This window comes from Hyperoodon ampullatus, assembly GCF_949752795.1.
Source record: "Hyperoodon ampullatus genome assembly, chromosome: 6".
Lineage (NCBI taxonomy): Eukaryota > Metazoa > Chordata > Mammalia > Artiodactyla > Ziphiidae > Hyperoodon > Hyperoodon ampullatus.
The window spans coordinates 10,345,621-10,406,568 of NC_136919.1; the positions used below are offsets into that span (position 1 = coordinate 10,345,621).

At 40.7% G+C, this 60,948-nt stretch overlaps 2 protein-coding genes across 5 annotated transcripts; one reads left to right on the top strand and one right to left on the bottom strand.

Moving 5' to 3' along the window:
- Positions 1-12,043: 12,043 nt before the first annotated feature.
- On the bottom strand, positions 12,044-58,578 carry GAPVD1 (GTPase activating protein and VPS9 domains 1; the record flags this gene model as incomplete). 4 transcript variants are annotated; one of them, XM_079706568.1, is made up of 25 exons in its annotated part: positions 12,044-12,298; positions 14,708-14,905; positions 16,408-16,480; positions 19,162-19,375; positions 20,079-20,266; positions 21,295-21,454; positions 22,151-22,260; positions 24,360-24,489; positions 25,912-26,034; positions 29,418-29,498; positions 30,487-30,574; positions 33,903-34,273; positions 34,401-34,478; positions 37,875-37,994; positions 38,456-38,590; positions 39,898-40,038; positions 41,891-42,064; positions 44,466-44,591; positions 45,894-46,023; positions 48,700-48,860; positions 52,854-53,043; positions 53,190-53,324; positions 55,206-55,292; positions 56,807-57,650; positions 58,388-58,578. In XM_079706568.1, 25 exons carry the CDS (start codon positions 58,570-58,572, stop codon positions 12,158-12,160), a joined length of 4,383 nt encoding a protein of 1,460 aa, XP_079562694.1. In that variant the 3' UTR covers positions 12,044-12,157. The 4 variants fall into 4 exon arrangements, with proteins under 4 accessions (XP_079562694.1, XP_079562691.1, XP_079562693.1 ...); XM_079706565.1 differs by having other exon boundaries at positions 45,957-46,023; positions 58,388-58,572; XM_079706567.1 differs by lacking the exon at positions 29,418-29,498 and having other exon boundaries at positions 45,957-46,023; positions 58,388-58,572.
- Positions 17,019-17,547, top strand: LOC307054933 (small nuclear ribonucleoprotein G-like). The gene has a single exon (XM_079706809.1). The coding sequence runs from the start codon at positions 17,046-17,048 to the stop codon at positions 17,238-17,240; it is 195 nt and encodes a 64-aa protein (XP_079562935.1). The 5' UTR covers positions 17,019-17,045; the 3' UTR covers positions 17,241-17,547.
- Positions 58,579-60,948: the final 2,370 nt, after the last annotated feature.

The window sequence follows — 60,948 nt, forward strand, 5'->3', positions numbered from 1 at the left end:
TGGCCTCGTAGAATGAGTTTGGGAGTGTTCCTCCCTCTGCTATATTTTGGAAGAGTTTGAGAAGGATAGGTGTTAGCTCTTCTCTAAATGTTTGATAGAATTCACCTGTGAAGGCATCTGGTCCTGGGCTTTTGTTTGTTGGAAGATTTTTTATCACAGTTTCAATTTCAGTGCTTGTGATTGGTCTGTTCATATTTTCTATTTCTTCTTGATTCAGTCTTGGCATGTTGTGCATTTCTAAGAATTTGTCCATTTCTTCCAGGTTGTCCATTTTATTGGCATGGAGTTGCTTGTAGTAATCTCTCATGATCTTTTGTATTTCTGCAGTGTCAGTTGTTACTTCTCCTTTTTCATTTCTAATTCTATTGATTTGAGTCTTCTCCCTTTTTTTCTTGATGAGTCTGGCTAATAGTTTATCAATTTTGTTTATCTTCTCAAGAACCAGCTTTTAGTTTTATTGATCTTTGCTATCATTTCCTTCATTTCTTTTTTTTTTTTTTTTTTTGCGGTACGCGGGCCTCTCACTGTTGTGGCCTCTCCCGTTGTGGAGCACAGGCTCCGGACGCGCAGGCTCAGCGGCCATGGCTCACGGGACCAGCTGCTCCGCGGCATGTGGGATCTTCCCGGACCGGGGCACGAACCCGTGTCCCCTGCATTGGCAGGCGGACTCTCAACCACTGCGCCACCAGGGAAGCCCCCTTCATTTCTTTTTCATTTATTTCTGATCTGATTTTTATGATTTCTTTCCACCTGCTAACTTTGGGGTGTTTTTGTTCTTCTTTCTCTAATTGCTTTAGGTGCAAGTTTAGGTTGTTTATTCGAGATGTTTCCTGTTTCTTAAGGTGGGATTGTATTGCTATAAACTTCCCTCTTAGAACTGCTTTTGCTGCATCCCATAGGTTTTGGGTCGTCGTGTCTCCATTGTCATTTGTTTCTAGGTATTTTTTAATTTCCTCTTTGATTTCTTCAGTGATCACTTCGTTATTAAGTAGTGTATTGTTTAGCCTCCATGTGTTTGTATTTTTTACAGATCTTTTCCTGTAATTGATATCTAGTCTCATAGCATTGTGGTCGGAAAAGATACTTGATACAATTTCAATTTTCTTAAATTTACCAAGGCTTGATTTATGACCCAAGATATGATCTATCCTGGAGAATGTTCCATGAGCACTTGAGAAAAATGTGTATTCTGTTGTTTTTGGATGGAATGTCCTATAAATATCAATTAAGTCCATCTTGTTTAATGTATCATTTAAAGCTTGTGTTTCCTTATTTATTTTCATTTTGGATGATCTGTCCATTGGTGAAAGTGGGGTGTTAAAGTCCCCTACTATGAATGTGTTACTGTCGATTTCCCCTTTTATGTCTGTTAGTATTTGCCTTATGTATTGAGGTGCTCCTATGTTGGGTGCATAAATATTTACAATTGTTATATCTTCTTCTTGGATCGATCCCTTGATCACTATGTAGTGTCCTTCTTTGTCTCTTCTAGTAGTCTTTATTTTAAAGTCTATTTTGTCTGATATGAGAATTGCTACTCCAGCTTTCTTTTGGTTTCCATTTGCATGGAATATCTTTTTCCATCCCCTTACTTTCAGTCTGTATGTGTCTCTAGGTCTGAAGTGGGTCTCTTGTAGACAGCATATATATGGGTCTTGTTTTTGTATCCATTCAGCCAATCTGTGTCTTTTGGTGGGAGCATTTAGTCCATTTACATTTCAGGTAATTATCGATATGTATGTTCCTATTCCCATTTTCTTAATTGTTTTGGGTTCGTTATTGTAGGTCTTTTCCTTCTGTTGTGTTTCTTGCCTGGAGAAGTTCCTTTAGCATTTGTTGTAAAGCTGGTTTGGTGGTGCTGAACTCTCTCAGCTTTTGCTCGTCTGTAAACATTTTAATTTCTCCATCAAATCTGAATGAGATCCTTGCTGGGTAGAGTAATCTTGGTTGCAGGTTTTTCTCCTTCATCACTTTAAATATGTCCTGCCAGTCCCTTCTGTCTTGCAGAGTTTCTGCTGAAAGATCAGCTGTTATCCTTATGGGGATTCCCTTGTATGTTATTTGTTGTTTTTCCCTTACTGCTTTTAATATGTTTTCTTTGTATTTAATTTTTGACAGTTTAATATGTGTCTTGGCGTATTTCTGCTTGGATCTATCCTGTACGGGACTCTCTGTGCCTCCTGGACTTGACTGACTATTTCCTTTCCCATATTAGGGAAGTTTTCAACTATAATCTCTTCAAATATTTTCTCAGTCCCTTTCTTTTTGTCTTCTTCTTCTGGAACCCCTATAATTCGAATGTTGGTGTGTTTAATGTTGTCCCAGAGGTCTCTGAGACTGTCCTCAGTTCTTTTCATTCTTTCTTCTTTCTTCTGCTCTGCAGTAGTTATTTCCACTATTTTATCTTCCACGTCACTTATCCGTTCTTCTGCCTCAGTTATTCTGCTATTGATCCCATCTAGAGTATTTTTCATTTCATTTATTGTGTTTTTAATCATTGCTTGATTCATCTTTAGTTCTTCTAGGTCCTTGTTAACTGTTTCTTGCATTTTGTCTATTCTATTTCCAAGATTTTGGATCATCTTTACTATCATTATTCTGAATTCTTTTTCAGGTAGACTGCCTATTACCTCTTCATTTGTTGGGTCTGGTGGGTTTTTATCTTGCTCCTTCTCCTGCTGTGTGTTTTTCTGTCTTCTCATTTTGCTTATCTTACTGTGTTTAGGGTCTCCTTTTTGCAGGCTGCAGGTTCGTAGTTCCTGTTGTTTTTGGTGTCTGTCCCCAGTGGCTAAGGTTTGTTCAGTGGGTTGTGTAGGCTTCCTGGTGGAGGGGACTAGTGCCTGTGTTCTGGTGGATGAGGCTGGATCTTGTCTTTCTGGTAGGCAGGTCCACGTCTGGTGGTGTGTTTTGGGGTGTCTGTGGACTTTTTATGATTTTAGGCAGCCTCTCTGCTAATGGGTGGCGTTGTGTTCCTGTCTTGCTAGTTGTTTGGCATAGGGTGTCCAGCACTGTAGCTTGCTGGCCGTTGAGTGAAGCTGGGTGCTGGTGTTGAGATGGAGATCTCTGGAAGATTTTCGCCATTTGATATTATGTGGAGCTGGGAGGTCTCATGTGGACCAGTGTCCTGAAGTTGGCTCTCCCACCTCAGAGGCACAGCACTGACTTCTGGCTCCTCAATTTGGGATGATTCGTTGTCTATTCATGTATTCCACAGATGCAGGGTACATCAAGTTGATTGTGGAGTTTTAATCCGCTGCTTCTGAGGCTGCTGGGAGAGATTTCCCTTTCTCTTCTTTGTTCTCACAGCTCCCGGGTCTTAGCTTTGGATTTGGCCCCGTCTCTCCGTGTAGGTCACCGGAGGGCGTCTGTTCTTCGCTCAGACAGGACAGGGTTAAAGGAGCAGCCGCTTCGGGGACTCTGGCTCACTCAGGCCCGGGGGGAGGGAGGGGCACGGAGTGCGGGGCAAGCCTGCGGCGGCAGAGGCCAGCGTGACGTTGCACCAGCCCGAGGCGCGCCGTGCGTTCTCCCAGGGAAGCCGTCCCTGGATCCCGGGACCCCGGCGGTGACGGGCTGCACAGGCTCCCCGGAAGGGGAGCGTGGACAGTGACCTGCGCTCGCACACAGGCCTCGTGGCGGCGGCAGCAGCCCCAGCATCCCACGCCCATCTCTGGGGTCCGTGCTTTTAGCCGCGGCTCGCGCCCGTCTCTGGAGCTCCTTTAAGCAGTGCTCTTAATCCCCTCTCCTCGAGCACCAGGAAACAAAGAGGGAAGAAAAAGTCTCTTGCCTCTTCGGCAGCTCCAGAGTTTTCCCGGACTCCCTCCCGGCTAGCTGTGGCACACTAACCCCCTTCAGGCTGTGTTCACGCCGCCAGCCCCAGTCCTCTCCCTGCGCTCCGACTGAAGCCCGAGCCCCAGCTCCCAGCGCCGCCCGCCCCAGCGGCCGAGCAGACAAGCCTCTCGGGCTGGTGAGTGCCGGTTGGCACCGATCCTCTGTGCGGGAATCTCTCCGCTTTGCCCTACCCAGGTACGTGGGGAGTTTCTTGCCTTTTGGGAGGTCTGAGGTCTTCTGCCAGCATTCAGTAGGTGTTCTGTAGGAGTTGTTCCACGTGTAGCTGTATTTCTCGTGTATCTTTTATTCCTGTCTTAACCCTAGGTTCTTCATGACATTTTTTTTTCTTAAGTTCCATATATATGTATTAGCATACGGTATTTGTCTTTCTCTGACTTACTTCACTCTGTATGACAGACTCTCGGTCCATCCACCTCATTACAAATAGCTCAATTTCGTTTCTTTTTATGGCTGAGTAATATTCCATTGTATATATGTGCCACATCTTCTTTATCCATTCATCCGACGATGGACACTTAGGTTGTTCTATAATTAGGTCACTAGCCCCTGCAGTCGCTGACCTTCAACACAGCCCTGAAAGGATTTCAGGGTGGAGATCAGGAATGAGGCACTCTGTGCTCTGGGAAAACTGGCAGAACAGGCCTTCAGGTAGTTTCAGGAAAAAAGTTTATGAACCCAATTTCTTGCATCTTCTCATACCTAGAAAAGCACTAAAATCATTGATGGACATTTGCTTTTCCTGACTAGCAGCAACCTTCTACCGAGATGTGTGCTTGATTGCACGTACCCCCTCCACCAAAATCATATATATACTGACCTTGCCCTTACTCTTCAGAGCAGTCCCTCAGAGCTATTTGAGAGCTGTCTCCTTAGTAGGTCCCCAAACAAAACTGGACTCACAGCTCTCATGCTGTTTTTTTTTTTTTTTTCAGTCAACAACATAAAGGGAAGTTTCACAAACTGTGTCACTGTTTTTATTATTCATGATCACAGCAGCACAGACTTAAGCGCACAAGGGAAACTTTTAGTTAAAAACAGGTGGAGTGGTGTCTGTGCTCACAGGTGTTTCGTGTCTTCCTGGGATATCTTGAGGCAGAGCCAGTGCTGCCCCTGGGCTCTGTTGGCTGATGTCGGAGAGGAGTGCTACTCCAGGGTTACCCGGCCTGTGTCTTGTCACCCATAATACATCAGTCCTGATGCAAGTTCATTAAACCAGATTAGAAAGAAGGTTGGTGCCTAAATTTGTGTTCACTGGCTGGAGTCTCAAGTCCCTCCCTGAGTCAGCTCACTGGGCAGCCTCTTCCATCAGGGCTTCCAAACACCCATGGTCCTTCTGGCAACTTCTGCAGTGTCACTGCAGTTTACTACATCCCTCAGTTAAATGCTAGCATGGGAGAAATATTTCAAAACCATATATATGTGTGTGTGTATATATATACACACACACACACATATACACGTGTGTATATATACACAGGTATACACGTACATATATGCATATATATACATATTCATACATCCATAAGTATATGTACATATATACATATATATTCACCAAGACTGGATGTCCAGGATCACTAAGGTAATAAAGCCCAACTCAGAAAAAGCCCTTCAAAGAGGTCTTCACTTGCCTTAGACCTGGTTAGTGGCAGATCTAAGATTAGAACCGTCTTCAGGCCCCTGGACCTGGTGTTACAACCACACACCACTTGAAACCTGTGGCTTTCCAGCAAGTGGCAAGAGTGATCCAGAAAGGGAAAACACTTCTTTAGTCTCATGGGTGTGGCCCAGCTTTGCTGTGGAGGTGTTTCTGGGCATCCCTGTGACACTGTGCTAGGAGGATGGCCTTAGCACCTCCCCTTCCTATCGCCTGTTATTGTCTTATGCACGCACCTCCTTCCAGTTTTCCTCCCCACCGGGCTGGCTCACTCCCAGCTTGCTACCCCTAAGCTGCAACAGACTCAGCCTCAACTGTCACCATCACAGCCACAACAAGGAAAACAGGGATTGTTACTGATCAAAAAGTGAGCCGGCAAGAGGGAGGAGTTGGAACCCACATAGCGACTGAGGGGACCAGAAATAGGAGGGGAAGCTCGCTGCTTACAGGTTCTCTCACTTTCAGCAGGGGGCAGGCCAGGCTGCCCTTTGGGGGCAAAAGTCCACTTGGAGGCCAGAGGCTACTGGAACCAATGCTGTTATTTTACACGGGACACCACTTATGAATGGAAACTAAACAGAAATGAAACAGCCATGTTAAAAGCTAAAACAATGAGGAAGATTAGACAAGTAAGTTTTCATACAGAAATTTGAACACCAGGATTATCAGATGTTTAGCAGTTTGAGGTTTGGGAAAGAAACAGTTTTTACATAACCAGATTATCAATACAGATAATCCTTAGATTTAAGCAAATTTTTTTAAAAAAACTGTCATTAAAGGATATGGACTGGATGCCAGGTCCTTTATCCTTTAAAAGGGACTTCCTCTCTCAGACCCCTTGGGGACGTGGAGCTAACTAAGCCTTTAGGAATTGGACACCTTTTTCACAGATCACAAATTTTAGTGAGCATCAGAGTCAGAAGGGGAGTTTGCTAGGCATGCAGATTTTTTTTCCCAGGCTTTTCTCCCAAAATTGATTCAATGGGCCTGGGGTGGGATAATGAGTTGGCAGTTTATCATCCCCAGGTGGACGGTGCAGGTGGTCCACTGGTCCATACTTAGTGAAATGCTGACTCACGGTGCTCCTTAAAACTTCCGTGAGGGCTTCCCTGGTGGCGCAGTGGTTGAGAGTCCGCCTGCCAATGCAGGGGACACGGGTTCGTGCCCCGGTCTGGGAGGATCCCACATGCCGCGGAGCGGCTGGGCCCGTGAGCCATGGCCGCTGAGCCTGCGCGTCCGGAGCCTGTGCTCCGCAATGGGAGAGGCCACAACAGTGAGAGGCCCGCGTACCGCAAAAAAAAAAAAAAAAAAAAAAAAAAAAAAAAAACTTCCGTGAAAATAAGTCACCTGGAGTACTTGTTGCAAGATTCCTGTCCCATCCCCTATGGATTCTGATTTACCAACAAGAGTACCAGGTGATTCTCAACAGTGAAGTCTGGAAAACATTGGTTTCTAGAACTCCCTAGGGCACTTAATAATGGACCTGTTTGGGGTGCCACGCCCAAAGGTTATAATTCATTTGGTCAGAGTGAGTCAGATCAGATAGATCCCTTGATTTAATTCACCAGGAATTATTGATATGAAACATCAGCAGTTACGTATATTAACCAACAGCCTTGGTAACAAAAGTTTTGTCAAAACTACAAATTAGGAGGGCTAAGGAGAGCTGAAATGAAATGTTCTATTCTAAAAAATCACACTGGATACTTTTTTTCACAGGAGCATAAAATTTAATGTTTTTGGCCAGCAATATGCTGAATTCCTAGTTAACAGAGATAAGATTACCATGGTTTTCATGTGCGCTGTCTAGAGCAGGTTCAATGACTGGGAACTGAGAGTTTTTTCCATTTTAGCAGAAAATGTGGAAGATGTTTCCTGGATCCCCAAAACCAGAGATTTTCCAGCCTCTTCAATCAATTTTTTTAAAAGTCTATGTACTGCATTTTGATACCCTAAGAAGATGGAGTAGGATTCTTCTGGAACGAAATGACTGAAGCAAAAGCTTGTCAATGAATACTTGAATCTCTAGGTAGAGGACACATTACAGCCAGGAGGAGCTTCCGACCTGACTTCACTTTCCAGCATCCTGACACGTATTCCAGGCAGCACTGCAGGGAGGCCTAGCTAAACACCATCACTAGCTCTGCATCCTCTGGGAAAAGCTGCAGAGCCAGTTACTTAGAGAGAGTGTTGAGTGGGCACAAATATAACAAGAGTCCAGGTGACATAGGTCATTCCAAGTTGGCAAGAAAAGTTGAATTCTATTTTCAGTTCTAGGCAAGTCACAGTATTAATTTTAATACTGAACAGACTGAATGAAAACTGAGCCCAAATCCAATTTTTAAGTGTTCCCTTCCAAATGAAGTGCAATCGATATGGAGAAAGCGCCTTTCCACCAGCGAGTGGAGTGAGCTTGCCTTTGAGACAAGGGGTCCTTGGCTAACAGAAACTCCCCTCAGCTGAGATAATAAAGGCTTCAGTGACTACCGTGATTAGAACTTCTGTGCTCAGAACTAAGGCTGATGAACAGCTACCAAATACAGGGGTCAGACAGGAACCGGGTTAAAAGAGTAAACGTTCACCATCTCTTTAGTAACTGCTGGATGATTCTAATTCCTTCCTGTACTGCACTTAACAAATACCCTTAGATGTTCAGATGAAAAAGACAAGTGTGAATTCATGGGGAACATCAGTAACATCTGAGAAGTCAAAGAAATTTTCAGAAACGCTTCTGAATACAAAATAGATGATGGAAACATAAAACCCAATGAATTCAACTGCTCTCCCTTTTTAATCAATTTTACACAATGATATCATACATGAGTAATCACATTAGGAGACAGGATGGGTTTCCTGTACATATACAAGATGGTGCAAGCTCATTAACCGAGGCTTATATAAGGTTTTATCAGTTTCAAGAGGAGAGGCAGTACAAAGCTATTTAATACAGGTGAAGCACAAGAATACAGTAGACAAGACAGAATATCAACTCAGCAGAGGTGAATTCTTAAGGCGTGTGGCCCCTGCCCACACTGTCTGCCATTCACCAAGCGTAGAGGACTTCCTCTCTCGTGAAGTTAACCTGCGCTGAGCACAGGCCTGTAGGACATGCGGCTCTGTGGTGACCCCACAGCTCAACCGCACCTACCTTGATGCTGGAGCAAACTGCATCTTCCTTTCTCCAAGTATTCTCAACAGTAATAAAGCTATTCCCGGTCACCCTACTCCTTGGGTAACCTACACTCTAAAATATATTAAATGATTATTAATCTGGCAACATTCTCAAGCATTTTGGCATTCAAAGTATCTCAAGTATCTCATCACTATTCATCTACTCACAGAAAATTCTTTGAGCTTCAAGACTGTTTCTGATTCCCACCCTCCCGCCCCCCAAAGTATGGCCATTACACATAGAATAAACTTACTAGAGTTAAAAGAACTAAAAAGAGGACAGAATTTTCCTTAAGAAATAAAGCAGGAATGGGGAGGGAAGAGAAAGTCTAGGACACACATAAATGGAGGAAGCTGGGTCCACTAACGTTTCTATCACTGCTACGCAATCCATTAACAATTTAGAGCAAGTGTGTTCCTACTTTTTCACACTCAATCTCATCAGAGAGAGGAAGTGTTACAACCTCACAACATCGACCTTCACTTGGCCCATGGAATTCCCATGGTAGGAAATGGGGAAACGGTGCCGACTGGCACGCAGTCAGCTACAGCTTCTCGTGGCCAGAACGCAGCCTCCTCACAGTCTGGCGTGGGCTTTTGTTCTCTCACTTATGCATCTCAGGAACATGTATGTTGAACGTCTACGTTAAAGGCTTCCAGGACACAACAGGGAAAGAAAAACCATGCATCACATCCACATCTATTTTTGACCCTTCACAAAGCCTAATCCTCTTACAGCGATTTCATATCTGTATAAAAAAGACTTTCCTAAGCAGGTTTTTAAAAAGAAAAAGCAGGAGAAATCAGTAACTGTGGCTGAGATTTGACCTAGAGAAAGAAAACAAAATGTTTACTAGATTTAAAAAATAATAATTTTACAAGGACAATCTTCAATCTGTATTTCTATTACTTGTCTCCAGAAGCAGAGTATTAATACAAAATATAAACTGATTTTTTCATTATACAGTTCCACAAGATTTCAGTGAACATTTAACATTTATTACCTTTGTAAATTCCATGTAATAATCGGTGGCTACCGAATGGTTTCCTATATGTGATTTTATACTTTTGCACAATCCTTCATATAAACTATGTACCGGGAGGAAGTGTGATAAGAATCATCTAAAGAACAACTATTCCTCTTTCCTGAAAGAGCAAAATCAAATGACTCCCTATCTCACACCCCACCACTGCCATGCAGACAGTTACCAATTCCTAAACTCAGAAATCAACACTATAATAAACACTGTCATGAAATTAAAACAGTGATGATCAATGCTGAAGTGGTCCTTACTCCTGACAGGTTTCCAGAGGAAAACAGCTTAGACAGCTGGGCTGTGCTTCTCTGCCACCACGTGCCTCAGGTGTAACTCTGATGCCAAATCCCTGGGGTCCTACCCTCACCACTGTCTCAAGCCCAATCTCAAGCCCACTGCACAGCCCAATCTCCTGCCTCCACAAGATACAAACCCACCACCCCAAACTCACCACCTTCTCCGCCACAGGAAAGAGGCCTGTGCAATGTCCACATCTTTATATTTATTTCCACAGTGACAACATGGACTAGATTTAGTAATCATCATGGGGGAGAGAAATCTCTCCTTGACCTATGAGTTAAATCCCAAAACAATGAATTTCAACTATTCCAAGTCTTCTATTGACTTAACATTTATTGAATCAAATGCTAAACTCCCCCTAGGCCTTAGAAATCGTGATAGACAGTTTGTCTTGTAAAGTATTTATGATGGGATTTGACTTCTAAGACCTAGACAAGCTTGACAGTTACAGCCCATGAAGCACATGACTCTGTACACAGATTTCTTGATCCAACATTCACAGGACATTCTTTTAGTACTACTTTAATTTTGATCTCCCCCTAAAAGGCAGAAACCACATCCCACACTCCTATGCAACTTGTTATCTCGGCATTTTAGAATAAAGGAACAAGAGGTCGAGGCATAAAGAAAACCCAGCTTCTCTAGGAACAATGGAGCACACAGTTCCTGGAGAGAGGGAGGAGACAGCCTCTGTACTCATCTGCTCAAGGCTGTTGGTCACAGTTCCCTTAAAAATGCCTGGAAATGCTGCCAGCAACAAGAGACTCAAAGTAGGGGACCAAGTTTTATAAAAGAAGCTAAACATGTTTAGGAAACATAAAAAGTGTAACCAGTCAGTAATGACCTATGTATAAGACTTGTGCTTGAAGCTTTGGTGGGCTTCCTTGGCCAGTTTCTCAGACACCAAAACCCATTCCTGATTACTTATCAACATACAATCAAACCAAAATACAGAAACACATACTTTTGTTCAGAAGAGGGAAACAAAGGCACAGAAACCTGTCAAAATAGATTTTTTTCCCATAAGAATAGTATGGTTGATTAAAATAGTTTATCACTAGTAAAACTTGTATCACTAGAGCGGACAATACAAATTAGTTTTTAATAAAATGACATTCACTGAATTCCTGGTATGTGCATTCAATGTGAATCATCATCAAAAATATATTACAGTTAAAGGTTTGTAAGGAGTTCTGTTTGGGGTTTCTACACTATATTTAGCATTTCAGATGAGAAGTACCACAAGAACGTATTAGATATCTACTGTTCCTTTGTATGTAATGTATGGCAATTAAAGAGTCTTATCTCCTACTGCGGGCTCAAAGACATCCATGATGAGAAATGTTTAAGTGATGTACTCAGTGATTTCTATACCCTTCATCAAAGGCAGCCTGTGCATCAAATTCCACACCTAGAAAGTTCAATAAACTGTATTACACTTTAATAAATACTTCAGTGTATTTGTTCGCCTTCTGCTTTTAAGCTCAGCTTAAATTTTGTCAAGGAAACCATTTCACAAGAGGGTACATGACAACCTACTATCAGCAATATTCCTTGTTTATTAGAATCTGAAGATGTCCATATTACATCAAATATAAATATATATTATATTTACATTTCCTTCTTAACTTTTCAATTTAGGTGAGTATATTTATAGATAATGCCACTAATGTCACCACTATTATAATCCTCAGTGCAACTGGTATTTTCCTTCCATTAGATGCATATAAGATTAGACAGCACCTTAAAAGAGGTGTACTATTCTCTCTCTCTCTTTTTTTCTTTTAATGAAAAGAAACAATGGGTATCCATAAACGGCAATCTAGGAATTTTCTAGGAGATTCTGTTTTGTTTTTCAGTATTTCAAAATACCTGGAAAATGTGGTCCCTTTTTGCAGTACTAGTCTCTACTTGGGGACAAGAAATTAATGAAATATGCAACTCAGAAAGGAAAAGAGCCCAAAGAAAAGAGAACCTGCTTGTTAGCTCATTAATCTGTTTAGTAAAGATCTGTTTTAAAAGGTCTCAACACTGTACAATATTATACAAAAACAATCTTCAGCCTTCAAAGCAGCTGGTACATTTTCTAAGAGATCCATGTGCCCCCCTAACGGTCTGCTGCCTTGGTGGGCCTTGGTCTTGGTTACTTTCGGTCATCGATAGTCTTAATGAATTCGACTGCTGCTGTGAACTGCATCCACCAATAAGACTCCTCTCCAGACAGACATTTGGCATAAAAGCTACTGATGTACTGAACAGTGGACAGCAAACAGGGTGGATTTGCCTAGAGAAGTGAAAAATAAAAGAGTCAATTACTCAGCTGTATAGCTCTGCAAATACCATTTATGGTAACATCTTCAAATGTTTTTCTGTGGAGAGAGATACCAGTCTTTTTTCCATGTTTCCACTGCACGGGGCACGTGTTCGATCCCTGGTTAGGGAACTAAGATCCCACATCCCACATGCTGCACGGGCGCAGCCAAAAAAAAAAGAAAAAGAGAGAGAGATACCAGTCTTTTTGAAAATAATCCCCCAAATCCTTTCTGGAACTAATTTGTAAACCCTACTATGCTACTATGAGTAGCAACAGTACTGGAAAGGCTACTCAGGTTCTAATCCTAGCTGAACTATCTAGAGCTTTCTATCCTAACAAAGCACTTGACCTCCCTGGTCCTTAAAGAGGCTGAACTAATCCCAGTGGATTTACTCAACATCCCAGGATTTCAGAATGCTAGATAAGGAAAGAAATGCTGTAGGCAAATTGAGTTATATCTGGTTAGTTAAGTCCAGATAGAATCAGCTGCGGAAAAAAAAAAAACTAAAAAAGAGAGTATGTCCTCTGCTGCAAGAGGTAACACAGAACATTTCCTGCTTTTTCACCTTCATGTGGCGAGAAAGGACACAGGTGTATTGAGTTAGGAGGACAGGCTAAGTCCTGCTCCTTCAAAGGAGCTTAAACTGGCTCTGCGTAGAGACTAAACACATCACCTGTGGAAGAGAGAGGAGCAATGGGCAACAGGAAAAGTTATGAAGGCTGATCACACGCTGATCCTACAGGTTCTGACTCTGAGCTCAGAGTTCAGGTTGCAGAAATACTGCAAACGTTAAGAATTAGTAAGCTATATGCCAGATATACTTTAGACATCAACAGAGGGCTGAGCTGACTGGAACACACGGGTGATGCAGTTATTTGGTGGTTGTGTGCACCCAAACCGTATGGTTCCCCACCCCCCGACCAAAATGTTCAAAATAAACCGTTTAAATGATGAAACTTTGAAGTCAAAAAAGGAAAAGAAATGTCAGTACTTTTAAAAATAATATGGTACGGGCTTCCCTGGTGGCGCAGTGGTTAAGAGTCCGCCTGCCGATGCAGGGGACGTGGGTTCGTGCCCCGGTCTGGGAAGATCCCACGTGCCGCGGAGCGGCTGGGCCCGTGAGCCGTGGCTGCTGAGCCTGCGCGTCTGGAGCCTGTGCTCCGCAGTGGGAGAGGCCACAACAGTGAGAGGCCCATGTACCACAAAAAAAAAAAAAAAAGAAGAGAAAAATAATATGGTACAATTACAAAATATGAGGCTAAAACAGGAGAAAGATGATTGGTAAATGTAGTAGTTTATGTGATAAGTACTATGAAGAATTCAGTGAGAAAGAAGATGGTAAAAACATGATAAGGACTTCCCTGGTGGCGCCGTGGTTAAGAATCTGCTTGCCACCGCCTGGAGGGGTGGGATGGGGAGGGTGGGAGGGAGGGAGATGCATGAGGGAGGGGATGTGGGAACAGATGTATATGTATGACTGATTCACTTTGTTATAAAGCAGAAACTAATAAAAAAAAAAAATTTAAAAAAATAAAATAAAATAAAAAAATAAAATGTCTATTTATTCCTAAAACACTAAAAAAAAAAAAAAAAAAAGAATCTGCTTGCCAATGCAGGGGACCCGGGCTCGAGCCCTGGTCCGGGAAGATCCCACATGCCTTGGAGCAACTAAGCCTGCACGCCTATAGCCCGTGCTCCGCAACAAGAGAAGCCACTGCAATGAGAAGCCCGCGCACTGCAACGAAGAGTAGCTCCCGCTCGCCGCAACTAGAGAAAGCCCACGTGCAGCAACGAAAACCCAACGCAGCCAAAAACAAATAAATAAATTTACTTAAAAAAAACAAACATGATAAAAAGAACTTGCCCTCATTTATTCATTCATTCATTCATTCAGTAATTATCTACTGAGTTCCAACCAAGACCTTCAGGCACTGCTTTAAAAGCTGAAAATGGGGCTTCCCTGGTGGCGCAGTGGTTGAGAGTCCGCCTGCCGATGCAGGGGACACGGGTTCGTGCCCCAGTCCGGGAAGATCCCACATGCCGTGGAGCGGCTGGGCCCGTGAGCCATGGCCGCTGAGCCTGTGCGTCCGGAGCCTGTGCTCTGCAACAGGAGAGGCCACAACACTGAGAGGCCCACGTACCGAAAAAAAAAAAAAAAAAAAGCTGAAAATGTTCTAGCAATCTAGTCCTCCCCTCCTTTCTTTGGAAAATCCTAACTTCTGGACAGAACAAAACTTGACATTAGATACTTCCTTTTTGGGTGACACAGAGCTTGAAACTTGTAAAAGAGCCAAAGTCTCTAACATCTGGTGACATCTGCACCACCTGACTCAGGATACCAAATAAACTATTCTCACTAATGGTAGTGAGGAACCCACCTTTATCAACACAAAAACCAAAACAGGGACGAAGTCATCAGCTCCTGGGACGGAGTCCTCGTTGGCCAGGCTCAGGAGGTTCATGATCGTGGAGCACATTCTCAGGATGCACTGCACTTTGTCCCGGGGTGTCTTGTAAGCACTTATTGTCCTGATTTCTGACTGTGCAGATGGCCACGGTGCCTCCCGAAGATAAACCTAAGTGAAACAACACAGAGACAGTCAGACAGATCTTGGATCAAACGCCAACTACGTGCAGCAACCAGAGCAACCTCCACATCAGGAGGCTGAAGGGTAAGGTTGTTGCCTTTCCCTTTTTCCAGTAAAAGCAAATCGCGATTCCTCCCCATCCTCCCGCTTAGGATTGAAGCTTAACTTTTTTTTTTTTTTTTTTTTTTTTGGTAGTATGCGGGCCTCTCACTGTTGTGGCCTCTCCCATTGAGGAGCACAGGCTCCGGACGCGCAGGCTCAGCGGCCATGGCTCACGGGCCTAGCCGCTCCGCGGCATGTGGGATCTTCCCAAACTGGGGCACGAACCCACATCCCCTGCATCGGCAGGCGGACTCTCAACCACTGCGCCACCAGGGAAGCCCTGAAGCTTAACCTTTAAACTTTTAAATTATTTGCTTTGCATTTTAAAATAAAACCACCCAGGGGAATTCCCTGGCAATCCATTGGTTAGGACTCTGTGCTCTCACTGCCACGGGTCTGGGTTGGATCCCTGGTTGGTGAACTAACATCCCACAAGCCCTGGGCGTGGCCCCCCACAAAAATACCACCCAGATATACATTAATAGAGGCATATGATAACACAGAACCTAGAACTCATAAAATTTCAAACAATTATCTTTCTTAAAGAGCTAGAATGGAACTTATCTCTGTATTGTAGCTGATTCCAAAAGCACAAACAAGCTACTTTTAAGATACTTTAAAAATGAATGTGTACCTTTGTTGCAGTAGTTCTAGAAATCGAAGACAATTAAAAACTTTATGCCAATTTATGTTTGGATTTTATTATTATTATTTTTTGGCCACGCCATGCGGCATGCAGGATTTTAGTTCCCTGACGAGGGATGAACCCGTGCCCCCTGCATTGGGAGCACAGAGTCTTAACCACTGGACTGCCAGGGAAGTCCCCTTAATGTTCGGATTTTAATAAAACAACCAGAAAACTCGTATACCTAAAACGTTCTTATTTTCAGATTTTGTAAGAGCTGTATGACAGATAAAAATGCTAATATCAATAACTAAAAGGTAATTTTGAGGTCACATTCAGATTCAATTCCCTCTCCTGGGCAGCAGTTTTCACACTCTTTGAAGCACCACTGGATCCCTTCTCCATATGGGACTTTCCTGCAGAAACGTGACTATAAAAGCATCAGTGCACAGCACTGCTGCCCCAGGAGGAGCACAGCTACGGACAGGAAGACCCGCCTGCAGGGGCTGGCGTCAGGGCAGGGGCTCCTCCATGCTGGCCCTCCCTCCTCTCCACTACTAAGGTCCCTTCCCATGCCAGGGAATTTTAATCCGTGGAAGGACCTTCGAGAACTTTACAGTTAGACCAAATTGCATCTAGTGCAAGGGGTGTTGTACAACTTATTACATTTTGCTTCCTTGAAAAACTGGTAACATGCACATGGTATACCAAGCCATTTTTAATTAAATAATACCACCCACACTATATAAACCTGTATTATTACCTCTGGTATCTGAAGAGCTCTGTGATTTGCAGTCACTACTTTAGACAATCTCTGAATATGTTCATGAAGAACTCTGAAAACCCCGAAAAATACATAAGTAAATATATATTTCAGAAAACAAGGTACACCGATAGTCATCACTGATTTTTTTCAAAACATTTAAAACGTTTTAAACTTACTTCTAGATACAGATTACAAATACAGTTGAGACTATCTCTTAGCTATAAGTACTCTGTCTTGACAAAAAAAAAATCTCACATTTAGGATCTGCTTAGAAATGCTGAGTGAGCCAAGGGGACGCAGGGAGAAGAGAAGCCCTCCTTTCCCGGACTAGGACAGCATTCCAAGGGAGAAAGCAGAGGAGGCCTTAGCCTAGAAGCTAACTGGACAACTCATTGGAAGCAGAGGGGTCAGGGGTCCGAAACCAAAGATCAGAGACGCTTAGACAAGGGACTCTGAGGCCACTCCACCTCTCATTTCAGAGATGACAATCTCTTAAAAAGGAGAAGGGGTCAGACGCAAAGCGCCGGGCCTACTGCTGGAGCGAGAGGGACGGCTCGAGGTCCGTCTGGAGGCGTCTCTGAGCTCCTCGAGTAGACATCAGGAGCAAAGCTCACCCTCCCGAGCTGAAGGAATTTATGGACAAGAAGTTACCATTGAAATTAAATGGTGGCAGACATGTCCAAGGAATATTGAGGGGATCTGATCCCTTTATGAATCTTGTGATAGATGAATGTGTGGAGATGGCAACTAGTGGGCAACAGAACAATATTGGAATGGTGGTAATAGGAGGAAATAGTATCATCACGTTAGAAGCTTTGGAACGAGTATGAACAATGGCTGTCTTCACCAGAGAAATCAGCTGCTTCCACATGTCCCCTCTCCACATTTTTTTTTTTTTTTTTTTTTTTGCGGTACGCGGGCCTCTCACTGCTGTGGCCTCTCCCGCCGCGGAGCACAGGCTCCGGACGCACAGGCTCAGCGGCCATGGCTCACGGGCCCAGCCGCTCCGCGGCATGTGGGATCTTCCCGGACCGGGGCACGAGCCCGTGTCCCCTGCATCGGCAGGCGGACTCTCAAACACTGCGCCACCAGGGAAGCCCTCCACATTTTACTACGATGAAAATTGGGTCGTGTACATTTTCTTACTGAACTTTTTTGTTAAATAAACTTCTGTAATAGTCAAAAAAAAAAAAAAAAAAAAAAAAGGAGAAGGATTTGCCTAAGGCCACACAGTGGTTAGGAGCAGAGGCTAAACCCAGCTTTCCTGACTTCGAGGGTTCTTTCCAGAACACAGGATTAACTCTCCACTCTACAAACCCACAGAAACACCACGGAAGAGAGGGCAGGAAGAACCTGCTTCAAAGGTGCTCTTTGCAGTAAGTACAGTTTGAATGTCCCCATTCCTCATCCCACTGTGGAAGCCAAAAACTGGTGCTCTGGAAAGAAAACAGGGCCCATTTGGCAAATTCCACACAGAAACTTGGGGAGGGGTAAAAAGCCTCTGAGACTATGAACAAGCGAGAGAGGCAGGTTGGAATAAGCCTAACCCACCCACAGGAAAGTGAACTTTCTCAAATATACATACAATGTTGTAAAATTTCCATGAAAAAAAAAATCTTACGGAAACAACCAATGCCCCACCCTATTACATGGGCCCTTGAGAGTCACCCACAGAGAGAGCCAATGTCACTGCTGGGGGGCACGGTGGCCATCTCAACATGCTTGGGGCAGAAACAGCATCATAAAGCAGTGGTCAAGAAAATGCAGAAGAGGAAAAAAAAAAGCTAAGTCATCCATAGCCTCATTACCCCAAAATAGCCACTGTGATCATTCCAGATTTTTTTTTCAAGATTAATTTTTTTAGGCTTACTTTTAAAAATAGGCTTTATTGAGATATAATTCATATACCATACAATTCCAGATATTTTGATTTTCAAATATATAACTTTTCATTCCAAACAAATAATAAGCATATATTATAACAGAAGTCACACTCTGTGCTTGATGCCCTGATGGAGTGATGAATAAAAGCATTATGCTCCTGCTCTCACAGAGGGAACAATCCAGTGGGGGATACAGGCATTCATCAAACGATCACACAAACCAGTGGTCAGGAACAGGCGTGATTCTGCCCCCAAGGGACATCTGGCAATGTCTGGAGACACTCTTGGTCCTCACACCTGGCAGGGTACTACTGGCCTGTAGCATGTAGAGGCCAGGGATGCTGATAAATGTCCTACAATGCACAGGACAGCCTCCCACTTCAAAGAATTATCTGGCCCAAAATGTCAGTAGTGCCAGCTCGAGAAACCATGCCTCCAACAAATGTAAAACCGCAACTGTGGCAAGTGCTAAAGAAAGGTATCTAGGCCTGGGGGAGCGCTGACAGGGCATTTAACCTAGTCAGAAAGGCCAGGAAACGTTTCCCCGAGGAAGTGATGTCTGAGTCAAGATCTGAAGGGTAAGAGTAGGTAGAAGAAAGAAGGGAAGAACAGCTGAGACAGAGTAAACAGCAGTGCCTTCCACCAAGGTCGTACCAATCTATACACCCTCCAGCCTGATTCCCCACACCCCTGAAAACAGAGCATTGTCATTCTTTCTGATAACTCTGATAGGTGAAAAAAGGTAACATGTATTTTTTCCTTTACTACTCAGATACTAAGTCTCACGTAGAGCTTGTCTAAAATAATGGGGTTGGCTGGCATATTCCTACTTAGTCCCACACAGGCTGTTACACTTAGAAGCACTCACTGGTCACGGAGTATGTCCCCGTCCTGATTAGGGTAGAAGGCAAGTTTGAAGATCCGATTCATCACACTTCGCTCGATGGCGAGCTGGGCGTCCTGAAGCTGCTCCTCACTCGCATTCTGCCATATGACATCCTGGGCCATGGCGCCATAAAGGAACTGCAGAAAATCTTCCACCTGAGCAGTTTTATCATCAGCTGCCGTGAGTTTCTGAAAGTCTCCAATGCAAAATAATAATGTTTAAAAGACGGTATTTGAATAATTTCAAATAGGAAATTATTAGCTTTTTTTTTTTTTGCGGTACGCGGGTCTCTCACTGTTGTGGCCTCTCCCGTTGCGGAGCACAGGCTCCGGACGCGCAGGCCCAGAGGCCATGGCTCACGGGCCCAGCCGCTCTGCGGCATGTGGGATCTTCCCGGACCAGGGCACGAACCCGCGTCTCCTGCATCGGCAGGCGGACTCTCAACCACTGCGCCACCAGGGAAGCCCTAGAATTCATTTTAACCCACTAGCTATGCAGATACTCATGCTCTTAAAGCCAAAAGTATCTGGGCATGGTTTATTTTGGGAGAAAATGTAGCCAAATCATTAAAAACAGGAGAACGGTAAGAAATATGTAGAAGTTTAAGAACAAGAGGTTACAAAAAGATAAGCTTTGTTTTTAAAAAAAAAATTTTTTAAAAGAGAAAAATTGTGTGGATCCCAAACTTTGTAATTCTCCCAACTTTTTAATAAACTATAGATATTCAATCCAGGATAAACATGGAATTTATTGGTTTGACATCAAGGTTTAATAACTAAGAAATAATTGCTAATTTAAGGAACTGCTCTTAGATAGGTAGTTACTCAAAAAAAGCAGCAAAAGAAAAATTCCCAAATCTTCCCAATAACATACAGCTTAACCTAAAGGTCTCTAGTTACCTTGAATGAATTCCCTGATCTTCTTTTCTTTGCTCTCAAGCAGCAACCTCACACAGACAGTGGTGAAGTATCGATTGGCCACCTCTTTGTCCCGCAAAACCCTTTGCAGTAGCCTTTCCAGGTGAGCCTGCGTGGTCTGCAGTCCTTGTCGACAACGAGTGAGGTAAGCAATATAGGGGGCCCTTTTCCTAAAAGGAAATACGCTCTGCAGGACATCAGACATACATGGTGCACACTTTCTTCGGAGACTAAGAGTCCTGATTTTTCCTTAAATGAAAAAACTACTTCGAAGACTTTGGTTTTACAAATTAGCATGTCAGGCTGCAGACAACCATCCTGAGGACTAATTATGCTCCAGATCAAGAAACAGAACCAGATGCAAGGATGTAATGTACAGCACAGGGAATAGAACCAATGTTTTATAACAACTTTAAATGGAATATAATCTGTAAAACAAAGCGAATCACTATGTTGTACACCTGAAACTAATGTAACATTGTAAGTCAACTACAACTTAAAAAAAAAAGAAAGAAACAGAACTATTCTGCATGTGTGTCAAGAACATCATCTACTGGGCTGAACACTTAGCCCCTTAATTCCCTAAACATTACTAAGTCCCTTTGCATCGTTGGTCTGCTATTTTGGAGCAGTCTCCATGCTGGTAGAACCTCATAATTAACAGGAAGTTGATTGCTACAATGACTAAAATAACAACAAAATACAGGTTAATATACTGCTAGATCATTAAACATACCACTAATTATTTGCTTATAGTCTAAACGCAGCAATCATTAGAGCACCCATTCCCTAAGCCTCTTTACTTCCTAAGCTTCTCAACTACGTTTTAATGTCAGCAAGGGACTGGCAACAGACAAAGGGTAGTGATTCCAAGACCTACACCTGCTTCCCTGGTCCAAGGATGCAGTCTTTTCTATCCCTCTAAAAAAGGGAAATGATATCCTAGTTATCCTGGCGCCCCCTCCGCTAAAGGTGGGGCAAAGCTGAAGTAAACGGCACTCTGTGTTAGGAAGAGCTGCTCATTTATAACTACATTTCCAGACTAAATATCCAAATGTATTCCTTGGAAATCTACATGCAGGTAAACATAACCAAGCACTTTGTGGTAAGCCTAGGTTCATTTCTGAAACAAGGACCGAGAAGAAAATACTTGCAGCTGAAAAGAGGTGTATAAGTGAAACATGTGGGGTATAATTACCTATAGTCCTCGGCGATAGAAGCCAGTAGTTTCCTACAAGTCCTGTTATCAAAGCGGCACACACAACGCATTGTTTCTTGAAGTTGAGCCATTAAGTTTTTATCTTGTAAATTAATTGCTTCAGCTATTTGAACTTTTAGGAAGCAGACAATTTCATTGTCTAAGTAAAAAAATAAAAATTCTGTTATTGTTGAGAATTTCCACAGGCTTTTCATAAGCTGAAGGTCATCCCTCAGCCTTTGGGATGTCAATTATGCTTGTATCAGTAGAACTAAGCAGTATCAATCAGAGTACATTTTAATGAGCCATCAGTAATCAAAGTGCCCTTAACTGATAGCTAATATAAATAAATGTATTACGTTGAACTGTACAGAACTGCTGTAGAGTTTATTTTTTTATTTTTATTTTTAAAATAAATTTATTGTTTTATTTATTTAATTTTGGCTATGTTGGGTCTTCGTTGCTACGTGCGGGCTCTCTCTAGCTGTGGTGAGTGGGAGCTACTCTTCATTGTGGTGCTAGGGCTTCTCATTGTGGTGGCTTCTCTTGTTGCAGAGCACAGGCTCTAGGTGCATGGGCTTCAGTAGTTGTGGCTCATGGACTCAGTAGTTGTGGCTCGTGGGCTCCAGAGCGCAGGCTCAGTAGTTGTGGCACATGGGCTTAGTTGCTCTGCAGCATGGGGGATCTTCCCGGACCAGGGTTTGAACCTATGTCCCCTGCATTGGCAGGCGGATTCCTAACCACTGCACCACCAGGGAAGCCCTGCTGTATAGTTTAAATACAGTTGAATACTGGCAATTTCATACGGTTCAAGGTATAAATATAGGAAAAAATAAACTATCAGGCGGCATCTTACCTTCTGGGTCTGTATGGTCTGGTAAACCATTCCTTGTTGAATGGGTTAGCACTGGGAAAGCAACAGAATCCGCAGAACAAAGAGCAAGCCTCAGTTTCTTTTTTGCATCTCTGAAGAATGAGTTGAAGATACATTAATTTCTTTGTTCACATATGGTCATATTTTATGAACTATTATCATATTTACTATACAAATCAATAGGCTACCACGTCAGGACTCAAATGTTTCAAGTGGTCATAAATAAAAGATAATTTTCAACTGACTGACACCTCCCTTAAGGAGTGGGCTTTCTAGTTACCTGACAAGCAAGGCTGCAAAAGTGCTCTGGGCAAGGACCATTCGGTAAAGTCCCCAGAATCAAACAAATCCTTTCTGACCTTCTAACACACACTGAGTTCTGTGCTAAGCACCACGAGGAGAGTCAAGGCTGGATCACGCCCGACGCCCGGGCTGGGAGGGAGTCAGCAGAAGTCATCAGACCCATCTCACCGCCACACTTAGGAAGCCTTCTACCACATCTCTTGAGGAATGTTGATCCTGCCACAAGACAAGCTGACCCCCGACAAGAAGCTCTTTCTGTTGCCTTGCTGCTTGAAACTTTGTGTCGAGCCAAAACCTGCTTCTTTTCAACTTCTGCCACTGAACCACCTGCCACCACCAGGCAGAGCACCCTTCAGTAAGGCGTCACCCTCCACAGCAGGGCAGCCCTTCATACTGGGAGGGGAATGTAGGGCGTGGACCAGAGAGCTTCTTCAGAGCGTCCAAGGCTGCCATCCAAAAAAAGGAGTCGAAACACCTCCGAGAACAAGCCAGAGTTTGCTCCTCCTGCAGGATTATCACTTGTCCACCTCATCTGACTAGTTGTGAGTCCTTCCTTATTGGTTTGCTTCCTCTAAAACGAGTAACTTACAAATCAACCCAAACAAATGTAACATTTGCCTACTTTGCAGAGACGCCAAATCTATATAACAGTAAAGTCATGGCTGGAAAATTAAAATTAAAATCTTTCAAAATTGTTAATCACTGTGTTGTACCCCTGAAACTTATATAATATTATATATCAACTATACCTCAATAAAAGTAAATAAATAAAATAAAATGATATGCTGCTTAGAGTCTGATTTAAATTAATTGGGGGAGGAGGTAAACGAAACAATATGGGCCACGTATGAGTAACTGTTAAATCTGGGTAACAGGCACATCACTGTACTCTTCCATTTTTGTACATACTTGAAATTTTCTAAAATAAAAAGTTTAAAAACAGAGAAAGAAAGACAGAGGCAAAGTCACAGATAAAAACAGAGAGATGGACGGATGATCAGTGCTTTAAAAGTGATAATCCGTGTCTGGAAAAACACAGGTTCCCTATGAAACAAAAGCAAATTTTTCAGGCTCCTAAAGTCATTTTCTTTCTCAAGCCCTGTTAGAAATGGAGAGACCTGCCCAGGTAATGAGGAGAATGACAAACTGGGAGGCTTACTGGGGACAGTGGGTCATTCAACAACTCTGCAGCAGACCCTCCATGTACCTCAGTCCTGCCCTAGCACCTCTCACACACAGAGCTGGGAATTCTGCACAGGCACAGGCACTGCCACTGTTCCATTTAAATTACTCATGTGGGGCTTCACTGGTGGCGCAGTGGTTAAGAATCCGCCTGCCAATGCAGGAGACACGGGTTCAAGCCCTGGTCCAGTAAGATCCCACATGCTGTGGAGCAACTAAGCCCATGTGCCACAAGTACTGAGCCTGCACTCTAGAGCCCTCGAGCCACAACTACTGAAGCCCGCATGCCACAACTACTGAAGCCCGTGAGCCTAGAGCCTGTGCTCCGCAACAAGAGAAGCCACCGCAATGAGAAGCCCACGCACCGCAACGAAGAGTAGCCCCCGCTCGCCGCAACTAGAGAAAGCACACACGTAGCAACAAAGACCCAATGCAGCCATAAATAAATAAATAAACAAAATAAATTACTTATGTGGCCCCTGTGAGCATATGAGGTTTTCTTGTTTTTATTTTCAATCCCTGAGTTAAAGCCTTTGATGTATGACATCCACAAGGGAAGCAAAGTCTTCTCAGTGAATAGTATTTCATTCTTATCTGTCTGCTTTACATACTTATTAAGTGACTCAATGAAACACCTGACTTGAAGTGACTGCAATGGTGATGAAGAGTTCAAACCCAAAGGTCCTAAATCCTATAAAAGAAATACCTGTAAGAGAAAGCTGAATCCTGAGGGTGGGCGGCTTGGCTCGCGGAATCTGGGAGATCGTCAGCTGAGATGTTTTGCAGGGTTTCGTCACGAGGCGAATCGTGCGCACTTTCACCATCACCCATAACTTCTAAACAAAACCCAGCCCCCCAAAAGAATAAGCAGGTTAATCTGGAACATTCTGGCACTGGGAGGTATTCAGAGCAACTCAATAAATTAACTTGTGCCTTCCAACAAGAGTTCTTTGAAAGAAAAAGGAAAAAAGGAACTTCAAACACTTGACTAAATTATTGATAGCAATGATAATACATCAAGAGAGCAGTTGTTGAAAATAGTTTCACTTCTTATCTGAATCCTAATCTAAAACAATGAAAGCCTTTATTAACTTAATAAAGATAATACTCTGTAATCACGATCACTGAACCACAGAACTAAAAGGGGCCTCAAAAATCATTTCAGGGCTTCCCTGGTGGCGTAGTGGTTGAGAGTCCGCCTGCCGATGCAGGGGACACTGGTTTGTGCCCTGGTCCGGGAAGATCTCACATGCTGTGGAGCAGCTGGGCCCGTGAGCCATGACCGCTGAGCCTGCGCGTCCGGAGCCTGTGCTCCGCAACGGGAGAGGCCACAACAGTGAGAGGCCCGCGTACCGCAAAAAAAAAAAAAAATCATTTCACATAATACCCTCATTTTACAGACATGGAATCCTGCCCAGTCAGAAAACAGCTGGCTGTGAACCCCTTGGCCAGGCCGCACTGAGGTTTCCGGTCCTCATTACCAGGGCTGCTCCCACTGCCTGAGAATGAGCCGGGTACGAACTCACAAATGCAGCCAGGACAGACCTGTGGTTCCCACAGTTGTTTTTATGTTTTTAATTAATCAATTTAGTTAATACATGCATGTATAAAATCAAAAGAAATAAAAGTTCCTTAGTGTAATAAAGAAACTGTGTCTATGTAGAAAAAATATCTTTATTCTTAGGAGACAGTTTCAAGTGCCTCAGGAAAAAAAAATATATAGAAAATGTGGCAAAATGTTAACAATTGATAAGTCTAGGTAGATGGAATATAGACCTTCACTGTACTATTCCTTCAAATTCTTTGTTATTTTAAATCTTTTCAAAAGAAAAAAAGTGTAGGATGGGACTTCCCTGGTCGTCCGGTGGGTAAGACTCCGGGAGGCCAGATTCGATCCCTGGTTGGGGAACTAGATCCTGCATGCTGCAACTAAGAGTCCGTATGCCGCAACTAAGAAGTCCACGTGCCGCAATAAAGATCCCTCGTGCCGCGACTAAGACCCGGCACAACCAAAATAAATATAAATTAAAAAAAAAATGTAGGAAGTTCTCCTCTCAGGCTCCCTATGAGTCCCCCCCTGAGTCAACTCACGTTACCAGTTTATCAGAGATTCTTCCACAGACACTCTATCTTGGGAATTGTACCATATTTTCCTGACAACTCTTCAAAAGTAGCTATTACAAGGTTACTTTTAATTCGGACCACCTTTATCACTGTGATACGAAAGTTACTATTCCATTCTTTATCATGATTATCACCTGCACTTTCGTAGTTTGCCAGTGCTCCTTCACTGGGACTGGTTCGTTTAATGGCATTCCTGTATTTGTCCAGAATATCCTCAGCAACCTGAGCTTGTGCACTGAGTCTAGGGCTCGGGTCATCTGAAGGGGAAAGGAGAGGGAGAGAATTAGCTCCCCTTGGTTTGCACCCACTCTGATGTTAGTACGACACCAGTAGCATAATCCCAAAGGCGGATTAGGAGGTAAGACTTAAAAAGAGCACATATCTCAATGTTATAAGAGGCACCATGCAGCTGCCTACTCATCCCATTTCTAGGTCTGAGAGCCTTGCCAAAGCACGAAATTGGGAGGATTACTCCACTTTCTCATCATCATCAGAATTCTGCATGACAGTGTCAAAAAGTTCAGTGCAGACTGAATGGATGATGGGTTTATAAAGTGTTTACACTCAAGTCACTGTTATCAATTCATGCTACCAGAACTTCCAACACTGCACTTTTATACGCAGACTTCATTTATTCAGACATCTCTATGCTGAAGGAGGAAAAAAAGTACTCAAACTTCAAATTAAACCCTTTTAAATAATACTTTTAAAATGTCTTCCTCCACTCTTCCTTCATGAATTTCTCTCACTACACCACATTTGGAAACTTCAGATATTCATATTCTATCTTACTAAGTCTCACTATGACAGTTCAGCTGCTGGATTTAGAGCACTTTTGTGCATGCAATGGTGTCAGAGGCACTCCTAGAGAATCTAGACACTGTTGGGGAGTGCTGGAATTGTACCTGGGGTGCACAGAGAAAAAGCTTATCACAATCACAGGTGCAGCATTGGTTACTGACTGGCCCACTATCCAGTCAGCAAAATCAGCACATCAAAATGTTTTCTTGGAGTCAGATGGCAGAGTCACTAATTAACAGTTAACAAAGCAAAGAAGTGCTACAGATCTATGGGACAAAATATAGTTCCATAGTGAAATGCAAACTCCTGAGACAGATCTAGGCCAAGCAGGTCATGTCTACATTCTGGTAGAATCCCATTTTTTAAAAAGTCTTAAAACAGATAAAAATCACTAGAATTTATCTATGTGTACGTGTTAATAGCAGCTAACATTAACAGCAGCTAACATTTATTGAGCATGTACCACGTGCCAGGAACTGTGCTAAACACCTTATATGAATGATCTCAATTAATCACCGCAACAACCCTACATGGAGGTACTACTATCACCCCCATTTTTAAGAAGAAGAAATCAAGGTAGAAAGAGGTTAAGTAGTATGCTCATAGGCTCTTCCTTTGTTTCCATGAAAAAAATATTTAGTGTTCATGTCTCCGTAAAATTGTGGTAAACTGTAGGGAGAAACGATTTCCAAAATGATATAATCTTTCTGCTACAATGATGTTTGAATGCATGATAATAGAGTCCTAATAAAATCTGATCTTCTTCAAAATGTAAACTGATAAAACCTTTATCATTACAAAATCTTTTTTTTGCTATTGGTTTTGAGTGCTGTTGAGGGCTCTAAAAAAGGGTTAAACATAGTGAAAGCAATCACGTTGCTTATAACTTTTATTTCTGTAACACCGTTCTTAAAAATTTTACCTGAGGACAACAATTAAAATAGACAAAAAATGCTATACATACAAAGCTGTGAGCAGTATTTTCATAGTAAAAAAAAAAATGGATACAATTTAAATATTGAAAAGCAAGAGAATGTTCACACCACAATAAAATGATCTCAGAGCCAATAAAAATTATTAAAAAACCAACTATGTCAAGCAGAAATTGGGACAGGGTTTATGAAATAACATGTGGTAAAAGAATATAAAGTTACATACACACTCTGGTTTCATCATGAAAAGCCAGGTATAGATAAGGAAAGATTGGGAGAAAACATGAAAAAAAGAAAATTAAGGCGGCAAGATTATGGACAGACTGTTAAGAAATTCCCTCTCGTAACATTTTAAAAAATTGACTTAATGATACTTTTCTTTGGGTCATTAATTAGGAGTGGGTAGAAATTTCTGCACCCGTAGGGAAGCTAAACCGCTTGAATCAAACACAAACAAAATGAAATATTTTATGGAAAAAAACTTACTCTACTTAGCTTACAGTCTAGGCACCAAGGACTAAGAAAAATGTATTGCCCAAAGACACGAGTAAAAAAATAACTTAAAACTTCTCCAAAGTTATTAATTCAACATTTTGAAAACCTGCGATTCTATTAAGAGCATTCTACTCTGTGAATGGTGGTGGTGTTCTAAAGCCAGGAGCATGGTAAGAAAACATAAAAATCTTGCTGAAAGGATGCCTTTCCACTGCTTCTGAATCAGGCTGTAAGTCCCTAAAGAACAAGAGTCATGTGTGATTTGACTGAACACCTACCACACTTAGCACAGTGCCTGGCATGAGTCAGATGTTCAACAAGCATCTGTTGACTGAATGAGATAGGTTTGACTGCTCTCAGCAGGGAACCTGGCCTGAAAGCACAGCTCCTGCTGTTTAAAACCCTTTATTCCAGGCAAGTCACCTCATAAAATAAACAGGGATGTACACTAGGACATGGAAACATCTACATTTATTTTAGAACTAGACATGACAATAACTATGCACTGAAATGGGATTCTACCTGTACTACACTGAGCTCTTTGAGGAGGATGTTCTTTTGAAACCTATCCCATTTTAAAATAAAAGTCTTCATTTTACCTTAGTAGGATAACATAATTTAAAATCAAGACAAGAAAAAGAGAGGTGAGAAATTAATTTCCCTCTGGACGTTCTTCAGTCACTGGAGACAGTATACAGCTATCAAACTCAAGGTTGGGTCATCAACACTACCTCTCATACTTTTTCCTTTTAGGGTGTTCATTCATAATATGCCAAAAAGAAGCTGCAAAAATACAAGTGCTGAATGAGGCAAGAACCCAACCCCTAGTTGTATTTTCCTTGGGTCAGATAGCAATGTTAAAATGATTCAAGCTGTAAAAAATTGGTAAAGTTTATAAATTTACGATATTGTTTGAACACTTATCACGAAAAAGGAAATGATTAGGTAAAATAGAATTTCACAATGATCCTGAATAATCAAGAACTACAGATGGAAATAAATTTAGAATTCTACGATCAACGTTAAAGAAAACTATTCAGTCAATGATCCAAAGATATGGCATGCACAGCACTAAAACCATCACCACACTTTCCTAAAAGGCACTGTGTGTCATCATCCCACTAAAATGTCGGGTTCTAGGGTAGGCCTAGAGGCTCAGGATCAGGGGCCTCATCATAAACAGAAGTTATGATAATGAGGATGATGATGGTGGTGGTGGTCTGCAGGAAGAGCGCACTGAGATTCACTGTGGCCGCCAACTGGAAACCACAGAGCTATGAAGAACATACTCCCCACTGTACACACACAGACACACTCTTCTAAGAAGGCAACGCTTATGGCACCCAAGAAAAAGTGTTATGAAATATGTGCTCTGGGAATGAAGGAGCCAGGAAGTCCATGGGTCTACAAACCTGTGAGTGTTGAGAATCTGTCAGGCCCCAGATCATCTTTGTCTTTTTCTTGTTTTTCTTTCTTTCTAAATGGTATAGGAGCTGGAAATTAAATAAAGTCAGTAGTGTGACATATAACATACTGCACTACTCGGAAGACAGCAGTCATTCTGGAGTTAACTGGTGTGCCAACATTTCTAAGTGGAAGGAAGGTGAAAAGTTTAAAAGCTAAGAAATCCCGAGTGTCAACTGATAATCACTCTTAAAATAGCATTGAAGGTGCTTAAAGAAGCTTCCAGAATCTGCTTTGGGGTCATCTGCCACAGGAAGAATGATTTAACAGGAATCTATTGGGACTGAATCAAAACCACTGCCTCTTAACCTCTGCTCAAAACACGACACATTCAAAGCTCTGAGCCTCAGTCTCTCCTCCTAAAGTGGGCTTGAGTCTGGCGTGAACGCGGTGCTCCTCGGCTCCTGAGCACCACAGTGCTGAGAAGAGGCCTTTGGAGGAAGCCCTTCCCCCTAATCCTGCATGATCTCTCCTTCCTGGAAGAGATGCTTTTGCCAACTCAAATTTCAATACCTACTGGTAGGATGTCAGGCTATTCACAAGAAAAGCAAACAATTCTACACAACTGCATTCCAGAATAAACACTCATATTCAGGGTATTATCATTCTCAATGAACATAAACATAAGAAGCGTAAGTTTATTCCAGGAATGTAAAGGATAAATTTTCAATGTTTGTTTACTAATAGCATCCCTTTTTCCTGAAATAATTGTTAGCAATACGTATATCAAAATTCCTATGTATTTAACTTCAATGGTATATGATATTTAAACAACCGTGACCTGCCTGACTTTCATGTATGAAACCACTGCCACTTCCTGCAAAGAACAGGAACTGTCACTTCCAAAGCTGTACCTTAGCATCCACCTGAGTGAAATCATTTTCCATACCCTCAAAACAGCAAGAAACTGAGGCCCCACAGGCCTCACAGAGGAGGTCAGATTTTGGCTCTCTGAAAGAGATTTTGGGGCTTTACTTCTTGTTGCTGATATCACATTCTGATATTTTATAAAATTACCTTTGGGCATGGCAGAAACAAAACGCTTTCTCCACCAAGGTCTGTTCCTGTCTGATTTCTCATCATCGCTATCTTTGCGTTCTTCAGTCTGTAGAAAAAGTTTGATGCTTTATTTGGAGTTGGACAGCAGGACAAATTACTATGAAAAGGATTTTAGTTAGTCTGTGAAATACAAAAACCACTAGTTTTTCTTCAAAGCAAAACTGTTCTTATTGTTGTACAGGCAACTTCTGGAACAGGGATGTATTCCTTTCAAGCACCAGACTATGATGGATCACTTGAGGGTAGGCACTATCTCATTACTGTCAGTAAACCAAAAGCTTAATACAGAGTCTAGCATAGAGTAGGCACTCAATAAATACTCATATGGGATGAGTAAATGCAATGCACATAAAATCTAGAGGGGTAGTAAAGATGGTATCAGCCATATTAATAATAAAACTATGTATGTACTGTGTGCCAAACACTGAACGTAAGGACATATATTATCTCATTTAAACTTCACAGTAGCCTTAAGAGATAAATACTATTACTAAGCCCTTTTTATAGATGAGAAATATGAGGCTAAAGAAGGTTATCTCCTCATCTTCCCAAAGTTACACAGACTGTATGGGGCACAGCCGGGACTCAAGCCTAGATCTGACCAACTTCAATGTTCATGTTTTGATCACCAGTTATAATGAGTTATTATTAAGACCACATGTCAAAAGGCAGGGACTGTAATTCCTTTACTAACCTATCATGTGACTTTAGGCAAATCATTTTATTTCTATTTTTTCATCTACAAAACTGGAACTAAAAATACCTTCTCTAAGGGCATCCATGTGAATGGGATATCAGAACCTAAGCGGAGGAATGGCATCCAGGGAGGGTTCAGCGGTGGGGACGGGATTACAGGGGGACTGATCAAATAAGTACATACATGAAGAATAATGAAAGCAGTTTTCTCACTGCTGGAGAAGGGAACTGCAAATATGGAATGGAAGGAAGATGAAATGAATTCTGTTGTTTTTAGACTGGAAATGGTTCTATACATATAAAGAGAAAGATATAGAAATAAATACACATGTAAATGTGCATGTACACACACACACACACACACACTCTCTCTCTCTCTCTCTCTCCCTAGCTCTGTCAACTGAGAGGTCCTGGGAGCAGCTACACCCCTACAGCAAAGAGCACACCTAATAGCCAGATCCTGATTTCTAAAAACCATTTTCTACTAAAAGGAACAAGGGCTCCTTGGAGAAATGGCTGATTCCAGGACTAAAGCAGACACAATACAATACAAGCTTATAAAATTTTGTTTCAGAAAGCAGAGAGATACTCAAAGAAAGATACCCAAATGTCAAAAGAACACAGGAGCCAGCTTGAAGGGGTGACCATTGGCCAAATCAGGGACAACTGGGCTTCAAAATAAATGGCTGTAACAAACCCATTGACTAAAAATAGAAAATCATGAGACCATAGATATGATTAATAAGTGGATAAATTTAAAATTTGAGAAAGAACAGGATATTTACATATTTTCAATGTCCTCTCTCCTCCCAGAAATACTTATTAATTACAAAGGGGAAAAGAGTAACTTACAGTAGTGAAGCCTGGCAGACAACACCTTCATCAAATGATCCAAGTGAACACCAGAGTAGTGGGACAAATTTAAATTGTGTGCTACCTAGCAGCATGCAGTGAAATGAACACGGTGTCACTTTAGTGATATTCCTGCCTAAGATGAATAACCTGAATCTAATCATGAGAAAATATCAAGCAGACCCAAACTGAGGGACATTCTAGAAAATAACGCCTGTAACTTTCAAGAGTATAGGGACTTCCCTGGTGGTGCAGTGGTTAAGAATCCGCCTACCAATGCAGGGGACATGGGTTCTAGCCCTGGCCCGGGAAGATCCCACATGCCACAGAGCAACTAAGCCCGTGCACCACAACTACTGAGCCCGCATGCTGCAACTACTGAAGCCTGTGAGCCTAGAGCCCATGCTCCGCGACAAGAGAAGCCACCGCAATGAGAAGCCCGTGCACTGCAACAAAGAGCAGCCCCCACTCACTGCAACTAGAGAAAGCCCGCACACAGCATCGAAGACCCAATGCAGCCAAAAATAAATAAATAAATAAATAAATAAAATTTTTAAAAAGTGTATAAAGGTCGTGAAAGTCAAGGAGAAACTGAGGAAATGTCCTAGACTGAAAGAGACTAAAGGGACTTCCCTGGTTGTGCAGTGGTTAAGAATCTGCCTGCCAATTCAGGGGACACGGGTTCGAGCCCTGGTCCAGGAAGATCCCACATGCCACGGAGCAACTAAGTCCATGTGCCACAACTACCGAGCCTGCGCTCTAGGGCCCGCGAGCCACAACTACTGAGGCCGCATGCCACAACTACTGAAGCCTGCGCGCCTAGAACCCATGTTCCACAACAAAGAGAAGCCCCCACTCGCTGCAACTAGAGAAAGCCCGCGCGCAACAATGAAGACCCAATGCAGCCAAAAAGAAAGAAAGACTAAAAAGACATGACAACTAAATACAAGATGTGATTTTGAATGGGATCCTTTCACTATAAAGAATGTTACTGGGACAACAGGAGACACATGAATGGGGTATGAAAATTATCATTAATGTATTGATACATTATTTTTTTAATTAATTTATTGTTTTTGGTGGTACGCAGGCCTCTCACTGCTGTGGCCTCTCCCGTTGCGGAGCACAGGCTCTGGACGCGCAGGCCCAGCGGCCATGGCTCACAGGCCCAGCCGCTCCGCAGCATGTGGGATCCTCCCGGACCGGGGCACGAACCCGTGTCCCCTGCATCGGCAGGCGGATTCTCAACCACTGTGCCACCAGGGAAGCCCTGATACATTATTATTAATGTATGAATTTTAATTTCCTGATGTTGATGGTTGTACTATGACGCGTAGGGGAAGGTGCTTGCTTGTAGGAAACTTACACTAAAGTATTCATAGGTGATGGAGCACTGGAGCATCAGGTTGGCAACTTACTCTTACATGGTTGCGGGGGAGGTTCTTTGTATCTACTTCCAACTTTTTAGTGACTCTGTGATTGTTTCAAAATTAAAAATAATAACGCACTGGAAAAAAAAGAAGAAAAGTACTTCCTCTAACCATTTCTGAAGGAAACTGTGAGGTTTAAATGAGATACTTGGAGGAAAGTTAAAAGTATTATAAAAATGCAAGATACGTTATTACAAAACCAAAGTAAAGGCTTTTTATGGGTTACGGTCGTGGATATATAGGATTGACAAATCACCTCTAATCATGACTACTGTCCACACTTCATCGTAGATTTATATATTCCACATTAATTTCAGGTATCAAGAGAACTAGGCAGATGGAACACTAAAGCTGACCATAATTAGCAAGTACTTCTACAAGGCCTGTGTCCCATACCTCTCCTCTTGAGGAGTCCTTACTCGGGGATGAAGATGATGAATGAGGTGCAGCCACCAAAGAAGTAGCACCAATGGCTGCGGCTTGGGGGAGTTCTCGCTCTTCATTCCCTGGACGTCGGTTCCAGCTGGGGTCACTCATAGGTCGCCGGACAGAAGACACTATATCAGAGCTCCTGCTGCGAACTAATCTCTCAGGGTAAGAATGCCTTTGCTTAAATGCCTCCATCTCAGCTGGAGTTAAGACATGGGAACCGAAGTTTGGCAACCTGGCCTCGTTTCCTCCTGCAGCTCCTTCCAGGATTGGGGGATCTGGTGGTGGATGCGACGGCCTGGCATAGTGAACCTTTGGCCTTACTACAGCAGAAGCCCCTGGAACACAGAAAAAAAGTCTGCAGCTGAGACAGCAAAGTCCAACAAAGGCACGAACAAAGGGTTTTGGTTTTGTTCTTCTGTCCACGATAAAACAAGAGTCAAAAAGTTCATTTGACTACTTTACCTTCGTGTGAAGACAGTGGATCAAACATGGCAAGGAGAGACTCTGACTGAGAAGGAGGAGAGGTCAGCTGGTGGGCACCTAAAAGAGATGGGCAAACTGTGTGACTAGGTCAGAACTCATGACTCAGTAGGAGTTTCAACACTGTGACAAAGGTTCTCTTCCACAGTCTTCCTTTTTGACCAATTACAACTTGAGGGGCATATCAGAAAAAACATGATCTAATAAATAGCATATTCTGCTTACCTCAAATTCATTTTATATTTTTATCTACTTATTTACATGGATTTTAATTACATTTAAGTAGTCTAGCATCCACTGCCTATTACTTCTAATGGCCAAACTGTACTATGGTTAATGCAAAGAGCAGAGCCAGAAGATGTAAATCATCAAAATTTTCAGAATGTCACAAGTTCCCTGAATCTCACCTTCCCTCCACCTATAAAAATAGGGGCAATACTACCTAGAGAAGGAGTATAAATAAAAAGTTGTAAAATTTGAAATTCTAATATTGCTCTCAGCAAAAGACAATTTATAAGAGAACTCATAACAAAAATGAGTAATACGGGACTTCCCTAGTGGTGCAGTGGTTAAGAATCCACCTACCAATGCAGGGAACACAGGTTCGAGCCCTGGTCCGGGAAGATCCCACATGTTGTGGAGCAACTAAGCCCATGTGCCACAACTACTGAGCCCGTGTGCCACAACTACTGAAGCCTGCGCGCCTAGAGCCTGTGTTCCGCAACAAGAGAAGCCACGGCAACGAGAAGCCTGCACACTGCATCGAAGAGTAGCCCCTGCTCGCCGCAACGAGAGAAAGCCCTTGCGCAGCAACGAAGACCCAACACAGCCAATAAATAAATTAATAAATAAATTTATTTTCAAAATGAGCAATACTACATACTACAAAACAAACTTGAACTTCTAAAGTACAATATTTTAAAACTACAGAGTAAAAGATGACTCCTCTAAGCATATGTCTATAAACAACCAAAATCAGAGATATTAAAATATGCAGAGACTAAAACTTACGAATATATAAAAGAAACCATTCCTCTAAGCTTTTTGAGTCTGAGCTCTTTTTTGATAATGAATAATAGTACTATTTTGCCATTTGATTTTCCTTTTGTTCTGTGTCTTATAATTACCTTCATTTTAAAAAATGAGAAATAGTGTATCATTATGAAAGATAGCTTAGAATATCAGTTCTCAAAATTTTGGTCTTAGGACACTTTTACATTCTTAAAATTTTTTGACCCTAAAAGCTTACTTATGTTGGTTATATCTAATGATATTTACCATATTAGAAATTAAAACTGAAAAGAATATATAAATAAAAATTTAAACTTTTAATAAATTTTATATTAAAATTTTACATTAATTCATTTAAATATACTTATTAAATGGTAACACAAATAACCCTTTTAAATGAAAAATAATTATATTTTCCAAAATAATAAACCAGAAGAGTGACACTTCTACATTTTTGCAAGTTCCTTCAATGTGTAACTTTATAGAACACAGCTAGATTCTCATATCTGCTTCTGCTTTCAATCTGTTGCACATGTTGTTTTGGTTAAAGTATATATAAAGAAAAGCTGATCTCACAAAGATATGCAGGTAGCAAAGAGACAATATTTTAACAGCCTTTTCAGAAAATTGTGGATATTATTCTTTGATACTCTACCAAATCTTGCTAAGTAGTAGTTTTTTAAAGATTAGCTACCATTTGGAATCTGAAACCAAATCAGTGAACTTTTTGTACTCTGTTACATTAAAATTTAATTGGTCTGTCTTGCACTTTGAATGGATCTTTTACCCAAGCATGATTTTGTAACATCATACACTGATCATCTGGAAAATACTGGTTCAATTAGATATGCAGATCTTCCAAATGTTGACACATTTCATCATATAACATAAAAAAAAATGACATTCTTGATATCACCACCAATCTCACCAGAAAAGTTTTTAAATAGCAGGAAGTTGTCAAGCTCGTGGAGGTAGACACGAGTTTTCCAAAATTCTAATTTTTATCTGTAAGCTTGGATTTTATCATTGGCAACGAACTCTGTCCTGTCAGTTGTTTTCCTTGAAATGACAGGCTCATTTTGTTAATTTTCAAGAAATGCCTGCCAAATATCCAAGTACGAATAACTACAGTTTGTCATTCTTTCAAGTAAAAATGGTATTTCATGAAAAACAAACAAGAAAAAAAAACAGCTACTTAGTTAGCTCTCAACTCAATCACATAAGTGCTTTTCCTTGAGACACTTCATCGTATTTCAGAATGCAGCAGAGATGCGTTAGGGGAACTTCCTATTACTTCACAATATTAGATAGATATGTACTCAAGGGTTGAGATATAGCATTACATAATTTTTACCACTTCATCAAAGACATTCATAGGTAAAAAAAAAAATTTTTTTTTTAAAGTGTGAGAGAAGAATACAGTGACTGCTAGTCTGGTCTGGTGCCACTGCCTTGCTTCATGCTAAGGCCTCAGCAAATTTACCCACCTTTGCAACGTCAATATGGTAGAAGGGACAATAACCTTTTATTACTGTGAAAACAGTTTTGACCTCATACCTCCCCAGCCCCCAGAAATGTCTTAAGGGCCCTCAGTGGTCCATGGACACTACACTTGAAAACTGCTGGTTTAGAACAGTGGTTCTCAGCTGGGGCTATTTTGCCCCCTAAGGGATCATTTGGCAATGTCTGGGGACATTTTTAGTTTTCATCACTGCACGAGAGGGAGGGGGATGGTGTGCTTCTGACAGAGGCCAGAGAGGCTGCTAAACATCCTACAATGCACAGGACAGGCCCCCACAACAAAGAATTACCTGGTCCAAAATGTCCATAGTGTTGAGGATAAAAAACTTTGGTTTAGAATAAACAAAAATGTAAAAAACGAAACAAAACAAAAAAAGTACTTCAAACCCAGTGCCCAAGATATAAAACCACTACTTACTAGCACTCTGGTACTTCTTCCCAGTGCTTTCTTTAGGATAGGTTTTTTAACGTTTTATTATCTTATATATAAAATTCTTTAAAAATAAAATTTCCAAGTGGTATTATGTTCTAGGTATTTCTCCAAATTATTTCATATTATTTAAAGCATTTAAAAAATAGCTGTATAAGTTCTAATAAGTGGTTACATCAAAATTCACTTAGCCATTCTATTTTTCAGTTCTTAGGTTGGTTCTAATTTTCTGCCAATATAAATATTATGAAGAACATCTTTGTGCATAAGACTTTCTCCATACAGGAACTGTTTCCTTATGACTGATTCCTAAAGTGGGCTAACTGAACCAAATTTAGCATGTGAACCTTATTCTAAGGCCTTACACACATATTGCCAAACTACACCCTGAAGTGCTGCAACAGTTGATACTATCACCAGCAATGTGTCAAAGGCTGCCAGTTTCAACATGGATGTGATCATTTCTAAAAGTCATTCTCATTTCCCCTTCTTACCATGAGTTACTTCATCCATGTCTGGACTAGTGACAGAATCTTTACCCCCAAAATCAGAGCTGCACTCAGATCTCAGGTCTTCAATCTTATTGGGAATATCCTCAGAGGTTGCACTTATGCCTTTAAAAAAAATGGTAAAAAATAAACAGCAAGAACAAAATAACCATACAAAAAGTAAATGAAGTTTGGAGAAATGTATACATTCTCACATTTTTTGTGTCTCAGTTCTTTACATGTGAGTTGTTTGGTATTATATCCTTTATTGTACAATTGCTTAAATATATTTACCTTCATTTGTACAACATAATCAGAATTATCATGTGATGTCTAAATACAGTAGCAGAGGCTACCAAGAACAGATAGAGTTATAGAGGGAACACACACAGACCATTTGTCAACTACTTTGACAGGCTCTATAACGGCACACATTAACTTCTCATTGATGTCAGGTCCCACAGAAATAAGTTTCCTGGAAATTACTCAGATCTTAAATAAAATACATCTCTTTGCTATCAACTTTATAAATGGGGAGGTGGGAACACACCTTCAAATCCTTATTCCTTAAAACAAGCCAGACATACCCGACACAACACTGAGGCCTGGTGTGCTGGGGCGGGAACTGACCTCCCTGACATCCGTATCATCAGATGTGCTACCCAGTCCTGAACAGCTCTCCAGTTCTTGCAGTCGCTCCTCCTGCTTTAGATCTGGAGCCTCTAAACAGAAAAAGTGAGGTATCACATTAGTGATTCTACTAGCACATCACAGTTTCAGCTTTTGCAACCCAGATGAAGAAAGCTACCAGGGCATGAATGAAATCAGTGTAAATAGACTTTTAAGTCTGGGCCAGTTAGCAAAGTTTGTTAGATCAAGTGTTAAAGAGGTCGAGGTTGTGATTTTCATCCTAATACAGGCCAGTTCACTGTGCACAGATGAAAACTCTGCTTCCAGATCACTAATTTCACAGAGTATTCTATTGGTTAACAAGTAAACTAAACAAGAGAATACAGAACAGCTTAGCATTAAATCAACCACTTTCTAAAAAATAACTCCTATGGATGTTCAATACTGAGCTAATCCTACCGTCTCCTTATGTAAAGGTTAGCATGTCTGAATGTGGTAACATTAAAAAACACATATCAAGGGCCTCCCTGGTGGCGCAGTGGTTGAGAGTCCGCCTGCCGATGCAGGGGATACGGGTTCGTGCCCCGGTCTGGGAGGATCCCATATGCCGCGGAGCGGCTGGGCCCGTGAGCCATGGCTGCTGAGCCTGCGCATCCGGAGCCTGTGCTCCGCAACGGGAGAGGCCACAACAGTGAGAGGCCCGCGTACCACAAAAAAAAAAAAAAAAAAAAAAAAAAAAAAAAAAAAAAAAAAAAAAAACACATATCAAGATTGCTTCATTATTCTTGAGCCAAGCAATCAAAAAGAAGGTAATTCAGATATATAGTTACTTATATTTGTATTCTGGTACTTGACATTTAGTTGAAGACAAGGATTTATATTCATAATCAGAAAAAAAGCAGAAATGCAATACATAAGAGAAAGTACAAAATACTTTATATATGTTTATAATAATCCTGCACAAAATAATTCTCAGGATTCCAGAGCCTCAATGTCAATGCATTTCAAAAATACATTAGGTATCTTTGGGTCAAGTTCTCCAAATCTAAACATGCTTACCAGGCATCCAACCACTCAGAGTGGTTGTGATAAGTTAGTGGGAGATACTGAACTCAATGTCCCACATAGAATCCTGATGACTTACTAACGACTGCTTCCAAGGTAACTAAACAGAGTCAGAAAGCACCTGCCATCTTAGCCTATGCCATCCAACACTGCATTTTTTCTTGATGGACAGAAAATACAATAAACTAATTTTCCATTTGAAATTCTTAGCAATGTGATGGCCTCATACTTGTCAAATGTATATCTGACAAAAGGTACATAATATAGAAATTAGGATACCTTACATTTAAAACTTCTGTGCAAATCAAAAAGCAAACAATGACAGCATACTAACCTGAGTCACTTGGCAATACCTCTACACTCCAAGCTTCGCTTGTTGTCTCTGATATGGTAGAACCAGTGCAGGGGTCAAGAAGCACTGACCCTGAACCTGGCAGGCACAGTAAACTGCCTAACATGTTCTCTGCTGCTGCACCTGTATAACCAGTAGGGAGTAAAGGGTTAACAAACGTCCTCAGGGAAAGAGCAGTGATGATGGAAAAAAGCCAAACACTAAGCTAACAAAATCTCTCTACTCACAAGAAAGAAGCCAAGGAAAGAGTAATTTCAATGAATAACACCACTAAAAACATAAATTTCCCACTTCGGTCACAATAACGCAAGCTCCTTTTCATCAGTTTCCTACTGTTCACCTTAGTCTCCATCGAGAAAACACAGATCATTAGGACAAGTCATTTCAACTAGTTTTCATCTTGACGTTTTAGCAAATTTTACGTGTCCCTAACATCTCTCTAATATTTTAGTCCTTCAGGGATTAAAAACACTCAAACAGAGACATTTAACCATAGAAAGTTATACTGGCCAAATATGTTTTCTTCTGGCACATTAGCCACATATTCAGAGCAATAAAATATATTTGCAGGAAAACACACATCTCCTCTGTAGCACTCATTCAACTGCAAATACAGCTTATTGCCCAAATACAGCTCATTGCCAGGAAAAATACTATTGTACTTTGACATCTGGAACAAAATAATGCAAAACCAATTGAGAAATCTATTTACACTGCTTAAAAATACAAATAGAAAGATTAAACATTATTGTAAACCTGTGTGAAAAATACTCAAGGTTCAGAATGCTCCACTACTTCTGATTAAACCTAATAAAAGAACAATTTTATTTCAGTAGATGAAGAACCTTTGGAAAAACTGGTAAAAGGTAACTTTTAAAGATACGTCATGGTTACCAAGGGGGAAAGATGGGGGGAGGGATAAATTAGGAGTTTGGGATTGGCATATGCACACTGCCATATATGGCATAGATGGTCAACAGGGACCTACTGCACAGCAGAGAAAGCTCTGCTCAATGCTCTGTAATAACCCACATGGGGAACGAATCTGAAAAAGAATGGATATACGTATAATTGAATCACTTTGCTATACACTTGAAACTAAGACAACACTGTACTGATAAATCAACTACTCCAATATAAAATAAAAGTTAAATTTAAAAATTTAGAAAATAAAGATGCATCATGAAATAATTACAAATAAAATAATGTCTGGAACCTGCCTGATTAACCTGTGATTATATAATCGGGGGAGGGGATAACAAGGTGGGAGAAGAGATGAAACAAAACTGGCCATGTGTGTATGTGTGACTGTTGAAGCTGAGTGATGGGTACATGGTGTTCATTATACTGTTCTCTCCTGTATTTGTTTGAAATGTTCCATGATTTAAAAAGAAAATAAAGATGGTGACTACAAGACTGTATGAATCTTTCAGAACAGACAGAACAATATCCTAAAAAGGGTAACTTTTCACGTACGTAAATTGTATCTCGATAAACTTGGTATAAAAAAAGAAAAAAAGAAAAAACTGGTCATTCTTTGGAACTGAATTAAACCTTCCAGAAGTAAATTCGGTTTTTAGAGAATCTCAGTATCATATTATTCTGAAAGATTTTATGGCTATAACCTGTAAGAATTTTCATGTTAAGGCAAGGTGTTTAGTCTCAAAAGAAGAATATGCTAATCACAGACTAAGAACATATACTATGCCCTGCAAACAAGAATTGACAAGAAGCTGATTCAAAAGACTGTTTTTTCTTTTTTGCAGGGGGAGGGGCACTTAAATGTAGACAGGGGAAAATACTACCTATATTTAAGTAAAGAAAAAAGAAATACACAAATGCCTTGTCACATACAATTACCTCAGTTTCCCAGTTACTGCTAACATACACACCATGTTTGTCAGGGCACCCTCCCATGAGGGGTGGGTGGATATGAATAAACAGCAATCTTCCAGAGACATTAAATAGCAGTTACCTGCGATTTCTTGCAAGCGATCTTCATCAATGTTAGGGTCAAAATCACTTCCCAAGACATCTGTACTCCACGTCTCACTCACTGTTTCTGATATATCCCTATCATCTGTCAGTCCCATCATGTCACGAATTTCAAACTTCCTTAGCTTATCATCGAGATTATCCTGGGTTGTAGCTATCAAAAACAAAATTAAGCACTTAAAAAAATGGTAGCACAGCTATCATTTTTTATATCAACTTTAAAGACCTTTTTGTCTTTGAACTTCAAGTTACATATTTTAACATTAACACTCAGCACATAGTACTAAAACACTGAATTATTCCCTCACGGATGTACTCTTTCCCTCTCTGAATTGAGCTCTGCATATGTCCTCCCCCTTCCAGTAAATTAACTGGGGCCATCCATGCAATCAGTTGTCTCCCTGTCCTCTAGAGTGTGACTTTGGTCAAGAATTGGGATATATTCCCCTTTCTCTGAATTTGCACAGGCCTGGTTCCTTGCTTTGTCCAAAAGCTAAGGAGGAAGTGTGCCAGTTGTGAGGTTAGGCCTCAAGAGAGAACTTAGAAACCTCTGCTCTCTCATCCTTGGTTCTCCCATGAGGACAAGCTGAAACCAGTCTGCTGGAGGATGAGGAACCACATGGAACAAAGCAAAGGTCATCCTAGATGAGCCAGCTCCCCAGTGACCAACGGACCCCCAGCTAAGATTAGCAGAGCTCCCTACTCAACCACTGATGACAAGAGATGCATGAATGAGGCCAGTCCAAATCAGAACCACCACCTGGCTGACCCACAGACGTGAGAGCAAAAATCAATGTTCAGGGCTTCCCTGGTGGCGCAGTGGTTGAGAGTCCGCCTGCCGATGCAGGGGACACGGGTTTGTGCTCTGGTCCGGGAGGATCCCACATGCCGCGGAGCGGCTGGGCCCGTGAGCCATGGCCGCTGAGCCTGCATGTCTGGAGCCTGTGCTCCGCAACGGAAGAGGCCACAACAGTGAGAGGATCATGTACCACAACAACAACAAAAAAAAGTTTATTGTTTTAAGGCACCAAGTTTTGGGGTGGTTTGTTACATAGCATTATTGTGGCAATAATTAACAGATAAACCCATACCAAAAAAACCCAAAAAAAACAAAAAACGTGAAGCCTTAACCACTGGACCACCAGGGAAGTCCCCATTCACTTCTTTTTTTTTTTTTTTTTTTTTTTGCGTTATGTGGGCCTCTCACTGTTGTGGCCTCTCCCGTTGCGGAGCACAGGCTCCGGACGCACAGGCCCAGCGGCCATGGCTCACGGGCCCAGCCGCTCCGCGGCACGTGGGATCTTCCCAGACCGGGGCACGAACCCGTGTCCCCTGCATCGGCAGGCGGACTCTCAACCACTGCGCCACCAGGGAAGCCCCCCATTCACTTCTTAACCTAGTATTCACGAGTGTAGACTGCCAACCACCCATATCAGAATCACCTAGACGGCTTGTTAAAGAGGTGATATTCTTTCTATCTTAAGCTAATATTATTTTAGGTTTCTGTTATCTGCAGAAATTTTAATCCTAAATAATACAGTGACAAACTGATCCAGTAAAAACACAGCATTACTTTTATTCACCCCACACATAACCCAATTGGCAATACTCTTTTCCTTTCCAAAAACAGACTGATCCAGGATTTCTAGAAATGAGACATGGGAAATGTCTTTTTTTCCCCCCTAATTCCCCAGGTGATTTTTATACACACTAAAGTCACTGCCTCAAATCCAGTTGAGGGCATCTGCCCTCAACATTCCTGTGATTCCACTGATCTTTAAATGGACAAATCCAAAGGACTTTTTCATATTAATCTTCCTAAAGCACAAAAGGGATCCATGTACTTTTCATCCTTACCTCACGCTATGACCCTACTTGACAGTTCCTGAGTAAGTACTATGGCTTCCCACCTCCCTGACTTGCTTATACTACTATTCCTTCACCTAGAATATCTCTAGTTTCAGCCAATGCAATGCCAGCCAGGCTTTGAGGTTACTATTTTCTCCCAATAAGCTTTTCCCTACACTTTCAACCACATGTATTTCTCACTCAGAACTGCCAAAGCACTTTTATGATAATTTTAATCATTTGTGTACCATTCTCTCCCTATTCTAAGTTCCTTGAGCTCTGCGTATTTATCTTAGTATCCCTTAAAAATTTAATATTACAGAATTGAAATAGCAAATATTACAGAATTCAAGCAATTCATTTTAAGTATTCTATGTAATTTTAGCCTGAATAATCCACTTAGCAACTAAACACATTTTTTTTTTTTTTTTTTTTTGCCAAGCCACTAGGCTTGCAGGATCTTAGTTCCCCAACCAGGGACTGATGCTGGGCCACCGCAGTGAAACTGCTGAGTCCTAACCACTGGACCGCCAGGGAATTGCCAACTAAACACATTTTTAAGAACTGAAGGAACTATGAGTAAATGCAAGTTTAATGGTCATTATATAATCAACTGAACACAGCCAACTTACATGGAAACAGATTGTTTATTCTGCAACCAGGTAAATTCTTTGCTGCTTGAACAGCTGAATTCAACCTCACTTTACCTTGCTCATGCTCTAACAGCTGTAGAGCTTCAACTCCATTACTCCCAGAAGGTCCTGCTCCAAGTTCTGATACAGATTCCCCTTCCAGGTCTAGTGAGGATACTGAATTAGAACGATTTGAAGGACCTAGAGAAACGTTTATACTGTGAGTGAGCTTTTTTTGGCAGTCATGAGCCACCATGTAATTTTTCATGCTTTGATAAGAGACTAAAAAGACTGATTAAAGTGCTTTTAATGCTGTTATGCCCTATAAATAAACACGCCCTTTAAGCTAGAAATTCTGCTTTTAGAAATTTATCCTAAGGAACTAGTCAAAAATTCACCTAAGGTCGCTTGTTGCAGTGCTTCTTATAATGTCTGAAAAGTGAAAGCAATCTACATGTGTAATCACAGAAGAATGTTTAAATAAATTATGATAAATGCCCAATTGAAGTTAAAGAAAATAGACATTAAAAACCATGTTATTTAAGAATGCTAAATTACAAAGGGAAATGTTACTGTTATATTGTTAAACAAAAAAAGGTTACAAAACAGCCTAAGCCTAATTTTGCTATAAATAAACCAAAATGTTAACTGTTATTAATAGAACGGTAAGGTCACAGATGGTTCAATTTTTCCTTCATTTTCTAGAATGAATGTACACTACTTATGTTTTCAAAAGTGAGAAAAAAAGGAAAAGTTATTACCATTTATGTTTATTTTAAAATGTTTGTCAAATTGAAACTTCTTCATTAAAAAAGCTTGTCCTAGTCCGCCTGCTGATGCAGGGGACACGGGTTCGTGCCCCAGTCTGGGAAGATCCCACATGCCGCGGAGCGGCTTGGCCCGTGAGCCATGGCCGCCGATCCTGCGCGTCCGGAGCCTGTGCTCCGCAACGGGAGAGGCCACAACAGTGAGAGGCCCGCATACCGCAAAAAAAAAAAAAAAAAAAAAAAAAAAAAAGCTTGTCCTAGCGCATGGAGTGACATATTCTCACTTTACAATCTTGCCTTTTCATTTTCTTTTTTATTCCTATCCTACTTCCATTGTATCTTTCTGCTTCATTAAAACATTAGCAGTATACACAACACCCTGAAATTCTAGTGAGTCCATTTTTTTCCCATTTAGACATGCATTATATCCCTCTAAAGGAGCTCTACAAGCTTTGGTATATGTTAATACTAGTGAAATAAAACTTGGTATTATTCAAGTCTCAATGCAGACTTAGATCGTCTCCATTTTATATGACCAAAGGTCTCTTGCAATGTCAATTTTATTCAAAGAAACAATCTTTACAGCCAACTGTTCAAGATCATTAGAGGAAAACTTCATTATTCTCCTCAGTGAGAGGCACAGGTGGCATAATTGTAATTTTTAAGGCTCCTTTAAAGAACACAAAACAAAATATTACTTGAATCACACAACTCCTTGAATGAAGTAACCCTTCACCTTCAGATATTCCTTCCAGATTATCACTGCAGAGGGAAAAGCGCAAGGTTTTATCAGGTTTACCGTGGAGTTTGTTTTCATCGACAGGGACATCTCCTTGTCCTCCATCTGAAAGCTGCATGTTTAGGACCTGAAAAATAAAATGCCATTAGTTTATCACAACTGAGAGATTATTGGTAAGAAAACAAACCATGGCAAATGCATATTTAAGTTCGTCTTAATATTAAATTATCATTTTTAACTGAAAACCCATTTATAGGGCTCCAATCAAGTTTTTAAGTACCCCTGGGATAAAAGTGCACCAGTTAGAAGAACTGAACCTATGTCTTTCCATCACCCTACCAGTTTCAGCAACTGAACAGGCAATTGGACATCGATGAGCAGTGATTAGGTTTGCAGGAGTCGGAGGCTTCAGACTCAGCAGTCCAGTCCTCCCAGTTCTGCCATGGGCCAACTATGTAAACTTGGATACGTTTTTTAAGCTCTCTGAGCCTCATCATCTTCATCTATAAAATGGTGATAGTAACAGTACATATGCCACGGAGTTGTTGAGGATTAAATAAAAAGATGCACATAAAGCATTTGGCACAGTAAAGTGACATTAATTTTGTGTGCATTTTTCTAAAAGTTAATAAACTAATTAATAGGAAAAAAACATGTAAACAAATTATTCTGTAGGCACCAGAATTAATCAGTCTACTTAGAACCTCCACTTGATCACCATACACACGGCCACAAAGTCCATACCAGAAGCCGAAGTATGACTTCTATGCCACATCTAGCTTAGAGCTGATTGCCTTTTTACAGAGCTTTCTGTTAGATGATTTCCAAATAACAATTACTTCTCACTCCCCACAAACCTCATAACTCAACTCTGTATGTGTATCTCCAACTTAATGAAGAACTGAGTGCTTTGCTGGATGTCACAGCATGTATTAAGCACACCTGGAACCTGAACTCACAACCACTGGGTTCCTAGGCTGCTGCTGCAATGTGAAGAACAGTGTCCTCAATTAAAAAGAAAAAACAAGGGCTTCCCTGGTGGCGCTGTGGTTGGGAGTCTGCCTGCCGATGCAGGGGACACGGGTTTGTGCCCTGGTCCGGAAGATCCCACATGCCGCGGAGCGGCTGGGCCCGTGAGCCATGGCCGCTGAGCCTGCGCATCCGGAGCCTGTGCTCTGCAGCGGGAGAGGCCATAACAGTGAGAGGCCCGCGTACCAAAAAAAAAAAAAAAAACCCAACACAAAGCCAAAAAAAAAAACCAAACCCTTAAGGCGCTGTTTTTTGTTTGTTTGTTTGTTTTGTTTTGTTTTTGCTGTACGCGGGCCTCTCACTGTTGTGGCCTCTCCCTTTGTGGAGCACAGGCTCCGGACGTGCAGGCTCAGTGGCCATGGCTCACGGGCCCAGCCGCTCCGCGGCATGTGGGATCTTCCTGGACCGGGGCACGAACCCGTGTTCCCTGCATCGGCAGGCGGACTCTCAAGCACTGCGCCACCAGGGAAGCCCAAGGCGCTGTTTTGACCTCACATTTAAATAAGTAAATTAAAGGTTTTCTAATGACTCCATATATTTACTCATGTGATGCTTTTAAAAGGTCATTTAAAAATAGAATCTTTTCCCTATTTGCTTGAAATTAAATGCAGACATAAAGATTTTACATTTTGTATTTGTAAGATAACTTGAGCCTTCACACTCATCAGAGTGAGCAATGTGCAATAAATCTTCAGGAAAAATCCATCTGAAGGCCTCGAGAGTGGTATGAATTAACGAAAAACAAAAGGATCATACCACAATCTAGATATTTCCCTGGGCAGGAATGCTGGCGGCTGTCTTCAAGGCTGCCATTGGGTGGGGGTCGGGGGACGGTAACAGGGGGAGTAAAATGCCACAGACTCTCTTACTGAAACGCAGCAGTTCTTTTCCTCATTAAGCATTCCCCTGGTTGCCACAAGTTTATTACATTCTAGAGTTCCCAAAAAGTTGATTCTGACAGTTTTTGCCAGCTTATTCACTTTGAATGTGTGGGGGGGAACAGGGTTGTGGATTTTGATGGTCCTCTTTCCTGCAAGTCACACCACTTAATCAACCACCATCATCACTGTATCAACCACTATAACTGGTCCCTTCTTCCCAGGCCAGGAATAGGCTTTGTTGAATAATAAGCAGTCACTGTTGAAGGTAAGAAAATCCTTCTTTCTCAAGAGGTCACAATCTATGAGAAGAGGCTCCTATGTTTAGAGTCAAAACTTCTTTCCTCTTGCTTCTGTTCAAGCTCTTCTGTTTACAAATATCTTAAAACTGATTCTCATATCCCCAACCCCATTTCCTTAAAATATTCTACTTAGTTTTCCTTTCAATTATCTCTTCCATTTCTTCCCAACCAGCCAAAGAACAGAAATTATTTCTAAATACTGTTTGGCTCTTTAAAGCAGGAATACCACTACTATATCATTAAAAAGAAAAGAAACATAAAATATTTCCTACAGGTCCCTGGAAAAGTCTCTTCAATTTCTATAACACAACTTCCTGGCTTCCTGCCTCTTCTACTACTATTAGGAAAATTCCTTTTGGTATGGGTATGGTTATCAACTACAGTGCCACAGGTTTATTAATGTGAAGGACCTCCAGAACTGTTCACAGGGAGTTGAGCATTTGATGGGGTATCATGGGAGACCCACTGAAGATAATGAAAAATATCTGTTAAATGTATACTGATTTATAGAAGCAAGTGACCTTTACTGAGGAGAAAAGAATCTGAAGTTCTTAACATTAATAGCTACAAGCTAAGTGTATCATACAGTCATACCTCATTTTCTGACATCATCCCTGGAGTAAGCTGGGGACCTGTTCCTAAGGAAATGACCAACACCTCTTCTGGCTGCACTTCCTGGATAGTTTCTTGAGCTGATCCTTCATGGTCCATATGTAAGTCCATTAGAACATTGGTGCGGCTTCTGCTCCGAGTTGCTAATAAAAAAATTTCAAGTAAGATAATTTAGAGAAAAAGACAAAATGAAGAAAATGGCACATTAATACAAAAATATATTTTCTATTAATGCAGAACATTTGCACATGCACAAAAAAAGAGTGGTGAGAGTATGAATTAAAAAAAAAAAAACCCATATTTTCCCAGCTACTCTACTAATGACTAATACAAATTCTCCTTCAAAACTGATCAACAGAAACAATGATCCATATTCACCTGACAGGGAGTGACACAGTTTACACCTGCAGAACAGCAAACACGTCCCAATCAATTTAAGACTTGGGAGTGACAAGAAAAGCATTACTTTATTCCTTATCTTTTCAAGGTATAATATCTTCAACTATTTCTCCAACAAAATGATTTAACTGCCACAGGTCTCCCATACTAATAACTAAACTTAAAAGCACTAGAAAAGTTCACATAGAAATCTGATAGCCATAGAAAGTTATACACGTCGGCAACTGCTGACAAAACCAGAATCAGTTTTTGAAAACACAGTGTTTCCTGAAATGTATTAACCTCTTCCTAAAGATGCAGAAGAGTTCTCTTTGTTTGAATATAAGTTTCCTTTCTGCTTTATGGGAACATTCTAAATTACTGACGGATCTAATTACTTGGGGGTGTTTTTCCCCTACTTATAAGTAAATAAGTAATACCTTTTTCTAAAGTAATCCATCCTATAGATCTTATAAGAACTTTTGTTTTTGGTGGGTCTTTGTGTTTGTTTGTTTGTTTGTTTTGTTTTCTGGCTGCACTGAGCGGCCTGTGGGATCTTAGTTCCCCAACCAAGGATCGAACCCGGGCCCTCGGTAGTGAAAGCATGGAGTCCCAACCACTGGACCGCCAGGGAATTCCCTTACAAGAACTTTTGGAAACTGAAAGATTTAGATAGTTTGTGACAATTTCTCTATGAACTTTAGTCTTCTGTGATAAGTGTCAGGTTTTTTCAGAGAACAATAAGATTCAATACAACCAGAATACTAAATAGATACTCCTTCAGGGCAAATAAAAGTGCAGACATGAAGCACAAACACTCAATTATAATAAAAGTCTTTCAACTTCAGTTTCGGTGAAAGCTGACCTACTTGAAGACAGAACTATAAACAATCATGTTCTCTCCACAATGCTGTAGATCAGTTCATCAATCACTCTTTCAAAACTCAAAGCACACATCAACTTCCAAAAGTCTAAAACAGGTTCACTTACACCTTTCTTTGCTGACCCTCACTGTCTTCTCTTGAACTGTAAACTTAACTTCAATTTTATGAACAATTACGTGAATCTTAAGGAACAAACTTTACAATTTATAAAAATGCAAGTAATCAAAATTCATGTACCAATTTACATAAAGCAAAAGCAACATGCACATGGAGCAAAATTTCATAAACTATTTCTTAAATAAAAGTTACATAAGAAAAGGAAAAGCCTATTACCCACCAAAAGGGGTTACTAGAGTAATATGAGCAGTAAGATTGGTGGCTAAGGAATCCCAGGCAGCTATGGCTGCGAACTGTTGTCCTGGGGTGCGAAAGCATTAAACAGAAAGAAAATCAACCCTCTGAATAATGGACACATCTTTTAAAATATGAAATAAGTTCAATGACCAGGTCACATGACTATACAAATTAATACTGGGCAAACATTTGAAATTTACTTTCCATTATACTCTTATTTAATGAATGACATTCTGGATGAAAAGAAACGAAAGAACACGAGTGAATCATGGAAAAAAAAAATCTCTGGTTTACCAAAACTCATTTATTTCTTCATGTTAAAAAAGTGCTAATAGCCTATAATATTAAAAATCATTCAATGTCAAGTTTCTTTTTTTTTCTATTTATAATTCTGAAAATTGACATTTTGAGATGATGAAAGCCAAAGACTTGAAGAATATGATGCCACATTCCTGTTGATAATATTATTCCATATTATGTTAAAAGTAAGGTAGATTAATTTTAAGAAACTGACAATTCTTAACAAATCAGCTCATGGGAGTTTAAAAATGAAATCCCATTCTTCAGAATGTATAAAATATAGGGCTTCCCTGGTGGCACAGTGGTTGAGAGTCTGCCTGCTGATGCAGGGGACACGGGTTTGTGCCCCAGTCCGGGAAGATCCCACATGCCGCGGAGTGGCTGGGCCCGTGAGCCATGGCCGCTGAGCCTGCATGTCTGGAGCCTGTGCTCCGCAACAGGAGAGGCCACAACAGTGAGAGGCCCGTGTACCGCAAAAAAAAAAAAAGTATAAAATATAATAACTATTCATGCTCACTGCTGAGCTCCTCATGACCGTTAAAAAGTTGGCACTAAAATACTCTGCTCCCTTGGTCTAAACACTCTCTCTGGGTCTTGTTTACTTTGTCTAACTTCCATTCATCCTCCAAGAGAAAGTGCAGCCTTCACCTGCTGCCGGATCTTCTCCTGACAGCATCACCACACCGCTAAGTTAGGTGTCCCCATAACCCTCTATGCTTATCTCCGTCAGACACTCAGTACACTGAAGGGTACTGGTCTCTTCTCATTCTCCCCAACTGGACTATCAGCAACTAACCTACGTGTAAGGGCATGACTTAAGGGTCTTTGTATCACCAGTGTTGAACACAGTGCCCCGCCTGCAGGACAGTGATAAGACCACTTTTTGTGTCGATTTTTTGCATGAATTAAATGTGAAAGAACATTTAGAAAATACTTACCCTGAGCGTGGTACATAGTATACATATGCTCAATTTGTTTGTGGATTTATATAGATATTATTACAGATTATACAGATTTATTATGGATAAATGTTTACTAAGGAAATAAGGCTTAATTAAACCTATTTCTTAAAATTGACAAAACAGAAGTTTTGCCTTATTTTATAAAATAACAAAGATCTTAACTCAGTCAATAAAAGACTGGCTATTAATAATAATGAAAAAATAGTAACTATATATTTTCAACTTTACTGATAGAAATTTCTAAAATAATATTATTTTATTATATTATTTAGAACTCTGTGGAAAGAACAGGGTACATAATTCAAATGATGACAGTACATAATTCAAATGATGACTTACAGTAAACAAAGTATACTGCAAGTGGCATGATTCCAATTAATTATGACAAGTATGTCTAGATAAAGCTAAAGCCTGGGCTTCCCTGGTGGCGCAGTGGTTAAGAATCCACCTGCCAACGCAGGGGACACAGGTTCGATCCCCAGTCTGGGAAGATCCCACATGCCGTGGAGCAACTAAGCCCATGCACCACAGCTACTGAGCCTGCGCTCTAGAGCCCGCGAGCCACAACTACGGAAGCCCACGTGCCACAACTACTGAAGCCCACGTGCCTAGAGCCCATGCTCCGCAACAAGAGAAGCCACCGCAATTAGAAGCCCGCACTCCACAACGAAGAGTAGCCCGCACTCGCTGCAAATAGAGAAAGCCTGCGTGCAGCAACGAAGACCCAACTCAGCCAAAAATCAATCAATCAATCAATTTATTAAAAAAAAAAAAGCTTAAGCCTACGGATGAACCTTAACTAATATGGTGCAATTTTTTAAATTTTATTTTAAAAGTTGAATTAGGGCTTCCCTGGTGGCACAGAGGTTAAGAATCCGCCTGCCAATGCAGGGGACACGGGTTCGAGCCCTAGTCCAGGAAGATCCCACATGCTGCAGAGCAACTAAGCCCGTGCGCCACAACTACTGAGCCTGCATACCACAACTACTGAAGCCCACGCACCTAGAGCCCGTGCTCCGCAACAAGAGAAGCCACTGCATTGAAGAGTAGCCCCCGCTCACCGCAACTAGAGAAAGCCCTCACGCAGCAACAAAGACCCAAGGCAGCCCCAAAAAAATTGAACTACCACCAGTAAAAATGAAGAGAAGAACTTCTCCAAATTATTTAAAACTATTTTCCCAAATGCTAAGCAATAACAAAGGCTAAGAAAGAAATATTAAATTTAAAGGAAAGCCTCAATATGAGAAATTCTCTTTACCTATAGGCAATCGATTCTTTTTATTTGCTGGAGTGGTTGCTGGAGACAGCTGAGGAGTACTGTAGGGAGTCATTTCCAAACTGCTGCTTTTTCCTGACTTTGCCTGGGGCAGGTTTGCCAATAAATTGTCAAGAGCCATTCTATCTTCTCTCAGTTGATCTCCAGACATCACACTCTTCATAAAATTCACCTGGCAAAAGTAAAAGGACATTTAGCTTATGAAATCAATTTTTCAAACACAATATATATTTCTCACACAATGTACTCATCTAGGACTCTGCCCATGTTCAGATAAATGACTTCTGAGAAAGTCCTATTAAAGAATAAAGCCATTACCAGAGTAATAAGCTGACTGTAGGTTATATAAACTACAGTTCTGCTCAACCCTTCCAGAAGATTAACAGAGGACATTGGTGGGGTCTCCACTGCACGGCCTCCAATCACCACATCAAGGAAAGCAGCAACACAGCTCTGTTCAAACAGGAGAAAAAAAATCACAGTGAAATACTTCCTCTTTAAAGTAAGGGAACAGGGACTTCCCTGGTGGCGCAGTGGTTCAGAATCCACCTGCCAATGCAGGGGACATGGGTTCGAGTCTTGGCCTGGGAAGGTCCCACATGCCGTGGACCAACTAAGCCCATGCACCACAACTACTGAGCCTGCGCTCTAAAGCCTGCAAGCCACAACTACTGAGCCCATGTGCCACAACTACTGAAGCCCGTGTGCCTAGAGCCCGTGCTCCACACCAAGAGAAGCCACCACAATGAGAAGCCCGCGCACCGCAATGAAGAGTAGCCCCTGCTTGCCGCAACTAGAGAAAGCCTGCGTGCAGCAACCAAGACCCAATGCAGCCAAAAATAAATAAATTTATTAAAAATAAATAAATAAAGGGAATAAAATTTCTGATTGAGGTGGACAAGCATGTAGAAAGTTTTTCTTCTTGAAAATTATATTAAACCCAACATTTAAAAAAATTAAACTCTCTATGAACTGATGTAAAATAATCTCCAAGATATTCTGGTATATGAAACAAACATGAGGCAGACAGTGCACACAGTCCTACCATTCATAATTAGGAAAATATATTAGGAAGTTGCTTGTATACATACAGACTTCTTGAAGGACACACAAAAGATTGAAAACATGAAGAACATTTAGGGAGGAAATGAAGGTTAGAGATCAGAGGTGGAAGGGAAACTACACTATCTAACCTTTTAATTTTAGGTTGAATGTACAGCCTACTCAAAGTATGATAAATTAAATTTTTTATTTTTTAAAATATTTATTTATTTGGCTGCACCGGGTCTTTAGTTGCAGCACGCAGAATTTCCACTGTGGTGTGTGGGATCTTTTAGTTGCAGCATGTGAGATCTTTAGTTGTGGCATGCATGCAGGATCTAGTTCCCCCACCAGGGATCGAACCCAGGCCCCCTGCATTGGGAACGTGGAGTCTTAACCACCGGACCACCAGGGAAGTCCCTTAAATTTTTATTTAGTTATACCAACTGAACAATGCTATGTTAACTTATGAAATACACTTAAAATTATACATTTATTGCTGATTCATATATTCACAGACGTGATTTAGTGACAATTTTTTTAAATCAAACTTTTTTTAAAATTTTTATTTATTTTTTGGCTATGTTGGGTCTTCGTTGCTGTGCGCAGGCTTTCCCTAGTTGCGGTGAGTGGGGGCTACTCTTTGTTGCAGTGCACGGGCTTCTCAATGCGGTGGCTTCCCCTGTTGTGGAGCATGGGCTCCAGGCGCGCGGGCTTCAGTAGTTGTGGTGCATGGGCTTAGTTGCTCCGCAGCATGTGGGATCTTCCTGGACCAGGGCTCGAACCCATGTCCCCTGCATTGGCAGGTGGATTCTTAACCACTGCACCACCAGAGAAGGCCCTAAATCAAACTGTTAAAAATAATCTTAATAGCTCTTTGGCTCTCATTACAACAGCATCTCCTCAACATTTCTATAAGTGAGAATTAGTAATCTTTTTTTCTAATTGAAGTATAATTGGTGTTTATATATATATATTTTGAGAATTAGTAACCTTTGATGACCCCTTCCTTTATTTTCTTAATTAATTTTTATTAGAGTAGAGTTGCTTTACAATGCTTTGTTAGTTTCTGCTGTACAGCAAAGTGAATCTGCTATACAGATGACATCTTGCTTTAAATGCTGCTGATCCAGCACTGTATCCTCTATAGCCAAACCAAGGGTAACTGCAAAGAATATTTAATTTACACATCACCTAGGGACAAGATTTAATATGGAGATTAGTTAGGTTCACTAATACTTTAGCAGAACCTTCTATAAGCAGTACTTCACACGACATAGTATTCACTCTTACTTTGTCAAATTTTCCAAGGCTGCTCTTTGTCCGGGGATCTCCCTCTTCGGAGCCAGTCATTGCTAATTGCTGCAAAAGGCGGCCAACCTGCAACCCAGAGCAGAGGTGGGAAGACATAGGCTGTAGACACTTACACAGTCCTCACTGTGAAAGCAATTCCATTCCATTCTATAAATGTATTTCATAAGAATATTAACACACTAAATGGATAACTAATAAGAACCTGCTGTATAAAAAAAATAAATTAAAAAAAAAATTCACACCACCTGACCAGGCATACAAAATAGGATCCCAAATAAAATGTGCATCTTGTCTATGTCAGCTTTTACTATATTTTATTACATTTAGATTGAGTTATAAAGAATACGTAGAAAATTTTGCTTTGTCTTTAATGCATATTATTACAACATTAGGAAATGAAGGTACACACCTTCGTTTCTGCTGCTGTACTTTTCATGTGTTTAGAAATTTAATTAATTTGTAAAAGCTGACTCAAACTATCTCAAGTTATTATTAAGTACTTTTCCCTATAGTTCATAAAGTACTCAAGGTAAATTTTTTTTCTAGACTTAAAAGCAAAGAATTCCTTCAGAACATAAGCTGTTTTGAAAGTAAATAATAATTCACAGAGCCGGTTCCTTACTGCCAAAAGTGAACTGTTAATCCACTCTCTCTAAAGACACTTTGCTGAAAGTTATTATCATACAGCATCATCTTCATACCTAGGACAATCCCCCCTTTTACTCATTTTGAAAAGATGTGATTCAACCTCCAATGGAATGACAAAAATAAAACTATAACAACATTATCATAAGAATAAATTTAGTGTTTCAGAGATGATAAAAAATTTTTATTTCAGGGATGTCTATATAGTTAATTTCTAAACACCCCAATATGATAGAACTGATCATGAAAAAGAGCTTATCATTTAAAAAAAAATCATCCAAAGGCAAGACATATTCTATTCCAAATAAACTCTGTCTCTTCCTCACAATATTTCTAGGGATAAGATATAATTAAAAGAACCCCTTAAGAAATAATAACATGATTTCAGTAGTTCAGATGATTAGGGGAAAAAAAGCACTAACATAGATCCAAAAATCCTCTTTCTGAAACTTTTAGGTCCAGAGGAGTTTCAGATTTCAAAATTTGGAGATTTTAGAAAGGTTGGTTACTGCATACATGTAACATGTCCAGTATTTAGGCTGGCTTCCTATAATCAGATACATGAACATTCCTGCAGCAAAACATGAATATTCATGAATATGAAATGGAATAACTAACAATTATAAATAGCCTCATGTTAGTTCAGGTGAGGTTTTGTTACCAAATGAAGTATAAAAGACACTCAATTTTCAATCATTCTGGAGTTTGAAATCATAGGAAAGGGGTAAGGGCTTGTTCTAGAAAATCAGATTCAACTATGCACTCAAGTGTATGAGGACTCCATTTAAAAACCAACACAATGTAAGAAGCAAATATTTAGGACGGTTTGGGGGAAAGGAATGGTAAGAAAATATGAATAATGTCATCATATTTTCTGTTCCCACTCCCACTGCCCAATCAACTGACTTTAAACTGAATGCCTAGCAAAAGCATACCTGCATCAGATTAAATCTTGCCACCTCATTAATAGGAGCATCAGAAATTATTCCATACTGTTCTGGATTGACAACCGCAGGACAAATGAAGCAGGCCAACAGGAGGTCAGTACACATTGCTCTGACCTCCCCAACTTCCAGTCTGTCTACACAGGAGAGAGTTTTGTACATCTGTGACACAATCCATCTCAAACTATGTGGAAAGCAGTATGTGTTCTGTTTGAGATAACCAATAAATTTGTTCACCAAAGCCACTAGTTTGGCCTCGTTGGAATCCACCATCTCTTGAACCTTTTGCCTGAATCTATCTGAGCCTTTCTCTCCAAAGAGTTTTTCCTGTTGAGATGGGGAGAACCTCTCAATTAGCTTGTTTGGGTCTGTTTCCAGGTGATCCTCATCTTCAACAAGCAGCTGCATGATTGGCTCATGTAAAGTTGCTGTGAGGAAAAGTTTGGCAGAAAACAGTCCTTCAGAAAAAAGTTTAAATAAGATACTGAAGGCACAAGTTCCTCTCCTCAAAAGTCGCCTGGGGTTGTCACTTTCTTTAAGTTCAAATTCAATCAAGTATCTCAACACCTGAAGGAGGTAGCTTTCATCTTCTTGCATAATGCAGTTGCCATAGAGAGAGGTAAAAACTGTGTAAATAACACTTTGTGTGTTCTCCTGATTAAGTTTCTCTCCGGCAACCAAAGAGGAGGCAATAAGACGAGGATTTTCCCTTAATCGACTTAAGAATTCTCCATAAGCAGTCTCCTGAAATCCCAACTGCTTATACCCATCAACGAACTGTGTATCTTCCAAAATCTTGGCATGTTGGCAACATTCAGCAGGGGAAGCTTCAGCACTAAAAAACAAGCAAACAAGCAAAATAATAAAATTAACAACAATAACAATATACTATACTAAAACATGGAAATGTGAGTTGATGATAGTCATGGCAATGAGATCACTCAGAATTGCTAAACTCTTTTAGACCACCAGCATCTAAATGTGTAAAGAAAGTCAAAACCAAAAAGTAGGATTCTGACTTCTATCATTGAAGATCAGTCCTGCCTCTTTTTGAACTTCATATACATGGACTCATACAGTATGTACTCTTCTATGTCTGGCTTCTTTTCTCGACAGTATACCACAGCATCACTATTTCTAGACTTAAAAACTGCTTCTTGGAACAACAGAACAATCAGGTATTAACACAGTGAAAAATGAGGTTTCTAAAACTGAAAAGTAGATATACAATAGCAAAACATGAAAATGTATATATTAAATAATATTAGGAGAAAAGCAGAACACAACATAATTTACTCTCTACAGTAATAAAACGTTATATAATGCCAAGATACAAAATTAATTGGTATGGTATAAAATATTAATGCTTAAGTTATAATTCTCTACAACTGTGCTTAGGTTAATAGGTTAATTAAGCAAACTAAGCAAAGACACCATTGAGATGCTGATTTAAAATATCTTAAACCATGCACTTTGTTGGAAATAGATTTATTTGCAGTTAGCGATTATTAACTGCTATAAGCAGAATTATAGTGGTTTATAACAGTTAAGACCTCAAAACCTTTTCTTTACCTGGTTATAATAAGCCGATCCAAATTAATTCTCTGTTGCTTAGCGATCCATGCTGTACGATACAACTTTTCAGCTGTCTTAAGTACATCTGCATTGAGTCTCTGAATGAGCTGTTTCTCAGAGTTTACATATAAGCGTTCCTGCTTGAGGTGATGGGCCAGAGTATGAATATCTAGCTTCACCATCTTCAAATGTGGAGAAGGTACAAAGGCTGATCACTAAGAGTAAAAAGAAAAAATTTTTATGTCACTTAAATTGTTTTCCAAAAATCAAAGGCGGTAGGAGAACACATTATATATTAGGCTACATTTAGTATCATGGTTAGCTCTAGTTTTAAAAATAATCCCTCTATACATTTTACAACAGAAGCATTATAGATTCAGTACAGAAAAACTGGTAAATACAGATAAGCAAAAAAAGAAGAAAAAGAAAAAAGCTCTTAATAAGGCCAGTGCTCAGAGGCAGCCACTGTAAATACCTTGCATGTATCCTTCAAGTCCCGTGTCTACAAAAACAGAAACAGATCAATGTACCACGATAGAAAGCCCAGAGATAAACCCACGCATCTATGGTCAACTAATCTATGACAAAGGAGGCAAAGATATACAATGGAGAAAAGACAGTCTCTTCAATAAGTGGTGCTGGGAAAAATGGACAGCTACACGTAAAAGAATGAAATTAGGGATTCCCTGGTGGCACAGTGGTTGAGAGTACGCCTGCCGATGCAGGGGACACGGGTTCGTGCCCTGGTCTGGGAAGGTCCCACATGCCGCAGAGCGGCTGGGCCCGTGAGCCATGGCCGCTGAGCCTGCGCGTCCGGAGCCTGTGCTCCACAACGGGAGAGGCTACAACAGTGAGAGGCCCGTGTACCGCAAAAAAAAAAAATAAATAAATAAAATTTTAAAAAAAGAATGAAATTAGAACACTCCCTAACACCATACACAAAAATAAACTCAAAATGAAAAAATAAATAAATAAATAAATAAACTCAAAATGGATTCGAGACCTAAATGTAAGACTGGACACTATAAAACTCTTAGAGGAAAACATAGGAAGAACACTCTTTGACATAAATCGCAGCAAGATGTTTTTTGATCCACCTGCTAGAGTAATGGAAATAAAACCAAAAATAAACAAATGGGACCTAATGAAACTTCAAAGCTTTTGCACAGCAAAGGAAACCATAAACAAGACGAAAAGACAACCCTCAGAATGGGAGAAAATATTTGCAAACAAATCAATGGACAAAGGATTAATCTCCAAAATATACAAAGAGCTCATGCAGCTCAATATTAAAGAAACAAACAACCCAATCCAAAAATGGGCAGAAGACCTAAATAGACATTTCTCCAAAGAAGACATACAGATGGCCAAGAAGCACATGAAAAGCTGCTCAACATCATTAATTATTAGAGAAATGCAAATCAAAACTACAGTGAGGTATCACCTCACACCAGTTAGAATGGGCATCATCAGAAAATCTACAAACAACAAATGCTGGAGAGGGTGTGGAGAAAAGGGAACCCTCTTGCACTGTTGGTGGGAATGTAAATTGATACAGCCACTATGGAGACCAGTATGGACATTCCTTAAAAAACTAAAAATAGAATTACCATATGATCCAGCAATCCCACTACTGCACATATACCCAGAGAAAACCATAATTCAAAAAGACACATGCACCGCAATGTTCACTGCAGCACTATTTACAACAGCCAGGTCATGGAAGCAACCTAAATGTCCATCGACAGACGAATGGATAAAGAAGTTGTGGTACATATATACAATGGAATATTACTCAGCCATAAAAAGGAACGAAATTGAGTCATTTGTTGAGACATGGATGGATCTAAAGACGGTCATACAGAGTGAAGTAAGTCAGAAAGAGAAAAACAAATATCGTATATTAACACATGTATGTGGAACCTAGAAAAATGGTACAGATGAACTGGTTTGCAGGGCAGTAGTTGAGACACAGATGTAGAGAACAAACGTGTGGATGCCAAGGGGGGAAAACCACGGTGGGGTGGGGATGGTGGTGTGCTGAATTGGGCGATTGGGATTGACATTTATACACTGATGTGTATGAAACTGATGACTAATAAGGACCTGCAGTACTAAAAAAATCAAACAAACAAAAACAACTAATACTAACCTTTCTTTGGGTTATTTGTATGGAAATATGTTAATATAAACGTTTCAGACATTACATGAAATTTCTAAAAATCATATGTTCTGGTATAATGTTATAAGTCATAATTCTAGTTATTACTTTAAAATGTATATCTCAGAAATAACTAAATTTCCTTGTCAATTGCAAAAAAAAAAAAAAAAAAAAAGTCCCATGTCTATTTATCAACACTGGACTTTCCTTGCCTGCTCTCTTTCACACTGCAATCAACCAACATAGCCTGTTGACTCTTTCTTCAAAACACATCTCACCACCTCCATCATCATCTCTCACCCAAAGGTCTCTAACCACCACTTCCTAACTGAACTCCTGCTTCATTTCTTGTACTACTGGAGTATCTACATAGCATAGAACATCCTTTAAATTTAAG

Coding starts and splice junctions, on each gene's coding strand:
- LOC307054933 (XM_079706809.1), top strand. CDS start 17,046: ATGGACAAGAAGTTACCATTGAAATTAAATGGTGGCAGACATGTCCAA.